Here is a 72,089-nt window from a genome sequence, read left to right on the forward strand (position 1 = left end):
AGTCGATGAATGAAGAACATGCCGACTATATCGGGCCGGCAAGGTCTACGGATGAATAACATGCCGACTATATCCGGCCGGCAAGGTCGGTGAATGAAGAAGATGCCGACTTTATTATTTTTGACACACATAAATGTTTCACTAGTCGGCATCTTATTGATTTTTTACCTTGCCGGCTACCTTATAGTCGGCAAGGTCGACAAAAAAATACCTTGCCGACTATAGGATTGTTGACATACAGAGAAAGGTGTTACAAATGCATGATTAGTCGGCAAGGTATTAATTTCATAACCTTGCTGACTAAACTATAGTCGGCAAGGTATAAGGATGAATACCGTGCCGACCCTGTAACTGCTGATTTCAGATATGAAAAGTCGGCACGTTATTCAACCTCATATCCTGCCGACTATATTTTAGTCGGCAAGGTCGACAAAAAAAACCTTGCCTACTTTCGATTCGTTTTGATTCTTCGTTTTTTTTTCTTGATTTTATCATGTATGGTTAGAGTTTTGAAGAAAGATTTTGAATTATTTTTGAATATATTTTAGTCGGCATGGTTTTTTAGTATGGTCAATTTGATCTTTTAACACCTTTTATACACCCCTTAACACACTAGTTTGCATGGGGATAAAATGGATATACCGTACACCCCAATCTCGCCAGATTTCTTAAAATCTTAAGAGAAAAATAAATAATTAACCGTGGTACCCCACGCTATGTTTGGAGAATATCTTATAAACTTACATATAGGGCGGATCGGGGGACAGGCTTATATGAACAAATGTGTACAAAGTCTCGCAGCCGTGGATTTGAGTATCTATGAACGATTGGGATGATCATAGAAAACCATCCAAAACCACTTGCCACCTCATAATCCAAAACCACTTGCATAACCTCCATAACTCCATTCATCGTCGTCCCCAATTCCATCAACTGGAGATATCAGCGAAACTTCAAAGTTCAATCAATCCTGATTGTTTCATTTTCTTAGCAAAATGAATAAATAAATTATCATCTCAAGTCAAGAACAATATTTAACAACAAAGTAAGACAAGGTTTACCACCAAAATCAAACCCAAGAAGAATACCCATGATCTTATTTTATAATTTTGAGATCCAGAAAGAGAAACTAAACCAAACTAGTTATGTTCTCTTCAAGTTGGAGTAATTGGATTTTTCTGTGGCTATCAATTTATAGATTTAGAAAGTAGCTTTGAATTAAAGATCGATGAAAAATTGAAAAAAAAAAGTAGCTTTTTCGAATAAGCGATTCAATGGTCTGTATTAGAGCTGGCAAACAAGCCGAAACCCGCGGGTTAACCCGTGCCCGGACCGTGAAAGCCCGAACCCGGACCGGCTGGTTTCTAAACAAGCCGGGTTCGGGTTGTAGAAATGGTGACCCGTCGAGAAACGGGTTAACCCGTCCCGGACCGCAAAACCGCGGGTTAACCCGTAAACCCGTACTTCCAATTTAATTTGGTCTTATCACCAAAACGTGTCGAGCAGGAGTCATTTCTCTTATTCTTTATCCTTTCTTCTTCTTCTTCGTTTTTATTTCTCCTTCTCATCTCTTTCTTCTTCTTTTCTTCCTGTTCTTCGTCTGTGAGAGGCTTACGAGATGAGAGTGAGAAGTGATTGAGTAAAATCAACAATGGGTTTTTACATATGATGAAGGAGCTGAGGTAGTTGTCGATACAACTCAGAGTGAAGAAGAAGGGTAATCGAGAATTAGGGATTTTCTGTAAATTTAATTGGAAATCGAATTAGATGATGATTAAGAATAAATTAGAGATGGGTTTGTTTAATTGAATATTTTTATTTTTGATTTGGGTTCGAATTAGGGATGTATTGATCTGAGGATTACTTTAGGGTTTTTGAGATTCCGAATTCGTTGAAGTTTATGATGAATTGAGGGTGGAATCAAGTATTTCATAGGGGGTTGCTGTTTAATCGATGAGGTGAAGCTGTTCTCGTGAGAAAGGTAATTTAGGGTTCTTGTAATTTGAATTTATCTTGAGTAAAATTGAATACGAATTGATGAATCTTATATGGATTTGTTCAATTAAAGTTGAATCGGTTATATGGAGGTTTAATTTGAGTTATTTGTAAAATTATGAATTCACTGAATTAGGGTTTCTCTCATGTTCTTCCCCATATTATAAATTAAGGTTCCTGAGTTGGAAGTTTAAATGAATGTAAATATAACTGAGGTGATGATATGGCTGGTGGTGTTGGTGTATGAACTGATAGGGGTTTTGCTTTAAGATGGTAGCTTTGTGGTGTTAAGGGAGGAGGTAGTTGTCTGGAAGATGAGTTACTTTGAATTGCTAGTAGGAATGGGTAATGTTGGATGAACTGAACTGGTGGTTTGTTGATGTGCAAGATGATATGTTGTTGAGTCATGAGATGCTCCTACAGGTGGCTGGTGGTTGTAACCCGTGAACCCGCAGGTTGACTCACCATAAATCGGTTTCTGGCGAGTTGACTCACCATAAACGGGTTAACCCGTGAACCCGCAGGTTTAACCCGTTACGGGTGCGGGTTGATGAAATGACCACCCGTGAAGAATATCAACCCGCGGGTTTTGACCCGTGTTAACCCGAACCCGTGTAACCCGTAACAAGCCAGCCCCGGCCCGCCCGTTTGCCAGCTCTAGTCTGTATGCCCATTGGACTTAACGAAAAATAAGGATTAGAAGAAATTGGGGTTTTATTCCGAATTTGGGGAATACGTTGTTGATGATGATTGTTGCTTCTTGGTGCTGTATTTGTTCATCCATTTTTGAGTTTTGGTACACTAATAAATAGCTGCCATGAAACCTAGATCTTTAAGCTTTCGTCATAAAATTCTAGGGTCTGAGTTTTCCTTCAGATTTCTATTAGGAAAGGGAGAACAGAGATAGTTTTTTAGTATTTTAGTTTTTGGTTGTCTGGGTTAGCGATGAAAGAGATTCGTAGGAAAGCTTAGTGGTTTGGTGTTTTCTTATGATCATCTCAACCATTCATAGATGCTCAAATCCACGGCTCCGAGACTTTGTACACAATTGTCCATATAAGCCTGTCCCCCGATCCGCCCTCACTAATGATGAAGTTTTTTTTTTTATTCACGGGAAATGATAAAGTTCTTTTTTTCTTAATTTATTAATAAAAATACGATAACAACGAGAAAAATTACAAGAAATTGGATGAGAGCCGAGCAACAAGCTACACTCCAATTTATGGGCGAAACAAAGTGGAGGATGACACAAAATATTATTGATAAAATGGAAAAAAAAACAGAGAAGAAGCGCCTAGGCGAAACAAAGAGGAGAGTGACACAAAACCACTCCACAATACAAACAAGAAAAACAACAAGCAAAATAACAATAAACTGTAACGACAAACACAAGCAGAGTCTTAAGATCCTAGGATTCCTAGCATACAAGAATAAGCACAATTCTAGCACTGTACAAGTCTAAAGTTTTCTAGAATGGGTTTTTTGTCATCTCCCTAGACTTTTTTGGCCAGTGCTCTTCAAAATTTCACATTTCAGCCTTACAAGTTCACGTTGAGTTCGTTCGCCAACTTTTTCTTTGAGAGGGGAGAACCCATCCAAACCAACAACATTGTCTTCCTCTTCCGAGCCATCTTCAACTATAACCTTTCAACTCCGCTCCTTGCTATATTTTTTGCTACATCTTCTCTATCTCTCTACCATCTTGAGTGACATTGGAAACACTCTTCTTAGGAGAAAACTCCTTGGTTTAGTTAATAGGGAATCTGCTTTCAGATGTAAAGTCACTATACACCATGAAAGGGTTACTTTTAGGGGATCCGTTCTTGCAGATGTTATTTTTCTTATCTTTTACATCTGTCCACTCCCCTTGCGAAGGGTCTTGAGTCGTAATTGCTAACTCACTTCTTTTCTATGCCATTGCATTTACTATATCACCAACAATCTGATCTTTGGGTTTTGGAGGTACTTCATGAACAAAAGAGTATTACTAACTGCACCAAAATTATGATCCTTACTCGTTTCTCTTGGGATTTTTGCTCCTAGGGGGAGTTATTATCTACACTAGCATTTGACTTGGGACCGTCATTGATATGACAGTTCACTTCTACCACCACACCATTGGATGCATCATTTTTCCTAGTAGAAACATCTCAAACCCATGCATCAATATCTTCACTACCACCATTGAGTAATGTTTCTGTTGACTCTATGTTATCATTTTTATCGTCAGTACTCTCATTCTTATCCATAGATCCCTGAGTTGGGCTTGCATTCTCAGAGCTAATGGTTTTCTCAATCTCCCCAATACCTCCAGATACAGATGGCTTGAATACTTTCTTAGGTGTTCATTTAGTCTTCTTTTTCTTACCGCAAGACTTTGTAGAGTGACCAAAGACCCTACAAGCATCACACTTAGGTGGCTTCCACTGATACTCAACTGGGAGTTCAAAGGAAAACTTTCCATCAATCAACAGAGGTATGTTATCAGGATATGCAAAATCCAAATCTATTTCAATACATATGCTTGCACAAGCTAACCTGTTTTGGTTGATGGTACAATCATCTGCAAGAAGGGGTTTTCCTAAATAGCTAGAAATCAGTCATAATCCCTCGTTGTCCCACATATGGAGTGGAACCCCATAAATTATTACCCATATAGGGACTAATTTCATCTCAAAAATACACTTTTCCAAATGTGACCATGGTCTCAAAGTAAACAGCTTACCTGAGATGTGAAAAGAACTAATATCTAGCACTAACTTTCGGTCCTTCTCATCCTTGAATTAAAAAGCGAAGCACAATCTCCATAAAGTTTTATACTTAACTTTTTTTTTTGAATTTCCTTCCAACTGCTAGTTGAACTGCTGCAAAGGAGAGTCTTTTTCCCACAAAGAAGCCAATCACCAAGTTTTCACATTTTTTCAACCATGTTAACTTATTGTCAGTTTGAGCAGCAACAAGAACTTTCCAATTAACCTCCATTGGAGGTGTAAATTTCAAAAAAGTAACCGTAGTTGCAACCATAGGCATGGGGAATAAGGCTCTCCATTCTTGATTAAAATTACTCAAATCTTTAGAATTACTTCCTTGGACTGGTAGTAAAAGCTTTGGGTTGTTCTGAATTGAATTTTTTTTCCAGCACCCTCTAAACCTATTTATGTATATGCATGCGTTCTAGGGTTTAACATCAAACTCTTATTGATACGTATGGATCTGTATACTTTGGAAGCTATTACTATAAAGGCGGAATTCAGAATTATAATAGAAGAAAAACTTAAAAAAACAGAACACAAAGTAGTAATTCGAAGAAAAATATCTTCTCTAGATTATGAACAAGAAAACGATTACAATTCTCTCTTTGTTACGCTCACAATCTCTCTAAATAGTGGATCAACCTTAAACTGTTTGCTAGCTTGCACAAGTATTGTTCCAAGCTTTTTTAGGTTTTCTGTGTGTTTAGTTAACAACCAAACCTCTCTATTTATAGACTTCATCGTACTCAGCCGACTAGGTCTTCTATTAGGAATCTAGTTCCTAAACTAAGAAGCGTGTTGCCTAAAACAAACTCTTTTCTAACTAGGAATTCTGCCCAAATAAGGTTTCCTTCCTAATATAGGTTTCTTCCCTCAACTTAGCTTGAGGTTTACTGAGTTCCTTAGAGGAGTAGGGATTCACCCGTATCACTTATTAGCACCATAAGATTCCTCTAAGGAAGGAAAATCTCTTGTACTTGGTCTTGATTGATCAATAATCATAGGACTTTGCATCAAATTACTCTGATTTTCAATAGCAAGAGGAAGAAAAGAGGTAGCCATGGCTGAAAAGAGTGAAGAAATTTTTAGATCTGCAATCACAATTGAAATCTCCTCCACGTCATCACTCCCTCTATCTCCTCTTTGAATCTCTTTGATAGTCTGTATCCAGAAATGATAAAGCTACCGAGGGGAAAATCTTGATTCATGTCCTGACTCTCACTGAGTCGTGGGACCTACCACACACAAAAGTGCCCCCTATTAACTCCTTCGGGCGGCGTGTCCCACGACTCATTGAGAGCCGGGACAGAAATCGACATTTACTCGTGGGCATGTCTATCATCTACCTATCTATGAGCATCATAAAAAATGTTACCAACCTAAGCTAAGTTGGACGAGCTTGAGCGCATAGTCTCTAACCGGAGCAACCCGAAAAACTATAAATTATTTTTATTTATGATACTATTTCATTCGAAAAATTATAAATATACTTCCTAAATCTAATAAAGAAAAATACTCTCGACTCTAAATAAATGACCTATTTATTTTCAAATCTTGTACCATTAATAGATGACATATATCACTGAAAAATACTCTCGACTCTAAAACTATCTTTTTAATTGGTTATTGTTCGTATAAGAAATTTGTATAATTTGATATCCATGTTTATATTCCTTACTTATATGATTTAATTAAGATTTTTTTCATAAAATTTACGAATATCCGTGATATAGTTTGAGAGATAATTCATTTCCAAATTCCAAAAGAGTATAATTGTAAAAAATATCTAAAAATACTCCCCTCTTCTCCTTACCTCAAGAATCTTGCAGACTTGAACTAGTGAAGAGCAAACTTGAGATACCATCTCATTCACGAAAAGAATTAAGTACATGCATCCATTAGTATAGAGGTTACAAAAGGTGTAAAAATCGTGAGTGATATGTAAAGATTGACGTGTAAGTGAGGTGGATATCCACTGTTGTTTTTCTTTACAACATTCTCCCTTAAATGGCACCACACTACTATAATTTCCTCATTGAAACCTTACTAAGAAAACCCCAAAAGATGGAACCTACGCAAAAGAAAAAGAGAACAAGTTATATAGAGTATTGGATGCATTGAACCTCGTTTAAGCCTTACATGGAAGTCCCAATAGGACAAAACCAAGACCAAGAAAAAGAGCACAACACGTATAAAAGTATGGTATCCAATGTTCACTAATCAATATTGATATATATTGATTATGTATAGCAAGATTAGCTACTTAATGTTGATTTTCGTTTAAAAACCCTTCATTGACCGTTTTTGATTTTTAAAACAAGATATATGGTGTTCTTTAAATTCTCACCAATACAGTTCTCAACGATTGTTGTACCATGTAATTTTTTTTAATAATTATGTCCTACTCCAAGGAAGCTGCAACATTTATTGCAGAAGGGTGGAGGAAAAGTCATCAGGGCCAGGAATACTAAGTTTCCCCATCTTCCTGAGCACATTATAGATTTCATATTGGATGAAATTTTTGATAGTTTATCATTTTCTTCAAAGTAAATAGATCAGTGTAAAGGAATGAGAGTGTTAGTGGTTTTCTTCACTAAATAGGTTGCTTGAAATAGTTAATGATGAGCGCAACAAGTAATTCATGATCAACTGTCCAAGCATCATCACATTTTTTCAAAGTAATGATAGTATTTCTTTATTCATCTATATATAACCGAGAGATGAAAAACCTTGGTATTTGTATCTTCATGTTAGATCTATGGTGAATGTACTCTTTGCTAACAAGACATTCTTATTCCCTGGGAAATCAAGCAATCCAAGTTTTTCTTTCAACTTTTGTTATTTAGTTCTAGAATCAGGTAGATGAGTTATTTTTTTTTGATGTGATTCAATCTCCTTCCTTAAATTTCAATATTTCTTGATACGTGGCCAACTAATGCATCTCTCCTCTAATCTAATGAATTTTAAATATTGGTCTCGTTTCGTCTTGGACCGAGACACCTTGACAACTTTATTTCGGTGAGATTCTCGGTAGAATTTCGGAATTATTGTTTCCAAATTTTATACTACTTAATTCAGCAGTTTACAAAGACATTTGAGATTTTAGCTTACTTGAACTCGATTCTCGTAATATGATTTCCAATTTCACACAATCGAAAAGAAAATCAAGTCTTTCAGGGATGATTGGATTTTTATAGTATACCATACTGCCCCTCGACTCTGTAACCCATATAAGTGACATCTCAGTCGTCTCGACGGGGATTCCATACCCTAAGATAAAGCAAGATCTCGGTCGTCTTAGTGAAATCTTGTCTCTCTAAGATTAGTAGATTTGTTTTGGCCATAGATCGAGACCGTGCATCTCAGCGAGGTAGCGATCGTCTCGGCTAAGACTAACTACATTATTGTGCTCCAACTATGAAGAACTTTACTCATGTGCTTAATTTTTATCGTAGTATCACCTGAACATATTAAACCAAGCATTTTCTTTCCTTCGAAAACTGAGGGCGAGCAATGCGATACCTTGTCCCAATCTTAAGAGAAATTCCGCAAGTTTATATATATATAAAAAAGGTATTTTGTTAACACAAAATTGGTCAATTAACCCAATAACGACAATTCCTGGTAGGAAAAACAAAATCATCACAAAGGATTCTGTCCAATTGGTTGGGATTTCCTTTGCGAGCCAATGGAATTAGGGGGGGTTAGGTTTCAAGGATGCGGATTTGATAAATCAAGCCATGATTGCTAAACTGGCTTGGATATTAGAAACCCAACAGAATACACTTCTGGGAAATGTTCTTAAAAGAAAATACTTTAACAATTCAACTATTTTTCATGCTAAAAAAAATTATAATACCACTTGGATTTGGAGATGTATATTACAGGGTGTCTCTCTAGTTTACAAATTCAGCCGCTGGGAGGTAGGTGACGGTAAGTCGATAAATGTTTGGACAGATAAATGGATACCATGTATGGAAGATAATCTCTTAACTTATTGTGGTAGCAAATTAAATTATTTAACACTTGTTTTTGAGCAAATTAACTTAGAAACACATAAGTGGAATGAACAGATGGTTAGAAATAACTTTCCAAGAGATCTTGCTGAAACGATTTTAAACATTCATATATTCACATATATTCAAAATAACTTGAAACAGGACAAACTTAGATGGTTACTAACAAATGACGGAAAATTTTCAGTTAAATCTATGTACAAAAAACTCAAAAATCCATCTCTAGATGATAACATGTTAGATAATGCTACTTTCTGAAAATCTTTTTGAAAACTAAACATCTCGCAGAGAATAAAAATTTTCCTATGGAAATGTATCCACAATATTTTGCCTATCAGGAAAAAATTAGTCCAATTCATGAAAGATATAGAGTTGAACTGTGCTTTCTGTAATCATGAGTGCAAATCTCTTAAGCATCTTTTCTTCGAGTGCACTTATGCAAAGACGGTATCCATGTTACCTCCTCTAGTAGGTTTAAACCATAATAATGATGTTAATTTCTCTTTTGCAAATATGTATGTTGATTGGATTGCAGGGGTAAGTTCAAACTATGACATAGAGATAATGAAAATCAAATGCTGGTTGATTTGGAAGGAAAGATGCCTTAGGGTCTTCTAATCCAAATCTACCACAAGTGTTCAGCTAGCCCTAGCTGTACAAAGACACCTAGCTTTTTGGTCCCCATTAAAATCACTTTCAGATGAAAACATGGACCAAGAAGTCAACAGTTCCTCTAACTCTTTTATACAGGCAATTCACACAGGCCAGGGATGGACAAAACCACCTCCAAATCAATTTAAACTAAACTTTGATGCTTCATGGATTTGTGAATTTTGCTGGTTATGGTCTAATCGTTCGTGCTGATACAGGAACTGCTAGTCAAGCCAGAGTTGTGACTTTCAAAGCTTCATCTGCAGAAGAAGCAGGAGCTCTGGAAGCAGCAAAGTGGGCTAAAAGTATAAACTTAAAGGACTTCTAGGTGGAAGGTGATTGTCAGAGACTGATACACTATGCTCAAGGCAAAGCAAGCAATATTTTCTGGAGGAACATGGCACTTATAGAAGAAGCAATGAAAATCTTGCATTCATGTCATCATTTTTTGGGTCTTATTTACATGAATAGAAGATGCAATCTAGTGGATGATACCCTGGCAAAACAAGCAAGAAAAAGACAGATTCACAAGTAATAGTGGTTGCAAATGCCAGTTTTTCTTATTTCTTTTCTTTCTTCCGATTTAAATTTCGAGAACTCTTTTGCTTTATCTAATGTTGTAATCAGGGAGAACAACGTGTTGGTAGAAGCCAATATCTCAAGTCACCCAACTGAGATAAGGGAAACCGACACTTTAGAAAATCATATGTACTAGTTTCCTTATCAATCCACTTAATTTTCAAAAAAAAAAAAATGAACGAGAATGTAAAAATAGCCAGGATGTAAACAGTTTCATCCTACCCATTTTCAAATACTTTTTCTTATTTTGAATTTACATCAGGATGCATCCAGTTTCACCCTCGCTATTTTTTAAGTTTAAGCCAGGATGAATCCAGATTCATTCTTGCTATTTTTTTGGTGTCCATTTCACCCATACTAATTTTTACTCGTCCATTAGAACCATGTTTTAAAAATATTTGGGCAATTGACCCAATTTTTCTTTTGTTAATTTACTATTTTTCTTTTGATTTCCTTAAAGAAAATCGTAGTTTCCGTGAGCCTAAAACTCGGGGGTATTACAAGTAGCCAAATACTTTTTAAATCCGTACACCTTTTTATGTGTTTTTTTTTTCTTTTTGTTGTTGTTGTTGTTGTTTTGTGTGTGTGAGTTAAAAGAACAATAAAAGCATGATTACTAGTAATCCTAGGGACGTGCAAGACTATAGCCAAGTCGACATCAAATATATCCAATTCGACGAAAACAAATTTACCAATAATGTCCAAATATATGGTGGGCCATTGAAACCCAAGTCGATCAAATTTCTATTGTCGGTCATACAAGAGTTGTTGAACTTGCCAATACCACCATGTTTTTCTTTAAAGGAGTAAAAAACATTGAGATTGATAATTACACACCCTAGATATCAACGACAATGAGCGAAGAAGACAGAGAGAAGTTCCCAAGATGAGGAGAAGATGATTGCGTTGATTTTACATTTATTAATATTCTGAATGCAAGAAGGTATAGTGAGTTACATTTCATTGTTCCAAAAGAGGCCAACACTTCCACAATAACAGGAATTAACAGATTAAAACCGAGACAAGAAAAAACCTCAGTTAGAAGAGGGGTTATTGGGTTTAGATTTAGATTTAGATTTAGCTAGGAATACAGAAAAAGGTCTAGTTGACCTTAGGAATGAGTTAGATCATGGCCATAGAGTATTGTCGTCCATTTTGTACGTAAGAAAGTACCAGTGCTTTTGGTGGTCATTTGTCCAACATTTTCTGGGGTTGGTGGATTGAGATTTCTAGAGACTTTAGAGAGTATAAAATCTCTTGTTAGTAAATCTAGACTTTTTTCAAGTTTTTGAAAATCTTAGTTATTGAATAGAGATTTTCAGGAAATCCTTGAAATTTCCCGTTATTCGATGTAAACTTTGAAATTAATGATTTGAGTTGTTGAGTGATTTTGAATGGATTTTTAACTACAATAGGCTTGAAAGAAATCTTTCCAATATATGTGATATTTTGAGATACTTCTATTTTTATTTCTATTTTTTTTAACAATGACAAAAATAATATATCTTTAAAGTTACTAAATCATAGCATATAATGCGGAAAACTGGTAATAAGCGTTTGTACCGTCCTAAAAGACATAAAAGATTATTATGATTGAATTTTCCATCAAAAAAAATTACAACCATATTGATAAAATAAAATAAAACGAATTTTCGAATTTTTATCATTATTAGGTATAGATGGAAGACAATAACTAAGCAAGGAATAAATATCTAAATTAAGAAACTTTAGATAGCTAGATTTTACAAAAAATATTCTCAAAAAAAAATTTCTCAAAAAATTTCAAACGACAAGATATTTATCATTTTTAGATATTTTACGAACTTTTAAAATACAGGAAATTATCTTACAGTGTTTATTTGGCATTTTAGGAGAAAAGTAAATACCAGATTTCTGTAAGTTGATAAATTGCCAAAAAAATTCACCAAAGTTGTGGAGAATGTCTAGAATGTTCTTAACTTCAGACATGTTTGCTTTCGAGAAAAGGAAACAGTCGTCAAAGAAAAAAAGATGAGAAACAAAGGGAGCGTTATTGTCTACTTTAATTCCAGTGATTTTGTGATCATTATCAGCTGTGTAAAGCATTCTGGAAAGTATTTCCATACAAAGAATAAATAGATAAGGCGAGAGATGATCACCTTGACGAGGACCCCTATCAACTTTAAATCTTTGTCCCGGAAAACCATTAAGCAAGATAGAGAATGAGGTGGTAGTTATACATTGCATAATGAGCTGACACCATTCTTTACAGAAACCGAAAGCAATCATTATGTTTTCAATAAAATTCCATACCGCTCTATCAAAGTCTTTAGAAATATCAATTTTTAAAAGCCATAAAACCATTTTTCTTCTTAGATAATTTCATAGAGTACATAATTTCATGTGCCACAATTATATTGTCAGTTATCTGTCTGCCAGAAGTGAAGGAAAATTAGTTAGGAGCAATGACTTTGTCAAGGAGAAGTTTAAGTATGTTAGAGAGAATTTTAGAAATAATTTTATATGTAGTGTCGCTTAAACTGATAGGACTAAAATCACAAGGAGAAGAGGGGTTTTGGACTTTGGGAATTAAAGATATAAAAGTGTAGTTTATATCTTTTAAAATGTATTTCTTTTTAGAAATTTTTTTAACCTGGTTCACTATCTCTTTTTTGATTGTATCCCAGTTTTTTTTTAAGAATCCTGGAGGATAACCATCCGGACCAGGGGAACCCCACTGGTTCATGTTAAAAAGCGTATTTTTAATTTCATTTTCATCTGGGATTTTTAAGAGGAGATCGTTCTCCTCATTAGATATAACAGGTTTGGTAATATCTTTGAGCATATTAAAATCTGTGGGATTTAAAGATTTTCCTATGTTTTTAAAATGGTTAATCAGCAAATTTTGGATTTGGTTATTATCTTTTATCCACAGGCCAATGTCATCTCTAAGAGTATGAATATGATTAACTCTTCGTCTATTAGAAGCTAGGTGGTGAAAATAAGCAGAGTTTTTATCATATTCTCTTAGATATTTATCCTTAGAAAGATGTTTCCAATAATCACTTTCTCCATTATACCATATGTCAAGCATATGTTGAGTGTGTTTGATTTCTAAAATGGGAAGAGGGTTTTTTTTTTTTTGTGTAAATCTTCCATTTTTTAAGATTTTAATGTTGGTGAAAATATTTCCAAATTCCTTTCTACTCCGAACAGAAAGAGTTTTGGACAGGTTTATCATTTTATTTTTTGTTTGATAAGCATTGGAACCAGTTCTATTTGTTTTCCAATTATCTTTCATTATGTTAGTGAATTTATCATGATCTAGCCAAGATCTAAGAATCCTAAAATGTTTATTAATTTTTTGGTTTAAAGGTTTAGAGATTAGCAAAATAGGAGTGTGATCAAAACTAACCCTAACTAGATGTTTAACAACAACATTAGGATACAAGTCAATCCAGTTATAAGAAGCTAAAACTCTATCAATTATTTCTTTGATATTTTCCTTTCATTCTCTATTATTAGACCATCTGATAATTTAAGTCAATGAGACCTAGGTCTTGAATCGAGTCACGAATAATTTTAGTTGCACTAGAATTACTATTTCCACCTTCTTTATCATTTATATGAAGAATGAAGTTTAGGTCTCCAACGATAATCCAAGGATTATCACTATTTTGACCGAAGTTGTTAACAACATCCCGTTGAAAATGTTTTTCAAAGGCAGAGAGTGCCACTTACATACAAAAAAAAAATCCATTTATTATCAAAATTATATGTAACTTCAAATAATACAAGCTTATTATGCACAGAAAGGCAATCTAACTTAACATTATTATGCCATGCTATTAACATTCCATTAGAGAGACCAACTCTAGGCACAAAAAAAGCTTCAGTAAATCCTAATCTTCTGGTAAGTTTTTGCATATTTTCTAAGCTAGCTTTAGTTTCAGTAAGAAAGATGGTATCTAGGTTTTGTTGTTTAACAAGATAATGAAGATGATTTCTAGTGATAGGGGGCCTATGCCCTGCACATTCCATGATAATAGCTTCATGTGATTAAAAAACAGGTAAGATGTAAAAAAAGAGATGATGAGGATTAACAGTTTACTGGATTTACTACTAAAATAGATAACAAATAGATAGAGATCAGAAAAGGAGAAAAGGAAAAAATTGGAAACTATGGAAATGCAAGCAGATAAATAATCAAAGGCCGAATTATATTTTTAAGACTCTAAAAGTTGAAGAAGTGTTATAAAGCAAAAATTTGAGAAGTTTGTTGTACTGACCTGATTGGATGGATTAGCTACGGTTTCAGCATCTATAGAAGAGATGGTCTCGGCATTATCAGCATCTTGATCATTCTTTTCTTCACTCTTTTCAGTTTTATCCTTCCCAGAGCTTTGACCATGTAACAGAAAAAGTCCATCCATTGAGTCTTTCCCAATAGATTTATCTTTTGCAAGTTTTTCTTCACCTTCTTGAATTTCTTTTGCAAGTCTTATCAGAACAGAGTTGATGTTGCTATTCAAGTTATCTAAGTCCATTCCATCATTATTAATATCATCAACTCTTCTTCTTTTTAATCCCTTATCACTATCAGCATCTAAAGAAGTCACATATCTTTGTTGTGTAATCAAAGAGTTTGGAGGATCTCTTTCGACACTTTCATCTGAGCTTTCAATGTCTTTTTCATTGTATTCCCTTTCATGCATTAGAAGATTTCTTAAGTTTATGTTGTAATATTCAAAATACGGATTGTTCTGGAGGTTTTTGTGACTTGGATTGTTACTTTGTTGGACAACCTGATTATCCTCGGAGGCTTCAATGACTAGTTGTTGTTGCTCATGAATTACTCATTGGTTGTCTTTAACCTCTTGGTTTTGATTATGCTGGTTTTGATTCTCTTATTCTTCTTTATTTCCTTCATCTCCAAAGGGGTCCACATTTTGCAAAGAAAGAACTTAAGCCATTCCATTTAGCTAATTTTTCTTCAGAGCAAGGCAAAGTAGGCTAAGAACAATCAACTGAAATTGGAGTTCAAGAAAAATTTGACTGTTAGTCTTACTGCTTAAGAGCGTTGAACTAGTTTTGAATGTCATGATGGTGTTCCAAGATACTTTCCTTGAAGAATTGTACAAGAAATTTAAATTGAAAGAGGTTAACTGATTGATTTATAAGATAAAGATGTTTTCCGTCGTCACCACTCTGTGCTTCCGCAAGAAATCCTAGCTCTACCAAATCAAGTATGGGAAAGAGAAAAAGGGATAAAATCTTCTAAGATAAAAAATTGATCAAAAAACAATTTTCGAGAGATTAAAAAAACGGTGGTGCTATTCACAGCACAAAACACCACTCTACTCACAGCTCACAACATCTAAACCCTACATTTTTTAAATGGTGTATCCTTTTTTCTACTGTGGGTCCTGGCTGAATAAATTGGACCACTATTTGCGCAACACCTAGCATTTGAGTGGTGATTAGTGTGGTGAAGTGTGCTTGGAATAACATTTCCGTTAATTTTTTTGAAATTTCTTAAACAAAAGGATCTGATTAAAACAACATTTTTTTCATGAATTGAGATTAGAGCTAAAAGGGAAAACAAATTTAAAAAAAAAATAAATTTTTTAATCTAGAGTTTATAAAAAAGAGTGCAGATGTACTCATAACTTGAAACTTTCGAGGAGAAGAACATAAAATATGAATAAATTATAAGGAAAGATTGAAATCTTAGCTTTCATATGCAGGAAATCTTCGAATCGGTGGAACGAAAAAGTGACTCATTTTCGCCCAAGTTCCTAAGCCCACCATTTAGCTAATTATTTGCCACTTTGCGATACCGATTTTGAGTGCAAAAGTGGCAACACTCTAAGGTAATACCTTATATCATAATGCACACGACGGTTCCCATGAAAGAAATCAAAAGCCCACCACGAATCTCATTACAAAGCTAGGTATCACATATCAATCTTGAGATACAATTGCCATTGCTTGAGTACGGTAGACCATGATGTTGTTGAGCTTAATCTGCATCGGCAGGCAGGTATACAAATAGTGAGCAACATATTCTTGGCTTTGAAGAGACTACCTGTGGTTGAGGGATTAACTTGCACTAGGTTTTAACCAAAATTGTTGAGCAAAATCTTTATATAAGACAAAGCGGAAAAAAATTTTAAAAAAACAATGATAGTTTCTTATGCCGTCAGACATCAAATATACATATCTATTAGAGGTTCAATACCTATGGATTCCTAAAAACTTGGGAGTCCTCAGTCGTGGGTGTAGCGCCCCCAAAGCTAGCAACTGACTAATCCAAGAGATTAACTAAATAAAGAGGCACTAAGGAATCTAAATGATATACTTAAGCATTCAATTAAGAAATATGCTACAAAACTTAACCCAAAACTAGCCCTGCTCTGAAATATACATATATACAAGAACTCCTCTCAAATGATACATATACAATAGTCATTTGGTTTACAAATAGAATAAACAACATAATAAACATAGCCGAAGTTAACCAACTAACAGACTCAACTCCTCGAATCTTCTGCTGCGCAACTCTGATCTGTCTCTGAAACTGAAAGTGGGAATGAGTGAGCACATCATCCATAAAAGGGGTACCCAGTAGAAATAACATTTAACTTTCAAGTAATCACTGGAATGATCTGGAAAACAATACATGTTTTTCCTAAACATAAAAAAAGGAAACTAATTCACAAAAATAAACAATCATGTATATGAAACTAACTCCTTCTTCAAACAATGTATATATTGGTGTCAACCAGTTTCATACCTCCACACCTATTAGGTAATATTGTGGTGTATCGCCCTAGCCATAGCATAAAAGCTGAAAGTGAGTAGGTATAAATGAAGGAGTAGTATCCTATATACCACAGATGGAAAATCTTATTTTCCAAGCATTCAAATGGAAATTCTTATTTCCCAAACCATTCGTAGAGACAAACAAAGCATTACAACTCCTTTCCAAACCACATAAAGATTAAAAGAATCAACAGAACTTTCGGAATTTAAATTAAACAATGCATTGAAAGCACAACCAGATAATGCATAAATTTGATAAACATAAACTCTTGTAAAAGAAAACAACAATAATCACAAAAGAGCTAAATGTAAATTCCCACCTCTTTTGATGACAAGCCACACCTTCCTCGAGATCCATGATCCACTGGTTCATCCTTTGAATCGATCTTTGTTAATAAGACTAACTGTTATTCACACAAGAACTCTAAGAATCTAGCCAAAATGGCTCACACAAGAATCACACAAGTCTATGTAATGGTTCTAAGTCCATTTATGGTTCTACACCTTTTCATTATTTATCTTTAGCACAACTAAAGGTACACTAATTCAATTAGATTGTTTTTGTAGTTCATTATCTAAGTCTTATGAATATCTACAACTTTGTAGAAGAAACTAAAGACTAATTCAGACCATAAGGGTCCAATACATCAAAATAGGAAAACTAAATCTAAGCCCAAGTCCACTAACCAAGCCCGTTACACAAGGCCTGGTCCACTAGGTCAACTAACGGTCTCTAACAGTCAAAAGGGTCAATTAACGGTCAACGTCCAAGGTCAGGTCAATAGTCAAACTTGAGTCTGGTTAAGCCAAGTCAAAGCCTGGTCAAAAGGTCAACTGAGTCAAATCGGGTCAAATCCTAATTACTGAGTTAACTCACACAACTAAGCTGACTCGTTGAATCAGATAAGTCACACAACTGGGATGACTCACAAGCCTAAGTTCAATTGCAGCTTTATTTCCTACAACATAACCTTCTTATTTATCATACAATTCTACAATGATTATTCACATCAACTTAACCAAATTACATCTATAATTTTCTTCATTACAGAGATACAATCAATTTAGATAAACTTCATAATTTAATCACTATCGTAAGCTCAACTTACCTGCAATAGCAGTTCCAAGCTTTCACAGCAATACTCCAAACCACTACTTACAATCCTTAATTATTCATATAACACTTCACTTCAAATAACCTCACACACTCAAATTGAGTCTCTACCAGTTCACAAGTTCCAACAGTAACTCAATTTCATATCCACCATCTCCAGCTCTTCAGTACCTCAATCATTAGTTCACTCAAAACAAATCTTAAACTTCTACCGGCCACTCATATCCCCTGTAACTTCAACCACACTACCATTACAACTTCAAATACATATCTTGGATCATTCTCAGTTTCATAACCATCTGAAAATCTCATACCTCACCAAACCCATATTTCCTGCAACATCTCAGTCATTCAGACCATCCCATAACACCTACAGCTTCATATACACAAACAACACCACCATTCTCTAGCCACCAACACTGATCTGTAACTCAATCAACAGCAACCATAATCTTCAGGAACAATCTTAATTCATCTATAGATTCTTACTCAGGAACCCTAATTTCTGATTTGGGGAAAAACAAAAACAAACCCTAATTCATAATTCTCAATTTCACAATTAAACTGAAATTACAACTCCATATGATTGATCCTACTTCAATCTAAACAAACCCATCTAAGATTCATCAATCCTTATTCCATTTTACTCAAGACAATTTCAAATTAGCGAAACCCTAAATTACCTTTTAATTTTGATTCTTCATCAAGAGAAATTCACATCGTCAATACAACATCAACCCATTTGATCTTCACCCACTAAAAACTCGAAATCATCATTATCATCTCTATACAGACCTAATTTCAAATCCAGAAAACCCAACTTCTTTACAGAAATACAACACCCAGGGACGGTACTGGGGTGTGGCTTACCAGGATGAACCCCCCCCCCCCCCCCCACAAATTTTGTAAAAACGTATTTTGTCTATACCATTTTCAACATTCCTGAGAATTATCCCAGGTGTATATTTGAAATAGCCCATTATAGAGTTATAAAGTTAGGGCAACCATAATTTGAAACTTTTTTTTGATGTTTATGATACTTTGATGTTACGTGGAATTCATATGAGGAGATTAGATGCTTGCTAACGTGATCTCATCCATTCAAAGTTTTAAAAACCAAAGCAAAGAACACAGGGTCATGCTAAGTCGCTAACTCTTCACCTATTCTGAGTCTTTAGTTAAATGAGGTACTGCAATCTTATTCAGATAACACGTGTGTTAGTGCTTGTTCTTGTTTCCCTCCACTTGGTTTTTTCTAACTCCACATGTTTTTAACCATGCTATGAAAATTAAATAGCAAAGGATGTGAAGTATAAAAGAACAACTCCCATTTCCTCCCGTCGAGCTACTTAATCAGTTATTCTCGGTCCAAAATAGTACACTAAACCGTTAAATTAGATGTCACTGCTTCGTTGGTCAGTGCTCTTTTTTTCCCCTTCCTCCGCAGATATAAGTATATTGAAAATGTTTAGACCGCATGAGCACATAAAACATTAAAAAAAAACAAAAAGAACACGATCATGGAAAAAACGACAGCCACCTCCGAGCAATGCGTTCAGAAAAGAACTCCCAAAAAGAGATGCATCACGAAAAAAACGACAGCCACCTCCGAGCAATGCGTTCAGGAAAGAACTCCCAAAAAGAGTTGCGTCACGGAAAAAACGGCATCCACCCCGAGCAATGCGTTCAGAAAAGAATTCCCCAAATTGAAACCTGATATGGAGATAAGAAAATACAACACGTTGTATCACGTACTGTAGCCGCATTTATCAAATATTACAATGGAAAAGAAAATAAAGTATTGTGATTTTTTTTTTAGCCCCCCAGACCTAGAATCCTGGTTCCGTCGCTGGCTCAAATATTCTCTTCTCTATTACGGAATCAACAACACTTACTCAATCTTCAACACCAGTAACCCACTTTTAATTTTTCTCCTCTTACTTGTTCTCCAAAATCGCCAGATGAAAGACATAGGAGGAGCAAAAGAAGAAAGAAGAAACGAGAAGAGAGAAGAGGAAAGAAGAAAAGAAAAGACCATTTTAGGATAAGGCCGACGATATTTACTGAGGCACATGGAACACTAGATATGGGCAGCCAAGTCGGTTTATTGTGAAATGATAATTTTACCCTTCATACTAATCCAGCGATATCTTCTTCGTCCAATATCCGAATAACACGTTCGAGTAACCCATTTCGAATAACTTTTCGAGATCTATCTAGTGGTACTAACTTCGTATCTATATCGTTGTTAGATTAATTTCTATTTAATAATATTCATGTTAAACTAATCGAACTATTATCGACTAACTCGTCACTTGACCGGTCTAACATCGTTGACGAGCTTGAAGATCCTTATATTGGGATACTCATGGGTCTAACTAATTTGTACAATTAACCATTTCTTTGACTTATCATTGAAGCATGTAATTGAGGAAGGTTTGATTTTTAGTAAACTTGACAATGAGTCGGGGAAAAATTCTAATCAATACCATTCTATCAAACCTTACCAACTTCACTTTAACATTTTTAAAGTGTATGTTATTTGATGTTTTCGGTATGTTTGATTGATTTGCGATGGTTGGTCCAAATGGGATTCGAATTGGTGTCCCGAGGACGCAACATAAAAAATTAAGTGATAAAACATGAGACACTAGGGTAAAATGGGAAGGCTATTATTGGAGCGTCACATTCCAATGGAGGGGCTTCACATGGATTCCTAGTGACTAAAAAGTTGGCTACGGGGTGTCTTAATGCAATAGCAAATATCTAAGTTACCCTCCATCCAAACAAAAACCTAAAAACTAAAATAAAAAATCTAATTCTAATTAAAAAATCTGCTATTTTTCTTCTCTCTTTCATCAACCGTAAATTTTCCCTTCTTTTTTCATTTCAAATCATTACATCGTGTTTGATCAATCGTTAATTGAAATCTCTATTAAAGGTGCGGACGAAGCAAATTGATAAAAGCGATGATAATAAAAAAAACTAATTAATTATGTTTCAAATGATTATATTGATTGAAATCAATAGAAAAAAATATGTTTGCGAAACTGATTACAGTTAGGAATTCCTAATTTCCTAACCGTAAACTTATTTTCTGAAACTGTTACGGTTAGGAAATAAAAAAATACCAACCATATTTTAAAAATACATGTATTTTACGGTTAGGTTGGTAAGCGTTAATGAATTAACAGTTAGATTCGACTCTCCCGTAACTTAATCGTAAAATATCATGAATTATTAAAAAGAATAAAAAAAATATTACGGTTGGATTTGATTGATACCAAACCATAAATTTGCCTGGAGTTCCATTTTTTTTTGAAAGCTACTAGATTTGGTCGAACAGTGAAGATTTATCCAAATCTATTAGGATATACCACAACCAATCACACACTAGGATCCAACTACTATATTCTATTTAATCTCTTCTTAGAAACCATCTTGATGGCGGTTGCGACCAAATGAATAAATAAGGTCGATATATTTATATACCATATATATATATATAAAACACATCATGTGATTCATTATATATAAACACGCCAAATCAGTAATCACCTCAATAACGTGAGAAAACAAGTCCCATTTTCTGCTCAATTCTTGTACAGAAGGTAAGAGAGAAAATAACGTACTTAGGGTACCAGTTACGGCTAGAAGTTCTATATACCTAGCCGTAATCCGAAAAAGGAAAATCAAGATCTATGGATTTTCATTTTTTTTTTCTTCCATTCAAAAACCTAAAACACTAACTCTAATTTTCCTCTCTAACTACAAATCAATATCATTAATCTAATCTAATACTAGTGAATCTATTCAAATAAGGGTTGTTTAGTCAATATAAAATTATTTTAGATAAGGAATTTTTTAAAATTACTTATGGGTGACTCGTTTTTTTCCTATTAGGTGACGTCCCTCTATTGGAAGGTGACGTCCAAATAATAGCCTTCTAAAATGGTCACTTCAAGGTTAAATATTCACATGAGTAGATCACACTAGGGGTGTAAATAATACCCGAAAATACTCGGCCTGCCTGTATCCGCCTGTACCCGAAGTAGCCCAAAGCCTGTTATGGCCCGTCACGGACCACCCGGCCTGGCCTGGATTAATTTATTGAGCGGTCTCGGGCTTTGCGATTAATTATGATGCCCGTCCTGATACCCGGCCCGGTGCCCGGCCTGAAAGCCTTCTATGTGCCATTAATCATTTAATATCCTCTTAAAAAGACTTAAAAGTTACAATTTTATAATTGTCAGTTTTGTGTCAAGAAAAATAAAATATATAATTGTTTTTTTACTTATAATTAACCTTTTCAAAACATTAATGGTAATATATTTTCTTATTAGAAAGTTTATTGTACTCTAATTAATTATTTATTATAGGCTAAAATTAAAAATTTGTCAGTGTAATTTAAATATAAAATAATACTATCACTTACGATATGCGATGTTGGAAAGGAAAGTCTATTGTATTTAATACCGTTCATTTGAAAATTTAAACTTAAAAATAAAATAAAAAAATAGTGGCATGTGCGGCCGATCTGGCCTGCCCGTATAAAAAGCGGGCTTTGGATAGCAAATTATCTACTTGTACCCGGCCTGTCCGGCCTGAATTTGTTTACAGGCTGACAAATATTAAGCCTGGCCTGCCTGGCCTGCCCGACCTGTCTTAGTTTTTGGGTCGGGCGGCCCGCCTGCCCGAATTTACACCCCTAGATCACACACACCCTTAAAGGTTATATTTGTCAAAGTTTAGGTTTTAGGGGGTAAACTACACTAGTAGTTACAACTTAGGGGGGAAAACTATATCACTAATTCGTTTAGAGGGTACACTCAAAAACCGAGAAAAACATACAGAAAATAATTAAGAGAAACATGTGAATCGCTCGTGGTAATTATTTTTTGATAATAGACATAGGAGACAAAAATATGAGTTTATTTTTAGCAGGGACAATTTCAGCTATTATTCAGCTATTATTATCTTCTTGTCATTCACCCCGAACAAAACTTATCAACTCGGTGGATTCACTCACCATTTCATCATCTGAAAACAAAAACCATACTTTTCAGACCCCCCTAATCGCAGCAAGAAAAGTAGAAGAAAATCTCCATAAAATCATCCGAATTTCCCGCACGTTTCAGTATTATCTATCTTTAGCAAATTGAAACAGAAAAATTCCACCCAAAAAATACCTTTTTCATGGGAGGAGGCATTACCCTGAACTTTTATCACCACCATGGCGGGTTTCCTCAGCTCATCTCCCAAAACCACTGATGGTCCTCTAAATCCAGCGATCAAACCCATACCTGGTTTTGTTGATCCTCCTAAACCCATCGGTGGTTTTCTCTTGTTACTCATATTTCTTCATTCTCTGTTATAATAATTAATAAAAAATTGATTTGTTTTTTTCTTGATTTTTGTTAATGGCTTCGGTGTTTTTGTATCACGTGGTGGGAGATCTGACTGTTGGTAAACCAGAATTGGTTGAATTTACAGAGAATGAAAGCGTTGAATCAGCAATTGCAGCAATTAGTAAGTGTACTGAAGGTGGGATACCTGTTTGGAAGAAGAGAACGCAAATGGTGGGTATGGCTGAGAATTCCGAGATGAGACAACAAAGATTTGTGGGTATTATCAATTCTCTTGATATTGTTGCGTTTCTGGCTAGAGAAGATTGTTTGAAAGATCAAGACAAGGCTATGAGAACTCCTGTTTCTGATTTTATTATACCTAATAAATCATTATTGAAGGAGATTGATCCCGGTACAAGGTGAGAATTTTATTTTTAGATTCATTTGAATCTTTCTATGACCTGATTTTTTTATTTAGATAAATAAACAAGATAATAATCAAAACATAGGACTCCATGACACTCAAAGCTACTATATCACCAAATCAAACTAGATTAACTAACAGGGCTCAATCACATGGGAAATACTTAAGTTAGGGCAAACTTGCAGCGCCACTGAATTTCTATCAATGTTTTTGTTTTAATCCGATTCATGGGTTTCTCTTGCTTCTTCGTTTCATTATTATTATTATCATAGTTTTGTGATCCTCATATGAGGTTTCTTGAGAGGTGAATTGGTCAGGTTTTCATGCTTATCCATTTCTCTAGTTTAGATTTTATTTGGTCGAATTTGAGATTTATGAATCAATTTGGTTCAGTTATCATGTTTTTCTAGATGTTTAATGTGTGGATTGGATTTGATGGTGTTCATTTTTTTTACGCATTTCAAGGTTATGGAGTGTGGTACTTAAGAATAAATGCTATCAATGGCGTAGTTCTACTTCCGTGTCTAACTCTCCAATCATCTCAAACTCACACACTCCAACTGTCTCTGATTCTCCTTCTTTATCAATCATTTTGATATTTGATTGTTTTTACTTTTTTTGTGGATTTAAAATTATACTCTTCTCATCAAACTTCATTGAATACTTGTGCACATATTGAGTGGCTTTGAAACTATCAATGATGTGGTTTTTATGGTTGTATATTTGTTAAGAAAAAGATAGATTTGTTTTAGAGTTAGGTTGGATGCCATGTAGTCTAAACAAACGACTGTTTTGGTGTGAAGTTGATGTGAATATTCAAATTATTCTGATAAATACAGATTATATTATAGGTGCTATATTTACTTGATTTTACCATTTTTAGTTGTTTCTTGTGGTTGCCGTTGTGTTCGAGTCTTGTACTGGTGTGGATCTATATCTCGTCACTTCTACAGGAGAACTCTCATTATTGGTCTCCATTATTGAGGTTTGAGTGTAACGGTTAATATTAAAAGTTGTTATATCTTTGACAGAATCCAAGCAAGTTTAAATTTATGATATGTTGTTTAAAATAAACGTGAGCTGATTGAGGCAGTATATTACTTTATTATATTTGAATTATACAAAGTCCTATATGTTGTGTTTAGTTTATTCTAGATGATATATGCTTGATGTTAATATCGTTCCTGTGAACTCCCAATATATTATAAAACAATTTGATATTTCTAGGCAATCTAAAGAAAGGTAGCATCCTGATCACTTGTGTATATTATCAGTAACGTGAATTAACAATATGAGTAAACAAAATACAACTTCCCCGGAAAACTTCACCAATTAGACACATCCCTTTATTTTTTTGTTTTCCCCCGAATCCAGCCTTCAGCATTTTATTTTTCAATTAAAATGTTTCAAAGTGATGAATTTGACATTCTAATCTCAACAAAGGATTCTACCTTCTGTCTAAATTTTATTTTGGAGTTACTCTGGATTATGGTGCCTTCTGTTAATTCTTCTTTACTGTGACTGAACTCTTTGTGAAGATTGATAGATGCATTGGAGATGATGAAGCAAGGAGTTATGCGCCTCCTTGTTCCTAAGAGTGTGGCATGGAGAGGTATGAGCAAGCGCTTCTCGATTATTTACAATGGCAAATGGTTAAAGAATCTGGATCCATCATCCATGGGAAGCAACAATATCTTAACAGGCAGTAGCAACCGCTCGTCCACATCTTCTCCCGCGTTTCGTGAGACCAAGTTCTGCTGCTTATCTAGAGAAGATGTGATTCGCTTCCTTATTGGCTGCCTCGGTGCTCTGGCTCCTCTTCCTCTCTCCTCTATCTCGTCCCTCGGAGCTGTGAACTCTAATTTTCACTTTATTGAGGCGTTATCGCCGGCACTAGAAGCTACCCGTAAGGTCCCCCAAGATCCGACAGCAATAGCTGTCATAGAGTCCACAGATGGGCAAAAAAAGATCATAGGTGAGATTTCAGCTTCCAACTTATGGAAATGTGATTACTTAGCTGCTGCGTGGGCCTTAGCCAACTTGTCGGCAGGCCAGTTTGTAATGGGAGTTGAGGACAATATGACCCCAAAGTCTTTTCCGGATATATGTTTGAATAATAATGATGGTGCTGCTGGAGCAAGGGTGAAGAAATTCTCTAGTAGGAGTGTTGGGTTCTTTAGCAGCAACCCAATGAGTCCATCTGCTGGAGGGCGGAACATGATGTTGTATAGAGGGCGGAGTGCACCATTGACATGCAAGGTCACAAGCTCGTTGGCTGCAGTGATGGCTCAAATGTTGTCTCATAGGACAGCACATGTTTGGGTGACTGAGGCTGATAGTGAGGATGATCATGATGAGACTTTGGTTGGGGTGATTGGTTATACTGATATCCTTGCCGCGGTGACCAGGCATCCTGCTGCATTCTTTTCTCCAACTTCTTGAGTTTTGAGTAATTGGATCTTATTTGGTGTGGTGGCAGAGAGATTTGTTGCTCTTTCTTCCGTGAATAAGTCCGATATATATCTTTTCTATTTGCTTTGTTTTTGATTCTTTTCTCCAACTTCTTGATGATGCTGTTGTATTCATATAAGCTGTATTAGTTGGGTTTGGATGCTGTTTTTGATTCTTTTATTGTGGCAAATAATGGATTCTAATGTATAGTGTTACTGTATCTCGCCAGCATAAATCTGTGGCAAATAATGGATTCTAAGTTTTCTTCACTTTGTCTAAATAATGGGAAGAAAACTTGCCCATGGACAGAAAATTTCTCGTTTCACTCAGGAAAAAAGCTATAAACTTCTATGATAAGGCAGCCTGTGGAACTGGTGTACTCTCTATATTCTGATAAGACGGCTTTAGTTTTGGATTCCAATTAGAAGAATTAACTCAGGAAAGTTGACCAAATTTTAACCTTATTTCAGGTTTTTCTGATGCCAAACCGGCTATCAACTGTACAATCCCACCACACATCCTAATGTCCTCCATTTTCACCTAGAACTGAAGAATACCATACCATAAAACAAAATGCTATGGGCTAAACTTGTACTATGAGTAGCAAACAACTAAAACATAGGCAGGAAGACATCTGAGTATTTGAGTGTAGCCTTTTCTTTTCAAAGAATACAACCTGAAGTCCCAGAAGGCACTCATGTATGTTTTCTGTTTTAGGATGGATTGGTGCAAGATACTTCAGGCTGGAATACTTAGGATGACTCGGGGCGATATATAATGATTTCTTGCTGCTTGAAATACCGCCGGTCTTCTTCATCCACAAGAACAAGATTCATATAGTATTTGACACTGAATTTGTTGTTAGTGTTGCGATATGTTGGTGTCAGTTCATATGGACTAAGAAAGAGTCTAACTGGAATCGATTCTCCTGAAAAGTAGAATAAGCAGAGAAGTCAGATGCCATTTTCGAAATTCTAGACATGTCACAGGTACATGATTTAAGAAATGCAAGTCAAATTCAACTGAGTAATGGAAGTAACCAGCGCAGATAGGTGGGCAAGAGCCCACTAACTGAACACTCTGGTTATTTAAACTTCCTACATGACCTTTTTCTAACATTTTTAACACCTACAACTGGCAAAAATATACTCCCTCCGTCCCTAATAAGATGACCTACTTGGTTTTAAACTTTGTCCCTTAAATAGATGACCTATTTCACTAATCAAGGGATATTTCTAAAACTAGCCTTTTAATTGATTATTTTTTCTATAAGAAATATGTATAATTTGATAGTCATGTTTATATTCGTTGCGTAGGTGTTTTAAGATGCTTTTCAACGGTATAAAGTTTATAAAAAACCGTGGTATAGTTTAAGAGATAAATCATTTCTAAATTTTACTAATTATTGCCCATAAGGATATAATTGTAAAAAATAGTTAAATATACTCCACTTTCCTCCTTGCCTTAAAATTTGTGCAAACTACAACTAGGTCATCTAATTAGGGACGGAGGGAGTATTAATTAGATCTAACATAAGAGATCAATCTCTTCAAGATACAATCTGATCGACAAGGGGATTACTCTCGCATCATATACGGGGCAGGAGAAAACAATCAAAACGTCAAACACTACATTGAAATTAAGAGAACCAAAACAAATCAGATGAAGAAAATACCTCTGACTGGAGCACCATCCATCAACTCAAATTTTGCAAGGGTTTCTGTCTCAACATAGGTATTAGCTCCTGATCCTGTTGACTCTCGGCGTCTGATCTCAAGCTCCATATTTTTTATCTTGATTCTCACAAGTAGAAAATATATTTTGCCAATGATAACATCCTTTAAATGATACCTAGACAATTAGCAAAGAATTTTTTTTATTACCTTATGCTGTTCGACTGCATTAGAAATATATCAGTGAGGAGGTATATATAAAAACTCAAACATGAGAATGTACGACTTACTTGCTTTTATTGTACTCAAACTCGATGTGTAGGCAATCTTCGATTCCAACTTCCATCTGTGCAACACATCAGCATAATGCTATAACATATATTAAATATCTCAACATGCAACATTTTGTACAGACTGGTGCAACCTCGGTGTTTCATTTAGTTTAGTGAAGCAACACTTAACAAGAAAGATCATAACAAAAACCGACGGGCAAAGTCGAGCAATAACTTTTTGTGAAAGAACAACAATAATCTTTTCACAAGCTAACGAATTTTTTTACTCACCTTGATGCTGTTGTTGATTGATGGGGGTGGCGTGAAGTTGCGTACCTGAGGAAAGAATCACAATAGGCATGAAAGGAAAGAACAAAAAGAATTACTTTATAATATTATTAAGTTGCATTGAAATACCAGTCTTTTAATAAACATAAGACCAAGCCACCCAAGAACCAAATGCATGTACGTCCAATGGAAGGAAAAACCAAATCCACACAATGTAGCGAAATAAACAATGTCAAGGCTTCCAGTGTTTATCACATTTTTTTTGATAAGTCCAGATACTTCTAACTCAAAGCAAAGACCTTCTGATCATCAGTTTCTATATCTTTGTTGATAAGGAACAAACTGGGGGAGCTGCGTCGTCTTTCTTAGGGAGTTTACTGACTCATATGTTCAATCTAATTGAAGCAGATGGCATGTCAAATTTATTTACATAGCAAGCTCTCTCACAAAACGAGGATATCCAGACTTTGCAAATAATGTTATTTGTGGTTCAAGATCAGAAGGGAAATGCTATATAAATGCCTTCTCTGACCAAAAAAAAAAAGTAACTTGGACACACTGATTGCAAAAATGGCGCATTCAGTGCCTCAGTACAGAATTTAAGTAAATCCGCAAGGTGTAAAATATTGTAAAGAAAAAACGGATTACCACAAAGTCTTGACATTCGACAATGTTGCTCACATAGCTACGACTGATTGTCACTTTCAGAATATACCTGCAAAATTGAACCGCAATTCAAGTCACGGTTGAATATATCACACAGAAATTTGCATCCTGATTCCTAAGTGCAGAAGAAACACAATATTGACATTAGTTGGAAGCTTCAGAATTTATGTGGTCAATGTAGATACTCAGAACGTGAATGTGAACTAATTTTTCAGAATGGCTGACAGCCAGAAGAGGTTAGTTGTGTATTCACAATGTAAAGTTCACTAACCAGCACGAGAGCATTCAAAGATTTGATAAGTAGAGCAGAACTCACCTAAGCCTTACATTAACTCCATTGTATGTCTCATATGGCATTTCAACAGTTGAAAACTCGAAGGGGTAAGTTTTTTTTTCATATATGTCACCAGGAACATCCAGTTCACGAACTGCAATCAGTATGATAAAAGTTAGGGGCCATTCAATACAATCCAGTCATCTACTTAGATTAACTAAAAATTGGGTAAACAGCTGCTACCAGTGCATTGAAAATGATGGCTAACAAGAACCATGACCTTAAAGTCCTCTTACTTGTTTTATCCTTTTTATGTTAATAATCTTACCAGGCCCAACCTTTTCTAAAATAAATGTAAGGAAATGTATTCATTACATTAAGTTAAAAAATCGTAAGTGAAAAGCACACTCACCTAAGGAAGTAAAATCGTAGAAGTTTCCTCTATCTAAGTACAGCTCTGCAAAGAAAATTACACTTAGAATCAGAAAAGTGTTATATTGATAAAAGGAATATGAAAACACTACAAACACTCATGAACAACAACCCAAAACATCAGAATAGCCCGCTAGAGGAAGGAAAAAAAATGAATTACATCATTCACATAATCTGCACTTAGTGACTGTTCAGTAAAAACAAGTTAAACCATACAGCCCACTACATGCGTTTAATGAGGTGATGTAGCTTCAGAAGATATGTCTTGTGAAGGAAACCTAAACACTATGAGAACTTGAATCAAGTACACCAACCTATTTGTCCAAGGAGCTCAATTTTAACACCTGTATGTTCGACTTTCTTCCCTTGGATTGGTTCCAAAACAACCTGTAAAATTGTGATATTATTTGGCATACTCTCTTAGTTTCACAGTTATCAGTCCATATTATCTATAAAACAACACATAAACTAAGAAATATGCACACAAAAAAACAACTACAAATGATACCTCTCCAACAATGCTTTCTTGACTTCGGAATAGAGGAACCATTGCTGTTTGACCATTTTCCTTCTTTAATTGTACCTATATCGAATAATTAGAAAACAATAGAAGATTTAGCTGGATCGGAGAGACAATGATGCACCTGAGAAAGAAAGAAATAGTTGATTTTCTAGGGGATGAATTTGATTCTCTCCAATTCCAATGGCGCCGTTGTTTTGTAGTAATTCTAACGGAGTGTTATGTGTTTGCTGTTTTTTGAGGTTTCCACCTACTTGCTCAACAAATTTAACAAATGCAGATTGGAGAGAGAATGATGCACCTAAAGAGGTAAGAAAATGAAAATTAACAATGTTGCTTAAGTAGATACCTGCTTGCGAGTTCTTCCATCAACAAAGTTTATAGAGAAGTGACAAGGTGACTTGAAAGCTCCAATAAGGTAATTCTGGTTGGAATGAAGAGCTTTATATATTAGTAAATGCTTCTGATTCAGCTTATCCATATTAAACCATGAATAATAGACTGATAATGAGATTCTTATGAGTCTTACCATTCTTTCAAACCAGATCCTGAATTAGAGCCTTTGTTACGCATAAAACACCTGCATTCATAAAACACTTGCATGTTTACGAAATCAAAAAACAAGAGATTTTGAAGTTCTTCTTCTGTGATCGGTAAGTATGCTGTGATTCAAAATAAGAAATCTCTTTGAAAACCCTAAATCAGGAATAACAATAAAAGAGAAGAAAATAAAATGCCTACGGTAACAGATCAAGGCAAAGAGAATACCAATAAGTACGAGATTGGTTTCGAAAACCTTAAATAGGATGATCACAGCTCAAAACTAAAACCCCAATTCATTAAGCACTTTGGAACACGGAGGAAGACTGATGAGAAGCGGATGATTATTCAATTTTGTCCCGTTTTGGGAAGGAGAATTAAACCGGAGACACTGAGACAGAGAAAGAGAAATGACGAGTGGCATTTGTTGTAAAAAAGAAACAAAATTTATTTGTATTATTTTTTCGTAGAAACAAACCAGAACAAAGTTAGTAAAGTGCTCTGCCACGTGATATGCACGTGATATTAAGGCTAGGAGCCTTTGACGATATGGCGTGTAGATTGAGATGACCTACAAGGCTAAGAGCAGTTCCTATGGAAATGTCCAGACACAAAAATTTGTTGAGCCACGTGGATGATCAAATAGGATTCTCCACTATAGAAAAACATAGGGAGTTGGAGTAATATGCGCGCGATCGAGAGGCTGACGCCGGAGTCAGCAGTCAAAACGCGGGAGTTGGAAAGCTAGACGCGGGCGATCGGCTCGGTGACGCTGGCGTTAGGAACAAAGTCTCCAACGGTCGTATTCCTAACGCCCATTTTTCAAACTGTCGAATTTTTACCTTATAAATTGGTTTCATTTCAAGTCACACCACTTCCATTTCCTTCTTCTAAAACTCCTCTAAATAAAATTTTTTTATACGATATGAATCTAGTGAGAAGAGCGGCGAATAGTATAAAGAAAAAAAGAGATCGGCAAAATGAATCGACACCGTTACCTCAAACAGTGTAGATTTTACTCAAAATCGAGAAGGAGAGTTTGCTGCGCCAAGTATAGTTGTTGCTCCATTATTAATCCCAGGTCATGTATCAGGGCATCAAGAACGGTCTGAGGGTTATTATACCACGAGAGGTGGATTTTACGAATTAAATTCTGTTTATGCTCTTCTACCGCCTGCAGTCCGAAAAAGGGTTGACAGATATCCTTGGCGTGCCCTTTATGGAATAAAACTTAGAAATCATAACAAAAAATTCCGAAAACATAGGTAGAAAAGTGGTGGATGACGACGCACACATTCCATTTTATGGATTTCGAAATTGGTAAGTTGTTTTAACTTAATTTAAATTAAATTTTTTAAATAATTATTAACAAATCAAAAGAATTAATCATAGTGATATTACACTTGTAATAGGAATTACTCCCCTTGATTTGTATTTCATTGTTGGAATTCCAAGTGGAACCGGAGATCCGCCACCATTCAACGAAGATGAATGAATGTCAAATAAAAATGGATGATGCTTTGTCCCTCGTTTGTGGAAACAGAAATGCGTGATGATTATTCGGGTTTGAAAGGAGGTGGGATTAAATGTGCGGCCTTGAAGTTTTTCCTATTCCAACCCAAAAACCCAGAACATGTAGATGATTATCCTGAACTCGAAAGGTTGTTTATCTTATGGGGTACTGGGTCAGGCATTCTTTCTAAACTCAATATCTGTTGCTCATGTTGGTTGGTTTGAAGCGTTAGAAGATCTCGAAAAAGCACCATATTATGACTGGGGATCTGCAATTTTAGCAGAATTGTACTGTGGGCTGGATAAAGTGTATGTGGGCTATAAAAACATCACTGGTTTCTGGAGCATCATAGAGGTAAATGTCAAAGTCTTTGGTTCCAGTTTTGTTCATAGGTTGCATCAGATGACTCGTAGCCACAACAACTTAGTTGTTCGCCCTTACGCTAATTTACCTCAGTATGGTGATGTTGTTGGACAACGTATTCTTGATTATTCTATGCGTAGAGTTGTTTTTTACAGTCCGGAATCACTAAGAGGGGTTTGGTATTTGGGAGAAAGAGCGCAATACCAAATACAAGGTTTATTTGCAATTGCAATTAACCCGCTACAACAGATGCAAACCTCTGCATCATATTTTGATCGGATGATAAGATAAGGAGTAAGAGCAAAGGAAAATTTATAGTGGGTTCGGATGTAAAATTTTAAAGATGAGATCTATAGGTCCATGGAATTTGGTGGAATTACGTTTATCTCGGTACGTTTGGTTGTCCAAATTCCTGAAATTACGTTGCCGACGGGATTCACTTTTCCAGCAAATCTTCCATATGGAATCCGATCCCTCCCCTTAAGATTTGCCGGGAAACTTATCAAGGGATTTATTATGGACCCACTTTTTTTACTCCAAATCCCATATACAATTTTATGATTCTTAGGGCGATGCCAAACAATACATGGACTTTAACACAAGAAAATTTTATGAATCCTAGGAATCTCAACTGAGTTACGAAACATACAAGGGATTTACATGAATCCCAGAATTTGTAATCTCATGGGATTATAAATTCCTGGAAATTATGAATTCTGCAAACAAAGCCATCATTATTGTTTTATTTTATTTTTAGAAAAAGAGGTTTCCCTCATATCATATATCAGAAAGTTTCGGAAAACAGTTACAACTTCATTCCAAGTTTGAATGTTCACATAGATTAATAAAACACCTAGTCTAAAGTTTTTCCAAGTATATTGTATTGTATACTTATTACAAAAAACCGAGAGTTTTTCTGCCCATATATTACATCAATACGCATAGCTAAAATGAAATGTTAGGCTATATAGTTTATTGAAAACTTGATCTTAGTTCTAAAATCTGCACTTATACGGTATCTTTGTTCCTTCGTTGTTGCACACTTTCCAATCAGCAACAGTATAATAGGTTAAGAGTTGCTTCTAAACCAGATAGTATGTCCACTCCATTTTGTGGCCCATCGGAATGCCGCTTCAGCCCCCTTCATCTCTAATTGTTCCCATGTTGTACAATCTGCAGTGAGTTCTTTGGCTTCTCTGACCGTGCCTGTGTAATCACACAAAGTTATCCAAATTCCTGCCTTTGCTGTTGAGTCCCTCATTGACAACACTATGTTCATTTTCAAAGTCATAATCGCTGGTTGTTCCCATGTTTGTTGAGTAGTTACTTTCAGATTTTAATCATTCATACGATTATAATAGAGGGAATGCATTATATTGTAACCTGTTTTGTTTACAATCATATAATTATTGATATACTTTTCTATGTTGTCTTCTGTAATTACACTGTTTTGACTTTCCTTCCTAAAGGTAATATCGCACCTTGCTTTCCATATACACCAGATAATTACGCTACACAAAACTTTCCATTTTACTCTGTATCCATCTCTCTCATGATATTCAAAACAATCATTAAGCCATTCATGGAAAGTTGTAGTACCATTAGTAACAAACTGCTTATCCAAATTATAGTGCATCCACACCTGACTTGCAAAGTTGCAGTCAAGGAAATTATGGATTAGCGTAACTTGTCCCTCATTACAAAATTTGCAAGTAGTATTTAGGTGTGGTAGGATAGTTGTCATCCTCATACCAGTGGGAAGTATAGCATGCGCAGCTTTCCGTATGAAATTTTTGACAGATGGAGTGATGTCCATTCCCCAAATCTTACTCCAGTTTTGGCTGGTATTACCATTAGAGTTGTTTGTTTATACAGAGACTTTACAGTGAAAATACCTTTGTCATTTAGTGACTAGTGAGGTGTGTCGTCTTCATTAGTTCCCTTAATGTTTATCTTCTTGATTTATTCTATGGTCTGATCATCAAAGCAAGTTTTAAGTTTATCCAAAACCCAGGAATTTTGTGGAGTGATCAAGTCGCAAACTTTTTAAGTCCCCAGTTTGATTATGTGGTTTATTCATAGGGTATGTTGTATCTGGGATCCAAGAGTCATCCCAAATATCCACATTTTTACCATTTCCTATCTCCCCAAAACAATATTTTTTTATTTGGTTTATTCCAGACAGCAGACCTTCCCAAATCCAGCTATCTTTCCTATTCGGTTCACTGTCTAGTATAAGATATCACAATCAGGGTAGTATTTTTCCTTCAAAATGGAAGCACAACGAGAGTACCAGGTTTCTCTTTTAGCCTCCACCCCCTTAACTATCATTGCTAAGTTAAAATATTCCATATATTTAATTCCTAAGCCTCATTCTTCTAGATCTTTACAAATCGATTTCCAGTTCTTAAGACAAACCCCTTTTTTTCCTTCCTTATTTAAGCCTTTTTCATTATTCCCCCACCAATAATCTCTTTGGATTTTAGTTATTTTATCGCTAATTTTTACTGGTATCTTGAAACAATTCATTTGGTACACATATAGGGAAGTTGTTACATTTTTTATTGTTACAGTTTTCCTCGTTGCATATGTTGGGATTCTTTTCATGTAAGCATTCTATTTGCCATTTTTTCCAGTAAAGGATCAAAAGATGCTATATTTGATCTACTAGTGAACAACGGAGAATCTAGGTATTTATCGTTTAGAGGGATAACAGTGACTCCTAGGATTTGTTTCACTCTAAGTCTAATAGTTGTTTCAGTTTTTGGGCTGAAAAAAAAATCTTGATTTTGTTCGTTTCAAAAAACAATTTCCTATACAAACAAATAATTTGAGGCAATACACAACTAGAGAGATTTGCATAAATTTTATAGAAGATCTACAATGTGTTCACATGCGAAAAATACAATTGACAATCATGGGTTCGTGTTTGAATATGAATACAGAAATGGTGAATGAAGTAAAGACATTCTAATCAATGTACCAAAATATATTGTTATATCTGGAGAGTCCTTTGTGTTATGAAGAACTAATGGTGTTCCAACATTAATTTTATCAAGATATATTAGTCGAACAATGAAACAAATATTCAACAAGTCGGAAGAGGTTGTTCGCAGTTTTTTATTATGGGTAATTAGACATATATGATTTGGCAATCCTTTAACAGTTAGCTTCAGCTTCATAGTAGGAACAAGTGTTATAGAAAGGAACATATAAATTAATTTCTTGATATGGTGCAATCCCATATAAAATTACAAAAATCAACTTTTTTAGGTTAAAATAGAAACATAGAAATGTTTAGACTTGCTCTTTCTACTCATGAAGAAACTGAAGACGTATCGGCATCAATGAACACACTGTCCTTTAGTTTGAGGTTAGTAACAACATGTTTGACTTGTTTCATTTCTATTATAGCTCTTCCAAGTCATTATTTATTGAAAACATAACATACATAGTATAGTTTGTTTACTTGTCTCTAGTGAGTTGTCATTATATTATGATCAAGGAAAGATGTACTAGTTGTTTTATACAACTTTAGTATATAAATGATAGGCACATTTTTGTGTCTTATATAATCTCAATTGTATATATTATTAGTGCTCGATTTTATATTTATTATGGATTTTTATGTCCCTGTAGGTATTTTTGGTGAAATAAGCTTTTGCGGCGAAATTGGCTAAAAAAGTGGTTTTTGCGCTCGTGGGAGAAAATTACTATACAGACTCTCACTTTGGATAAGGGGCAACCTAATTACTAAGGGGTGACCCATTTCCAGGCATTTGCTAAAGCGAGACCAGAATTGGATAGGGGGAGGTCATCTTCTCCGTTTGAAAACAAAATTGGCGGGAAAATGTTCATCACGTCTGCATGATTTTTGGGTGATGATTCGATCGAGTTCCAGAGCGATTCAATGGCTGAAATTGATTGGGTTTACTCCCTAGGCCTAAACAGGACTGGTGAAGTCTTTGAATTGCACCCAAATTGGCTAGAAACCGAGTTGGAGCTAAACAGGGAAAGTATTTTTACACATACCTTATTGAGCTTATTTTTAGAAGTTCTAGAGAGACTAAAGACCTAAAACTCTTTCCAAAGATACATATCTATGTAAGGAAGAGTTTGAGACAATCGGGAAAGCTCAGAAGCGCGTGAAACAATTTTGGGAAGAGATTATTGCCGTAACTGCCAAGGAAGGAAAGAAGAGATTTCGAGGAGTTTTGGGGAGATTAAATCGCTCTGTTTGTTATATATAAGTTGCTGGGAGGTCAAGGAAGGGGGTCGAACAGTTTGGGGAAGTTTAGAATACCACAGAGATTAACAGGAGGAGTTGCAGGAAATCGAGTTCTGCTGGTGTAGAAGGAAGAACACGAAGAACATTAGACTCCTCAGGACAGTCTTTTATTCTAGAACATACGCCTTCTGTCGTTTCCTGTAACAGTTTATTGCAACAGTTCTCTGTAACAGTCAGTTTGTAACGCCCATAAACCGTTGCAAACTGTCTGCTTAACTAGTTTTCTCTTATTTCTCACACTTTTGAGCTATGAACACCTATTTCGAGCACGTGAATAATATGAGGAGCTAAACCCCATTGCTGAGACGACGGAGGAAGCCATTTTTCCAATTATTATGTGGTAAATTCTATTTAATTTAATTTTTGCAATTCTTTTATGATTATTTGTACTGAACTGAAATTGAATATATGGTTCCGATTAAGTGGTTATGTTCTCAATTGATGGGTCATGCTTAGGTTAAGTCTTTTGATGGTCCATGCTTTCGATTTACAACTATTGTTTTGAGAATCTATTTGTCTAGGCGAAAATATTAGAATCACTTTAAACGTAAAGAGTTGCATAAATATTGACTAGATTAAATCACATAAAAATTGGAGATTGGTGGAATCCTGAGTCTCAGTGCTTTTTATAATCTTGAATACAATTTCTTTTTAAGTTTTCTATTTTAATTTGAGTCTAATGAGTCTACACAATCCGAGTTGAACGAACTTTACTACCACTTAAAAACTACATCAATTTTTGGCGCCGCCGACGCGGACTTGTATTTAGATTTGTTTTAGGTTTCTTTTTATTTTTATTATTTTTTGTTCTTTTTTACGTGTTTTGGTATTTTTCGATTCTTTTCAGATTTGGAGCGAAGCTACAAGGGAAGAAAAAGTGTTATAAAAGGAAAGCATCGCCAAAGAAGGAAAGAAAAGAGGAATCCGAAAGGAGTGAAGAAGAAGATTTTGTATATAGTTATTTTTTTTTATTTTTAGAAACTGTAAATAGGGTGTTATTTTTGTAATTTTTCTTTTCCTTTTTGGAAATTTTTATTTTTGGACTTTTTGGACATTCTTGGACATTATTTTTAAACCCTAAGGAAGGGTCAAAATTAAATATCAATTGTTTGCAGGGAAGGACGACAGTTACGATACTGTCTCGGCCCCTCGGGTTCGTACACTGACATCAGAGTCGGTGGCCTGAGTCGACTTCAACGGTTCATCGCCCGTCTGGTACGGGAAGTAAGATTCTATCCACCCAGGAATCCCCTGTCAGTGGCTTTTATTTTGTGTGATAACTCACACCCCTGCAATAGAATGTCGAACTGGTATTACAATAGCCAGTACAACGAATATCAGACTGAGTTTCAAAATGGACGTTACTACTTTGACCATAGTGTGAATAATGGTTGGGAATATCAGCCTTTTGAAGGTTATGGTCCATACCATGGTGATCCCAATTACTATCCACACGCCAACCGGTCATACGAGCAAAATTCCTCTATACTAGAGTCAACACGTAAGTTAGCTGAGTCGACGCGTAAGTTAGCAGAAATGAATAACTTAGTTATGGATGAAAGCAATGCAACGAGTGAACTTTCTTTCCTAGATTCAATCAGGAAGTCATGTGAGTCGACTCAAAATATTTTGTTAGAGGCCCAAAACATAACTGCTCTTAATTTCCAATATAGTGTTTCCAATAGTACCTTTGAAAATGAAGATAGTTATTCACATAATCAAGATGACGAGGATAAAATTGGTAACACTACTTGTTTATATGAGGTTCAACCATTTACATGTTATTATAATGATGATTATGATGAGGATAGTGTTGATGAAGAATTTGAAATAAGTAGGCATAATGATCAAGAATTTGTTACTCCAATTGAGCTTAATAATGATAATGTTTCTAGTTCAAATCCAAATAATTTTAATAATTATTCACCTATTCAAAATGACGAGGATTTGACTAGAGATACCCCCGTTTTAGACGATGTAGTATTTCCTTTTGATTACGAAGCTAATAATGGTTTAGAGGAACGAGTTTTTTCTGAGAATATTATTTTAGAGTCTATCGATTTAGAAACGTTAGTCTTAGACAAAGAAAGTGAACTCGTAGAGATGAGTGAGGATGAACCATACTTAGAAGAATCAATTGACCATTTTCAGGAATCTAATGACCTTGAAATTAGGGAAGTTGTGACTAGTCTTTCTAGAGACACTGAAAACTCTAAGTTTGGGGGTGATTATCATTCTCCATGTGCTTTAAATATTAGAAAGGTCCCTCACTTGGGACTTGACATATGTGCCTCAACCATTTTACAAGATTATCTTCATACACGTTTTCCTGAACCTAGTGATGTCCATAAGGAAGTTCAGTTGTTAGAAACCCATCCTCTGGTTGATGTGGTTTACCCAGGCTATGATATCCAGATTGACTTTGTTTTCCCAGCAAATATTTTTCGACCAATTTTGGGAACGTATAAGTTTCATATGTGTCAATTATTAAGTTTTGAGATTAAACCTAATTACTTTAGAAGATTAGGGTCGACACATTTGTTTAAGGAAGACCACCACTCTTATTGTGGTCAGCTGTGTGAGTCAAAACTGTTTGACTTTAAGGATCCACAATTATTCAGGTTATTATTATGTGCTTCTAAGTTTTTACTTGAGTTTTTCCAGACTCTAATACCTGAACCGTACCTTAGCTTTGAGGAATTCCAACGCATGAAAATATTTTATCTAGACCCTTTCATAGAGCCTGAACCTGAACCACAACTAGATGTAGTTATCTTAAACAGGAAACTAGACAAGGGTGCGCTTTATTTGTTAATTTTCTTGGCATGTTGCAGATTCCTTTTACTTATGATAGATCTATTTGGTTTTGATAACCCACAGATATTTTGTCTATTACTTTATGATACGAGGTGATTAATCCTTTCTTATGTCTGGCTGAAGACGTTAAACTTAGCACTTCTTGGGAGGTAACCCAATCTCATGCAACACGGTAATATCTTTCCTTATCTCTTTTGCTTCAAATGGTAACAGTTTCTCCTTGTTCATGCTTTTAATTTTATCTTTAGAACATTGAGGACAATGTTAGATTTAAGTTTGGGGGTATGGGAGAAACATTTTAGTTGCAATAAATAAACTCCAGAGCCTAGAAATTTATGCCTATTAAGGATGGCACTAACCAATCTAAGTGGATGGAAGCATTTTGATTGTAAGAGTTGAGGAACCAATCTGATTAGATGGCAACATCTAAAGAGTCTATTCATAAAAGCACAGAGCTCAGGTGTTAGAAATAACATGGTAGTTTCGCCATATCTCGTTGAGTCCTTTTCACTTCTGTTTTTATTTTTCTTTTTAAATATGTTTCTAAGTGATTTGATGGGACTCACGATTCAAGTTGTTACCAATGATAGGGTGAATTAGAGTGATTGAGATACCATGAAAAAAAAAAGTTGAAAAAAAAAAGTTAGAAAAAAAATTGCAAAAGAAAAAGAAAAAAAAAGAAAAAGAAATTGAGACCAGACCATTTGACCAAAAGGAATAAATTCAATAAAGTCGACCACTGGTACCCTTGTATATACCAGTTGTGTTGACCTAGAGTTAGGTTATCGACCACTGGTTCCCTTGTATATGCCAGTGTGTTGATATTAGTCAGACTAGTACCTCAATCCATTAGGATAGGTTCATTTTGGCGGAGGCCTTCAGACAGATACGGGAAACGCCGTTCACTTAGTAAACATCAAAACCATCTATGTTTTTCTCTATATCCATCTTCTTGATCTATCCATGTGATTAGTTTTGACTCCGGATATTGATGTCCATAGTGCGACAATATGAGTAGAGCTCTGTCACTTATATATGAATTTTAGTATGCTTGAGTGCAAACTCGTGTACAACAATTGGAATTTCGCATCAGGGTACTTCGTCTTGTAGTCAATAAGTATGCCAACCAAGGAGATTCTTTAGTGCTTTCCAAGGTTCCGCGTAGATAGCTAGGATCTGGTGTATAAAGGTTTTGTGGGTATACCTCTGGTAAGCCCTCTCGAGACTATAACTCGGCCACTAGGGCCACCTAGGGGTTTAAAGGCTTATTGCATACGCTAAATGCAATCAACGATGCCTGCGACAGTGAGTTAGGATTTTATTTTCTATTTGATTTGCTCGAGGACTAGCATAATAAGTTTGGGGGTATTTGACAGGCACATTTTTGTGTCTTATATAATCTCAATTGTATATATTATTAGTGCTCGATTTTATATTTATTATGGATTTTTATGTCCCTGTAAGTATTTTTGGAGAAATAAGCTTTTGCGGCGAAATTGGCTAAAAAAGTGGTTTTTGCGCTCGTGGGAGAAAATTACTATACAGACTCTCACTTTGGATAATGGGTAACCTAATTACTAAGGGGTGACCCATTTCCAGGCATTTTCTAAGGGGAGACCAGAATTGGATAGGGGGAGGTCATCTTCTCCGTTTGAAAACAAAATTGGCGGGAAAATGTTCATCACGTCTGCATGATTTTTGGGTGATGATTCGATCGAGTTCCAGAGCGATTGAATGGCTGAAATTGATTGGGTTTACTCCCTAGGCCTAAACAGGCCTGGTGAAGTCTTTGAATTGCACCCAAATTGGCTAGAAACCGAGTTGGAGCTAAACAGGGAAAGTATTTTTACACGGACCTTATTGAGCTTATTTTTAGAAGTTCTAGAGAGACTAAAGACCTAAAACTCTTTCCAAAGGTACATATCTATGTAAGGAAGAGTTTGAGACAATCGGGAAAGCTCAGAAACGCGTGAAACAATTTTGGGAAGAGATTATTGCCGTAACTTCCAAGGAAGGAAAGAAGACATTTTGAGGAGTTTTGGAGAGATTAAATCGCTCTGTTTGTTATATATAAGTTGTTGGGAGGTCAAGGAAGGGGGTCGAACAGTTTGGGGAAGTTTAGAATACCACAGAGATTAACAGGAGGAGTTGCAGGAAATCGAGTTCTGCTGGTGTAGAAGGAAGAACACGAAGAACATTAGACTCCTCAGGACAGTCTTTTATTCTACAACATACGCCTTCTGTCGTTTCCTGTAACAGTTTATTGCAATAGTTCTCTGTAACAGTCAGTTTGTAACACCCATAAACCGTTGCAAACTGTCTGCTTAACTAGTTTTCTCTTATTTTTCACACTTTTGAGCTATGAACACCTATTTCGAGCACGTGAATAATATGAGGAGCTAAACCCCATTGCTGAGGCGACGAAGGAAGCCATTTTTCCAATTATTATGTGGTAAATTCTATTTAATTTAATTTTTGCAATTCTTTTATGATTATTTGCACTGAACTAAAATTGAATATATGGTTCTGATTAAGTGGTTGTGTTCTCAATTGATGGGTCATGCTTAGGTTAAGTCTTTTTATGGTCCATGCTTTCGATTTACAACTATTGTTTTGAGAATCTATTTGTCTAGGAAAAAATATTAGAATCACTTTAAACGTAAAGAGTTGCATAAATATTGACTAGATTAAATCACATAAAAATTGGAGATTGGTGGAATCCTGAGTCTCAGTGCTTTTTATAATCTTGAATACAATTTCGTTTTAAGTTTTCTATATTAATTTGAGTCTAAAATCGAGTCTACACAATCTGAGTTGAACGAACTTTACTACCACTTAAAAACTACATCAATAAAGTAACGAAGTATAGTTTATCTATAAGCGTGAATTGACGTTGCACTAGTTGGTAACTTATTATTATATAGTGTGTTTGAACTTGCGAAATAAATTCAACCATTAGGATTATACATGAAAGAATTTCATATACATGATCTAAGGAAGTGGACTTGCGAAATAATATTTCATACTCGAAAGAGAGTTCTGGACCAATCCTTTTATAGAACCGATCCCTGGTAAGGACTGATCCTTTGTGGCAAGGACCGATCCTTGATTGATCTTGTTTGGAGTTTAATATGTATTTTATTTTTCGATTTGTTTGGTGATGTTAGGGTTTGTACAAACATCAAGATGTATACGAATTGAACTTGAAATGTTCACCTAATATTGACATAGTGATTTGAACATGTGCGAAACTCGTGTTACTTAATGTTCAAGTATTTTCCTTGATTCACAAGGTGAGATCCCGAAACCTTAATATTCTGATATCTTTAACATATTCAGATTTATATGCTTTCCCTATCCCCAGAGGTTTGCATATCTTTTGATGCTATATTAGTAAGGTTTATGTATACGTACTAGCTAATATTAGTTTCCAACTAAGAGTGATTTCATATATTGGTTGGATTGCAGTTGGAATTTCGAAAATTTGCATTTTATTACATATATTAAGGATTTTTGGATTTGGTAATTCATTGTTGTTCAAACTATCTGTGGTCATAACCTACAAATAGTGTAGCTTGTATTCTTACAAACTCATCTCTTGACACACTGCCTAACCGTTTGTATAGAAATCCAACTCGTTGATAAAGAAGAGTAATCTAATTAGGTGAAATCTCTTATGTTTTCTTCATCTAAAGTATTCACTGGGACCAAGAAGTTTTTAGTAGTTTCGTTAGTGGGAATCTAAATCATATTTTTATTTTTTTCAGTTATTGGTTTGATTGACTAACTGTATAGTTATCCTTGATAAATCAAACTTATTTATTCCACGGTCATTTTCTTATGATATAAGGTCATTCGAGTTTGTTAGAGGATTGACTATTTCAGATTTATTATGATTCGAGACTTGAAGATAGAAATAATGATCATCCAAAGTTAACAGAATCCATTCTATGTATGATCAATCATTAGTAGGAATCAAGTTGTTTATGCAAGTGATATTTTATAGATTGAAGACTAGAAGACTTTCGACAAATATCGTATTAGTGGAAAGATCAGACAAACTGGTTAATTTCTTTTCCTCTTAGAATTGATTGACTTGAGATTGCATACTGAGATAGATTATTTTTATAATCTTTATCTTGGTATTGATCCTTGATCAAAGGAGTTTATACACAATGAGGTGGTTACTGGAACAGGTTGGTCCTTTATTATTTCGGGTTACGATCCAAAGGAGGTGAGACAACAAAAGCCTTCACATAGGGTGAAGCGACTTGAGATAGTGGACCTATCTTGGGATTCATGTGCGTAGACCAGGTTGGTTATAACCGCATGTATACTGAAGAAATTGAGTAATTATGAGTAGTTTACTTGGTCTCAACTATACGAAGTTGCGGTAGTCAATATGTATAGCCGGAGAGTACTCAAAACTGGACTAGGCCCCTCGGAGTTTCTTCCTTGCAATTTTCCTCGCTAAAAAATCATGTTTGTCATGTTTACTTTGCTTCTGTATTCTATTTTTTATAGTTATAATTAAGTACATATACTCATATGTTAATCCACTTGGTATACAGTCTCATAGTTATTTCGGTTCCGAACATATAACTATATACCAAGCTAACATCTCGTTGAAGTAATCTTTTAGCATTTAGTGTTTCTGTAAGATTGTACAAGGTATGTTTTTAGTAGCTTAATATGAAAAGATTGTGGTGTACTTCGTACCCTCGTCATTTCAGTGACGATCTCTATGGATGTACTATTTTTCTCTCTGGATAGTTTGTGAAGCATTGAGGAAATACTTAGTACCCTCATCATTTCAGTGACCATCTCTATGTTTTCCAGAATGCAATATGAAACTAGATTTTTCACTTACCAGATGTGCAATAAGGTTATGGTCCACCACCAAGAAACACTGTATGTTTGTTTTGAGTTTAAGGGAATCCATCATGAGAATTCACTTATATACTTATCAATAATAATCTGATACTAAAATTTGTTCTATTCAACTCCGAACCCCATTCACCATTAAGACAATATTATTTGATTCATCAACTTAAGATTGCAGATACCCAATCCATCTTTCTCCTTAGTAGAGTAAGTCATATTGTAGTTGATAGGGTGAGAAAATTTTGACCCCGGCTTAAACTCCCATAAGAAATTTCTCATCTTCTATTTGAGAATTTTAATGACTGAAACAAGAGTTTTAAATATAGAGAAGTAGCACATAGGAAAGGAAGTGAAAATACAATTTCAAAAGGGCAAGTTTACCTCCTTTTAAAAGTGAAACTTGACTCCAGATATATAGGATAGATGTTCTTTGAATTTGGCTTGGCACTAAGTGACATCCCTTAATACTTGAAAGGAAAACTATATATCAACTGCACAACCAAACTCATCTAGACAAGTTAGGTATACTTTTATTTTCTATAAGTCCAGTCTTCAAGTTATTGAATTTTTACCCTGCAATGAAATCAAACAATGAAGTGCGGAGTAAAGATTATGCAATTCCTCTTTTTGTTATAAAAAAAGTGCATCAATGTTGTGTAAATGAGTGATAAGTGCTTAATTTACATGTTTAGAGTGTCAAATCCATATTTTTTTAATATATAATTCTTCCATATTACTTGCTATTATGATTACTTTCTACTAAGGCTATCAATGGTCCGGGTCCTCCCGGATATCACTAGATCCTGACCCGGACCCTACTTATAAAGGTTGGGTCCGGTATCTAAATTTGTGGACCCAGAACCAAACCCGTTTAAAGTTCAGGGTACCCGTCGGTTCCGGGTACCCGTTGGGTATTAAAAAAACTATAAAGAAAATCTTAAAACTTAATTTCTTTCTCTTTTTAACTTGAATCTAAATTATTTTTATAAAACTAATTCTCCATTTTCCAGTATTAATCTTTATGGTTTTATATATTGCAAAGTGTTATGGAATACGTTGTTTACGTCCGTGCACCTTGACTATCCCATACTTGTTCAAAAGTTAGCTCTATTATATGTCGGTATGAAAGGATTAATAAAAGATAGAATGAACTTTTGACTACAAAAGTTAAGCCTATTATGTCATTATGCAAATATTGATGGAAGATAGGATGTCCAAAGAAATCCTTCTTTTCTTGTAAAAGTAAGGTCACTCTTGTTATTCTTTCGGGAATGACATTTTATGGGGGAGAGTTCTTAATTGAACTTGTGCTTAATTGCAAAATCTTTGTGGGGAGTGCGGCTGTGGAATATTGTAGGGGTTAATTATCTTGTATCTTTATAAACTCCTTGATGAATGCATGTAGTTTCGGCTATATGATGGCATCTAAACAAGTTGATATGTTGTTCTCTTTTGGTCATGAAGTATCTCTATGAAAATTTCATGAGGATCCCACTAGTTTTCGTACCTTTGCCAATTTATTTTGACAAAAAGGGGGAGAATTAATGTGTAGTTCACACTACAAATACATATGGTTTATGGATCATTATGTAAGGGGGAGTGGTTTTCATTGTGAAATGAAGTATTGACTAAGAGGGAGTGATACATATCACCATGGTATTGTTGTCAAAGTTGTGATACAATTGAACTTTGATGTTGTGTAATAATACTATGACACTGTATAACAATGATTGAGAGCAACTGTTTTCTCATTGTTATAGCTACGGATCTTCAACAACTATGATGCTGAATTGAACATCTTTGGAATCATTGGAGTACTTGGAAGTGACGAAGATTTCAAGTAATGTTGAAGAACCAAGGAGATCAAGCATTTGGATGAGAAGCTACAAAGTTTATTTATTTTGTAATCCATATGTATTGATAGTTCTGTCGCTAAAATTGACAAAGGGGAAGATTGTTAGAGCACTGCTCGGTCGAGCGTGCAAGCGTTGCTATCTCAAGCTTATTTGTCAATGTTAGTGATCAAAACTATAAGTCTTGATTTCTAGTCTACTTATAGTTGTCTCGGACTAGGATAGATTGTGTAGTTGAGCATTAAACTTCACGACGTTCATCAATTGAAGACGAAGAACTACTAAGGAGAGCTTGTGGAACTTCATCAACAAAAGGTATGTGGAGACTGAAACTCATCTATCACTTGGAAAGTTTATTTCTATTATATCTCCTATATTGAGACATAAGTCGTGTTACAATATAGTTTTCTATTATACACATTTGAGATTTCGAGCCGAGTTTAACTCGCTTACATATTTCTCGGAATATGTGTTGGTAAGCTTTCGCTTCAATCAAGTTCATCTTGATCATGTGAAAATCGCCGAGTAACATCTTACATGGTTTGTGTGATACAATCATTTGGTGTAGACTTGGAATGTTTCGTTATGATTATTTCAATAACTTGAAAATTGCTTTGATGCTAATAGTGTGTGAAAACGGCTATTGTCATCCTCTAAGAAAGTTTCAATGATTGAAATAAGAGTTTAGCATACTTAACCATCATTTGATTATAAACATATTGTGCATTCTTGCATATATGTGATGACCGGAACTAAAGTATGCATACCCGTATGCGTACTTGTAGTTGTGAAATTCCGCGTACCAAGTACACATACCGGTATGCATACTTGCGCAAGGTATAGGTCCGGAAATTTCTGCTAGGTTTTGGAAATGTACTAAGTATGTGTACCCGTTTGCATACTGGTGAACACAAACCCAGAACGGCTACTTAAATATGCGTACCCGTTTGCATACTTGAGTGGTTAAAGTTCTAAAATCGGTTGGCTCATGAACTAATACATTTATATATTAAGGAATGCATTCTTTGCAAACCGTGGCTATAATGTTCATGAATTGATTCGAGTGAATCAAACCGATTTTGCTTCAATTGTGTTCTTGTATACTTCTATGAGAATATAACAATTGAACACCTCTTTAACTAGTTTCATTTGAGTCATTTGAACTAGTTATGGTTAAGATGAATGAGGTTGATATGAGAGTGTTCATATAGCTAGCCTTGTTAACTACGGTTGAGCCAACATGGTGTACACGTTTAGGTACGGTTTATAAACCTAAACGAGGGTACATTTAATTTGCGTATAACAAGCTAAGTTCGATCTAACGGTTGAAAGATATTAGCTTGAATCTAATCAAGTTTTCATCTAACGATGAATATTGAATGCTTTGTTACCAAGGTAACTTAGATTGCAAATCCTGATTGGAAAACTATATAAAGGAGAACTCTAGCAACTACGAAACCTAATCCCTACACATCCTATGTGATACTAGTTTCATAAGCTAGAGTCGATTCTCCTTTAACCTTAGGTTTTTCACGAAACCCTGTAGGTTAACGACTTAAAGACTTCATTGGGATTGTGAAGCCAGACCCAACTATTTTCTATGTAGTTGTGTGATCTGATCTTGTTGTTTCTATCGTGTTTGAGTACTATCTTCTTTAAGATTGGCTCGAGATTTAATCTCTGATAGGCAAGATAAAAAGTAGTCACAAACATCTTCGTCTCATCGTTTGTGATTCCTCAATATCTTGTTTCGCTACCATACGATTAAGATTATTTTGAGGTGATTGATATTTCTAGGATGTTCTTCGGGAATATAAGACCGCATATCAATTGGTTCCTGTTCACCTTGATTTATCAAAAGACGAAACAAAAATCGTAGGTATTTCTGTGGGAGACAAATTTATCTATTTCTATAGACTTTTCTGTGTGAGACAGATTTTTTTATCAAGTCTTCGAATTTGGTAGCTGTTGATACATGAAAAAATACCCCTTTAACGAGTTGGGGGTGCCCCTAAGAACAAAGGTGATCTTGGGTTGCAGTATGGGGACTAAACCCAAGTCCAAGTAGGAAATAGCCATGAAGATGGGAGTACATGAGAGTAATTAATGAAGAAGGGAAAGGTTATGTTAAGGAATGACATTAAGGGTAATTAAGAGGTGTTAGGATATGTTTCATGATGTAGTAAAAAGAGGGGCTTTTAGGAAAGCCTATAAAAGAAAGGACAAGGTACAATGGAAAGGCAACTCTCTCTCTTACCACATTTGGAAGTGTGAGGTCATTTGGTGTAGCTAGGACAGGTAGGACCAAGAAACAAATTCACCCCTCAATATTTGGAGACCACACCCGGAGGCTCGTGCTTAGCTCACCATGACACACCCAGAAGGCGCCGGCTCAGACGCGATAGAGAATCCAAACATCCCTCCGCTCAATCCTGAAGGCGAGAGAGTAGGAATAGTAACATATCCAATCACACAAGTAAGAAAATCAGGAGCCACTCGTGAAGAAAACAAACAGCAGGAAACCGAGGAGGAGACACCTACCCAACCCTCTCTCAAAGAAATACAAAAGGAGCTAGAAAACCACACACGCAGGGAGTAGGAATTGAGAAAGCTTATGAAGGCAGCCAACGCGGCGAAAAGTGCCAAAGAAAAAACGGAGAATGCGGAGGAAAAAGAGGAGGAACCTGTAGCTATGACACAAGAGGCAATGTAAAGATACTTAGAGATGAATTACAGAGTCGTAAAACAATACAACTACAACTTCATGGCGAGTCCTTATACCCCCGAAATCACAGAGTACCAGTATCCAAAGGAGTACACATCACCGAAGTTCAAAGTCTACAACGGTCAGCGTAACGCGAGGGAACACCTCAGCCAATTCCTATCCGCTATGAATGATCGGGAAACCGATGGGAAACTGTGTCTCAGAGAATTTCCAAAGTCGTTAACCAACACAACATTCTCGTGGTACGATAACCTAAGGCCAGGGAGCGTCAGATCCTGGACGACCATGTCCACGCTCTTCCTTAGAAAATTCAATTTAGCAAAAAGGAAAGTCACGACCATCGACCTGGGCAAATGTAACCAGCGCCCAGGCGAGGAAATATGAAAGTATATTGCCAGATTCTGCCTCCTCACTCTGGATTTCCACGAGGACGTCAAGGAGGAAGCTCTAGTGGAGATTTGTGTATGAGGAATGACCCCATCCTTCAAGAAAAGTCTGGTCAATTTTCTCTTTCCCACATTTGTAGAATTAGAAGAAGCAGCCGCAAGAATCGCCGACTGCATCGAGGAACCAAGCTCAGACTACATCTGGCGGAACTCGGTTAACACTGTATCAACCGTACCCAGAAACACTCGTACAAATAATAACCGAGAGGGTTGGGGAACACAGGCGCTTCCACCACCCTTTCCCTGCAGCAAGGAACAGATCGTATGATTATTAGAACAATGGATAGCGAACAAAGAAGTTCAACTGCCTCCAACAAAGATGGATCCAAGCACCATTGACACAAACGATGCTAGATATTGCCACTTCCACCGCAGGGTACAACACCCCACAATTAACTGCTTTAACCTTCGAAGAATGTTCCAGAAAAAATTGGAAGTCGGCGAGATTGAGATGGGTAACCCGGAGGGTGGTAAGGCGATCCAAAACCAAGTCATGATGCTCACCCATGACCCAAGCGGAGATGACTGGAAGCCGTAGGATGACGACGAAATAGAAGCATGAGCAGTTGAAGTAGAGAACCCAATATTTGCAAACACAGACAGCGTGGCTAGCCAGTTCGCTAAAATAGTATTAGCTCAACAGTTCTTCGAATCGCTCGGCTTCACCGAGGATCAGGTCAAGGAAGCGTCTAAGGCTATAGCAGCCATAGCAGTAGGGAGGCCTTGCGGTCTCCTTCCCAAGGAAGCAATCGTATTCACAAACGAAGACATTTGTTACCCGAGGGAGAACCTCAGACCTCTATACCTCACAGCATATCAATAAGCAACCACTGAAGAGAGATTTTATCGATGAAGGCGCATCTTTGAACCTAATTTCGGAACACACACTAGAAGCTCTGGGAGTGCAACAGTCTGAGATCAGAATGCGGACCACGACGGTTAAAGGGTTTGGAGGCCATGTGCAGACAACCATTGGGATTGTCAACCTGGTCATGAAGGTTGGCCCCATACGAGGACCTACACCATTTTATGTACTAGAAGACGATACCATATTCCATGTGTTGTTGGGGAGAGGCTGGCTGCTCAACCACAAGGTAGTTGCGTCGACATACCACCAATGCGCAAAAACCAATATCGGAGGCAAACAATACTGAATCCCCGCCACAAGCAACCCCTTCGACCCAGAGGAAGCATATATGGCGGATGCAACTTTCTACGACGTTCTAAAAGAAGAGAATGTGGTGCCGGAAGTGCAGCTATCCCGTTACCAAAATGGGGAGAAGAGGAAAAACCGAAGCCAGTCAAGTCCATGTTTAGCCCTTCCAGGCTGGTGTTCCCGACAGAAAAGAATAGGAAGCAAGAAGAGCAGCTCAGTTTTTAACGCTTTTCCAAGCCAGATGGGGGAATGTATACCGCTTATAGCAATTAGCCGAGGGAGCACCCGCAGATGAACCAGATTACGCTGATACAACAATGATGGAAGCGGAGGTTCCCGATGAAAGCGTAGAACAGGGCATGTCGGAACTCCCTTATAACACAATTGACGACGATGAGCTACGAAACCAGTTGATAGAGGCTACCGTCAAGACCACCGGAGAGCGAACACCAGAGGACCTCATTCTGGATGGGACAGAAGAAGTCAACATAAGGACACAAGAATACGGACGCCTTATCACAATAAGCAAGAGCCTAGATGAAGGGGAGAAGGCAGCTCTGATCGCGCTACTCAAGGATTACAGGGATGTCTTTGCCTACGACTATGACGAAATGCCATGTTGTTTATGGGTGAAAACTGTTTCTACTGATTTTGGTAAATTTGGGTGTGTGGATGAGAAACGAATCTTAACCCTAAGCAAATGCACTGCACGGGAGTGCTTTTGATTCGAGAGATCAATCTATACAATTCTGGCCTACACCAAGAAATGACCGTTCCAGCCTTGCTTCGGTCACAAAGCGAAGGAGATGGGGTTGATCTTAGGGAGGGAAGCGAAGAAGGTGTTGAGATTGTGAAGGTGTTGTATATTTATGACTTGTATCAGAATGATGAACTGGCTTGCACAATGAAAGCTATCAGTTCTGGGTGTTTTCTGAATACTGTGACAACACTTATTTTTTCTGTGTTGTTTGAAAATAGGTTGAAGAACCTATTTATACAAGTCATTTGAGCGCAATCCTCATCTCGTAGGAAGTGGAGGAAGTTGAGTGATGGAGTAGTGGGGTCGTGTAGGTGATTGTCACACGATCACGCCTTTGCCCACTTCCCTCATCATCGTTAACCATCCATGCCTCCTGACACATTCTCGTAATGGGCGCGTTGCATGCCGCACGCTGTAAACCTCCAGACCAATACTCCAGTAAGTATCCCCTAGTTTGTGACATGTTTGATGTCTCTAATGAGTGGGTCATGTCGTGGGACCCGTCGCAGGAAATAGCATACAGTGCTATTAGGTTAAATAACTAAGTTATTTATGAAATTGATATTCATGAAATATCGTGTATGTTCGATGCATGTAATGCATAGTTTTAAAGCAAGCATCTCAAGACAATCGATATGCATAAAGCATTGCTGTTTTAAAGCTTGATTGCATAAGTGGTGGATTAAGCGTTTTAAAATGGCAACACATACAACCATCTTCGAGTGATTGTATGGAAGCCTCATGGGTGGGCCACCATCTGGTCGATCACTCCCTGTGAAAGAGTGACGGACGGTGATCATTGAGGCGCTTCATTGATCGCCTAACTTTTAATACAAGCCGTCCGACCAAGCTGGAAAAGTTGGACGGACGAGATGATTTACGGCACATATTTGCTGTCGTTGATGGATTTTAGGGTTTTTTAGAGGTGCGCAACATCCCCTCTTTTTCTTGACCGAATCTAAGCATGGGCGCTAATTTTGGTGGGACCGACCAGGCATGCGTGGAGACAGTCCGCCGGCGTGCATGCCTATACATCTCGGTCCCACAAAGATTCGATATAGTCCACTCAATTTGACCGGCAAAGATGAGTGGTCGTGATCGATTTGCGATAGAAATACATTACTGCAAAGGTTTAAAAGTCGTGTGGCATGCCATCTTTGGGCGTGCGTTTCGAGGCGCCGGGCCCTAATCTGCATAGGCCGGCCAGTCACACGCAAAGGTGGGCCCACGGTGGTCACGTTGACATCCTTGGGACCTCTTGAGTCTATATCTACACCCTCCGTTTAGGATGTCGAAGATGGATGGTCACGATCGAACTACGACAGATGTACATGCCGCAAAACCCTAATTAGGGTTTTGAAACAGTCACGCACACGTGACTTTGGCCAAGCAATTTGGCACGCTTGTGATACTCCCTTGGAGAGATCATTTTCATGGGGCCCATGTCGGGTTGACGGTGAACGCATGTGCACCTTCCTGAAGGTCCTAAATGCGATCTAAGCCATCCAAATAGGCTGGATAAGTTGGATGGTTGTGATCGATTTAAGACACTAGTGGAATTCCGCGACCCTTATAAGCATCACGCTTTCCATGGTTTGAGCAACCGTTTCATTGCTCCATGGCCTCGCTGTGAGAAAACCGATTGGGTGAAGGAGAAGTGGGCCCGCCAACGTGTGCGTTAGCGCTTTCCTTATCATTTATGGGATGATCTAATCCGTCCAACCATGCTGGCGAAGATGGACGGTTGCGATGGCTTTAAGACTGTCCTGAACAGTCTTGATCGTTCGAGCCTCTCCCAAAACAGCGCAGCCACCCTTCTTTGGGTTGGCGTTTGACGGGCTGGGGAATATGGTGTGGTGTTCGACCGGCTAGGGCATAAGTGGGCCCGCCGGTGGTCATCACAACAATTGCCTATTTTTTCCAGGGTTTGGCTAGGCTTGTTAAATTGCGCGGCCAATTGCATGGTCCTGATCGTTTCCGAGACTGATATGGACAGTCCAAATTTCCCTTAAGGAAATTAAGCATGCTCGATCGGCTAACCAAAGCGCGTCGATGCAAGACTCTCTTTAAAGAGTAATGTAGCTTGTACGGGTATTTCGTGCACATCTCAAAATTGGCACTTGGAGATTCATGTTATTCTGCTAAGAGTGAACACTCAGTCGTCACGTCATGCTAATAATGAGAGTTCGGCTGAGAACAACACATGAAATACTAGGCAAATCATGCATTAATTAATAATGCTAAAAAATTCACAGAATATTTGGGATTGTTGTTGCACGCACCATTCTGGGTGAATTTTGTGTATTTATTGAATTGCTTCGAATAAATAAAGTGAAGAGGTACTCATCACTTATCAAACGAATTTACTCTTTGCAGGATGCCAGCGCATTATCAAACAGCTTTACCCTTTGCAGGATGTCAGCGCATTAAATTTGGTTTTACAGTTTTAGCACTGAACTAAAATCCACCATCAACATTAAGTCCCCTGCCTAGCACGCAATGGTTGCACTATTGTGGGGTAGGCATTAGACGGTGACAAATAAAGATAAAACTTATGAGACAAAGTTAGATGTTACCAGGAGAGATGGGTCATCCTGTCCTTGGAGCATGTCACGTTCAAGAGGCGTCCAGGTGAGCGTTCCCCTAACATGATGTAGGTTTTCCCAGGTAGATTAGGCATATGGTTGGTTGGATTCTCAAACTATTCATGACGAGGTCGTAATCCTCGAATCTGATGAGGACGAGCCCTATCATGAGTAATATCCTTAAAAGGCTGCTGAAGCAATTTCTGAAAAAGATGTTGAAGTAACTCCCAAAAAGAACGTTGATGCAGCTTCCGGAACGAACGTCGAGGCGGCTCCTGGAGAGAGCGTTGAAGCAGCTTCTGGATCGAACGTCGAGGCGGGTCCCAGAGAGAGCGTTGAAGCATCTTCTGGATCGAACGTCGAGGCGGCTCCTGGAGAGAGCATTGAAGCAGCTTCTGGAGCGAACGTCGAAGCGGGTCCCGGAGAGAGCGTTGAAGCGCCTTCTTCTGGAGAGAGTTGAAGCGCCTTATTCTGGAGAGAGAGATGAAACGCCTTCTTCTGGAGATAGTGTTGAAGCGCCTTCTTCCTGAGAGAGCGTTGAAGTGTCTTCTTCAGGAGAGAGCGTTGAAGCGGCTTCGAGGGAGAATTGAAGCGGCTTCTGCTAGAGGGAGCGTTGAAGCGGCTTCTTATGGAGAGAGTGTTGAAGCGGCTTCTTCTTCAGTTTGACTTCCCCTTGCGAATTACATGCTTCTTGATTGTCCATCTCTCTTGTGTTGAAGAAGTCCTTGACTGACGACGCAGGAATTTCATGCCGAGCCTCAGTCCCCAAGCGTGATTTATATGGTTCTATCTTGTATGGCCGGTGGGATTACCATAATAAAGATATCACCATCTCGCCTCCGTGACTCTATTACTTCTCCATGGGAAAATAAAATATGCAGAAGTTCGGATTACCTCTGTCCGTAGTGGTTGTTGCTATGGTGAAGCTCGGGATTGGCAGTCTTCATATAGTGGTAGAGCTTTTCTCGAAGGAGAAGCTAATGATGGAACCGATAGCTTCCTTGATGTTGCCTCATGGAATGAAAAAGAGGGAGACAGTCCCCTTCCCACGAGTATATACTGAGCCTTCAACTTGATGGACGTTGTCACGCTGGGTTCATGAGGCCGTCTTTACATCTGCGTTGCGTTTTATAGACGTCCAGGATTATCACTAGTCTTTGACAATACGTCTGCTCTCTTGAGTATATCCTCGTCTTTGGACATCTTGGAATCATAATGATAGCATGCTTGCATCTCTCTAAATTCACCATCTTTGAGATGGGAAGTGCTAAGCAGTCCCTAGTCACACTCCTCTGCCATTATCACCTTTGGATCGTGTCTTTGAGGAGTAGGGAAGTTCCTTCATGTGAATGACTTAACTAATAGGCTTTGCAAATATGATGAAGCTCTTTTCATGGAGAATCTGTATGTACCTCTTAAGTCCCAGGTGCAATCTCCTTTGGTAACGCAACTACTTCTTTTACGGGAGACGAAATTCTGAAAACGTCTCTCATTGATGTTGCGGACATCGTTATCTTCTTGAGGTTGCTCCCTTGAGGTGTCGGCTTCAGTAGATCTGAAGATGTCCCGTGCTCGCTCTCGTCCGGGCTGACATAATAGGCGAACCCTTTATGATGATTTGGAGATGACAATATTCGTTGAATCTTCCGAAAAGCTTCCTGTTGTAGTGCGGTCCAGACGAAACTTGCTCCTTTCTTCAGCAAGGGGGTGAATGAAGCAACAAGCTGGAATAGACCAGGTATAAAACGTCGAATTTAGTTCACCTTACCCATGAAGCCTTGGATTTCCTTCACAGTTCGCGGAGGCGTCATCGTGTGGATAGTTTGGGTCTTGGATGGGTCCACTTTGATTCCCTCAGCAGTCACCTGGAATCCCAGAAATTTTCCTGAAGAAACGCCGAAATCGCATTTCAAAGGATTCATCTTCAACTTGTATTCATGGCACTCGAACACTTGTCGTAAGACTCCTGTATGGGCCGCACGATCTTTTGATTTGACTACTATATCATCCATGTAGTCTTCAACTTGCTTATGCATCACGTCGTGGAATATTTCCGTCATAGCGCGTTGATATGTTGCACCGGCATTCTTTAAACCAAATGGCATTACAGTATAATGAAAATTTCCGAGAGGAGTTCGAAAATCTGTCTTACTCGCGTCATGCTCATAAATCCTTATTTGATTGTAGCCGCTATATCCATCCATGAAGGAGAACATGCTGTGTCCACTGGTTGCATCTACTAAAATGTCGATGTTAGGTAGAGGAAAATCGTTTTTGGGGTAGCATCTGTTCAAGTCTCTAAAATCCACGCAGCACCTGATCTGTCCATTTTTCTTTTTTACAGGAACCACATTAGCCAACCAGGTCGGATGATGAATGGGTTTAATGAAGCCAACAACTAGCAACTTCTGAATCTCAGTCTTGATTTGCTCTTCTACCTCGTGTCTGAACTGTCTCGGAGACTGTTTAACCGGCTTGGATCCAGGTATGACATTTAGATGATGAGTGACCAATTTAACATCTAAACCGGGAATTTCTTCATACGTCCAAGCAAATATGTCTTGGTACTCTTTGAGAAGTTCCACGAGCTTCGTGCGTTCATCTGTACACAAGGTTGAGCTGATGGAGATAGGCCTAGGAGATTCCTCGTTCCTGATGTTAACGATTTCGAGTTCATCACTTGTGGAGTTGGTGCCATCTTGCAGCTGTCGTGGATCATCTAGCACTTCTTCTTGCGGCTCGTCGTTGTTGCAGAATTCCGTTGGGCGGAGAGACTGGGTAACAGTCTCCCCTTCTAATTGCTAACAGCGGCGTCGGTACACGGTTTTCCCTTTCTGATCATGGATCGTCACAAAAGTTCGCTCCCTCTTAGTGTGAGCGTGGGTCGTGGATTCACATGATGAAGAAGAATTGGTACGCCTTGTCAGCAAAGATGCATCGTGGCTCTTAGCCTTTAATGATGCAAGTCGGTCCTCTTCCTGGATTGACACCCACGTGGGGAGTAGGATGCAATGAACCTTGTCTGATTCTCCCCGCAGAGCTTCTCTTGGTTCAAACAATTCCGCACAACATATTGGTGCGTAAGGAGACAATGATGCAGGAACATGAACAACTTCTTTATTCAGCTTAGTCTTCAGGCATTGGTGATACGTCGAGGGGACGATCCTATTGTCATGAAGCCATGGTCTCCCCAGTATTATATGGTAGTCTGGCTCCTTTTATCTGACTTCGAATTTCACCTTTGATTGGACGGGACCTACAGATAAATTCAGATTGACATACCCGTATGTGTTGGTTTGGTTCCCTTCAAAGTCTGTCATCGTGGTAGGCTGTGGCACGATCTTGCTTGGGCGAACCTTGTCTGTCTTGAGAGTAATCACATTCGAAGACGCTCCCATGTCGATGAGGGCCCTCTTGAACTCTGAATCCTTGATGCGTGTAGTAACGTGTAGGGCCTGATTGTGACCCTCTTCCGCCATCATGTCCTTTTCTGTAAATGTAACATTATTCACAGACATCTCTGGTGTTTTTGAGGCTTCTGATCGCAAAGGAGTTAAATGCACGTCTAGGGTTATCTGGTTGATTGCAGCAAACGTCTCCGCCCGCTGATTCTTCGAGAGGTGTAAAAGTTCGCATAAACTTTCCTCTAGAGAAACCGCTTCCTGATTCACTGGCCTCTGGTTCATAGTGAACTATTGACTTGAGGAGGATCGTTGTGAGGATCAATCCCAGTGTATAAATCTCCGTGATTGGAGAACCGTTCATATCTGATGTCATCTTGATGAGGAGATCGAGTATGCCGTTTATTGTTTCTTTGACCATGTCTATGTTCTTCGTGTGAATCTCCTGCACCCGTGTTAACTTGACCAATGTTGGGATTCTTACGGTTACATCATCAGATACACCGTTGGGAAGAGGGGTATCTTCGTGGGAGGAACTTCGACCGGGATTTGAAATTGTTGGGGGAGTCCTAAGACCAACCATTTTGAAATCAACCAAATGGGATTGGGTATTTAAGAAATTGACTTCACAACCGAGAGATTAATCTCCCACTGTGGTCGCCAATTATTTATGGGTGAAAACTGTTTCTACTGATTTTGGTAAATATGGGTGTGTGGATGAGAAATGAATCTAAACCCTAAACAAATGCACTGCACGGAAGTGCTTTTAATTCGAGAGAACAATTTATACAATTCTGGCCTAAACCAAGAAATGGTCGTTCCAGACTTGCTTCGGTCACAAAGCGAAGGAGATGGGGTTGATCTTAGGGAGGGAAGCGAAGAAGGTGTTAAGATTGTGAAGGTGTTGGCTATTTATGACTTGTATCAGAATGATGAACTGGCTTGCACAATGAAAGCTATCGGTTCTGGGTGTTTTCTGAATACTGTGACAACACTTGGTTTTTTCTGTGTTGTTTGAAAATAGGTTGAAAAACCTATTTATACAAGTCATCTGAGCGCAATCCTCATCTCGTAGGAAGTGGAGTAAGTTGAGTGATGGAGTAGTGGGGTCGTGTAGGTGATTGTCACACGATCACGCCTTTTCCCACTTCCCTCATCATCATTAACCGTCCATGCCTTCTGACACGTTCTCGCAATGGGAGCGTTGCACGCCGCACGCTGTATACCGCCAGGCCAATACCCCAGTAAGTATCCCTTAGTTTGTGACATGTTTGATGTCTCGAATGAGTGGGTCAGGTCATGGGACCTGCCGCAGGAAATAACATACGATGTTATTAGGTTAAATAACTGAGTTATTTATGGAATTGATATTCATGAAATATCGTGTATGTTCGATGCATGTAATGCATCGTTTTAAAGCAAGCAGCTCAAAATAATCGATATGCATAAAGCATCGCTGTTTTAAAGCTTGATTGAATAAGTGGCGGAATAAGCGTCTTAAAATGGCAACACGTCCAACCATCTTCGGGTGATCGTCTGGAAGCCGCATGGGCGGGCCACCATCTGGTCGATCACTCCCCGTGACAGAGTGAGGAACGACGATCATTGAGGCGCTTCATTGATCGCCTAACTTTTAATCCAAGCCGTCTGACCAAGCTGGAAAAGTTGGACGGACGAGATGATTTACGACACATATTTGCTGTCGTTGATGGATTTTAGGGTTTTTTAGAGGTGCACAACATCCCCTCTTTGGCTTGACCGAATCTAAGCATGGGCGCTAATTTTGGTGGGACCGACACAGGCATGCGTGGAGACAGTCCTCCGGCGTGCATGCCTATACCTCCCGATCCCACAAAGATTCGATCTAGGCCACTCAATTTGACCGGCAAAGATGAGTGGTCGTGATCGATTTGCGATAGAAATACATTGTTGCAAAGGTTTAAAATCCGTGTGGCATGCCATATTTGGGCGTGCGTTTCGAGGCGTCGGGCCCTAATCTGCATAGGTCGGTCGGTCACACGCAAAGGTGGGCCCACGGTGATCATGTTGACATCCTTGGGACCTCTTGAGTCTATATCTACACCCTCCGTTTAGGCTGGCGAAGATGGATGGTCATGATCGAACTACGACAGATGTCTATTGTCGCAAACCCTAATTAGGGTTTTGAAAAAGTCACGCACACGTGACTTTGGCCAAGCGGTTTGGCACTGATCCTCCCTTGGAGAGATCGATCGCGTAGGGCCCATGTCGGGCAGACGGTGAGCGCATGTGCACCTTCTTGATGGTCCTAAATGCGATCTAAGCCATCCAAATAGGCCGACTAAGTTGGATGGTTGTGATCGATTTAAGACACTAGTGAAATTCCGGGACCCTTATAAGCATAACGCTTTCCATGGTTTGAGCAACCGTTTCATTACTCCATGGCCTCGTCGTGAGAAAACCGATCGTGTGAAAGAGAAGTGGGCCCGCCAACGTGTGCGCTAGCGCTTCCCTGATCATTCATGGGATGATCTAATCCGTCCAACCATGCTGGCGAAGCTGGACGGTTGGGATACCCTGAACAGTCTTGCTCGTTCGAGCTTCTCCCAAAACAGCGCAACCACCCTTCTTTGGGTTGGCGTTTAACGGCGCTGGGGAATATGGTGTGGTGTTCGACCGGTTAGGACATAAGTGGGCCTGTCTTTTGTCATCACAACAATTGCCTATTTTTGCCAGGGTTTGGCTAGGCTTGATAAATTGCGCGCCCAACTTGCGTGGTCGTGATCGTTTCTGAGACTGATATGGACAGTCCAGATTTCCCTTAAGGAAATTAAGCATGCTCGATCGACTAACCAAAGCGTGTCGATGCAAGACTCTCTTTAAAGAGTGATGTATCATGTACGGGTATTTCGTGCCCATCTCAAAATTGGCACTTGGAGATTCATGTTACTCTGCTGAGAGTGAACACTCAGTCGTCACGTCATGCTAATAATGAGAGTTCGGCTGAGAACAACACAGGAATTACTAGGCAAATCATGCATTAATTAATAATGCTAAAAAATTCACAGAATATTTGGGATTGTTGTTGCACGCACCATTCTGGGTGAATTTTGTGTATTTATTGAATTGCTTCGAATAAATTATCAAACGGCTTTACCCTTTGCAGGATGTCAGCGCATTATCAAACAGCTTTACCCTTTACAGGATGTCAGCGCATTAAATTTGGTTTTATAATTTTATCCCTGAACTAAAATCCACCATCAACACAAGTCTAGCAATCTGGTGGTACACAATCTTGGAGTCTCGCCAGAATTCAAGCCCGTCAAACAAAGGAGCAGGGAGTTCCCTAGGGATACCGCACTAGCGATAAAAGAATAAGTGGAACGATTGCTTAAATCCAAGTTTATTAAGCCTATCCAACACCCCACCTGGCTATCCAACATCGTGCCCGTCACGAAAAAGAATGGAAAAGTCAGATGATGCGTAGACTACAAAGACCTGAACCGAGCATGTCCGAAGGACGATTTCCCGCTTCCAAACATCGACATGATGCTAGATGCAACAGGAGGGAAGGGGAGATATTCCTTCATGGATGGCTTCAGCGGATATAACCAAATAAAGATGGATCCTTCGGACGCCAGAAAGACCGCCTTCCAAACTCCATATGGAAACTTTTATTATGTGATAATTCCATTCGACCTAAAGAATGCTGGCGCCACATACCAACGCGCCATGACGTCCATATTTCACGATTTGCTGCACCAGACGGTAGAAGTATACGTTGACGACATCGTAGTCAAGATGCAAGAGGCCGAAGATCATACCTCCCACCTAAGAACGACTTTTGAAAGATGCAGAAAGTTCAAGCTTAAAATGAACCTCCTCAAGTGCGCTTTTGGAGTAACATAGGGAAAGTTCCTAGGATTCATGGTGACTAACGAGGGAATTCGAGTGGATCCAAGCAAAGTTGAAGCGATCACGACGATGACGCCGCCATCTAACACAAAATAATTGCAAGCTTTCATAGGACGAATATCGTACATAAGGCGCTTCGTGCCTGGTCTGGCGCAGTTAATGACGGTGTTCCTCCCGCTACTAAAGAAAGATGTCCCTTTCATGTGAGGAGAATCTCAGTGTGTTGCGTTCGAAAAACTAAAACAATGCCTTGTAAGCCCCAAAATTCTGAGGCCTCCAATGCAGGGGTTCCCCCTCTACCTTTACACGACGTTCACTGGTTCGACGATAGGCGCCGTCCTGGCACAAGACATGGGAGGAAACGAGCTATCACCTATCTACTACGTCAGTCGAGTCCTACGGGATGCAGATTTGAGGTAGCCACGCGTAGAACAAGCGTGCCTAGCCTTTATATACGCGACGCAAAAGATACGACCTTATATTTTGATACACAAAAATATCGAGGTGGCAGCAGCGAACACCATAGCCTACTTGGCCTCCAAGCCCGTCCTGACAGGGAGAACCGCCCGTTGGTTGCTATAATTGTCGGAGTTCGATCTTTATCAACGACCAAACGCGGTGCGAGGACAAGCGATATCCGATCTCATAGCTATGTTTACATGAGAAGGAGATGATGAAGTACATGAGTATGTACCCGGGGAAGTAGCGGCTGTAGACGCTGACAAACCTTGGACAATGTTCTTTGATGGGTCATCATATGGCACCGTCGGAGGATCCGGAGTGGTGTTCGAAGCGCCACGAGGGGAGCTGCTCTCATACTCATTTAAACTGGACTTCCCCTGTAGCAACAATGTCGCATAATACGAGGCGTAGATCTTGGGATTCTGAATGGAAAAAGAGCTTAACCTAGGAAGTATAGAGGTTAAAGGCGATTCAAGACTTGTAACGAATCAGGTGAACGACGATTTCCATGTCAAGGAGCCACACCTAGCACCCTATCGGGCGGTGGCTCAAAGATTGATGAACCAAACGGGATCGACTCTGGATCATATTGGTAGAGGCGGAAATAAGCACGCGGATTCCCTAGCAACCTTGGCAAGCAAAGTACAATTAAACGACTAGGAAGAGGGCACGGTCACGATAAGAAGAAAGGATCTCCCCAGTACTTGGAAAGAAGACTTGTCTTTCGTGGAGGCGGATGATTGGAGACAGGTATATATCGAAGACCTAACCCGAATGGACGAAGGACGAGTGATACCCGTTCAGGATTTAAAGCAATTTGTAATGATCCAGGGAGCCTTGTATTACAGGGAAGCCAGAAGGTCCCTTGCGAGATGTGTAAACAAAAGAGAAGCTGAAAGTTACTTTAAGAACTACACACGGAAACATGCGGGCAAACCGGCGCCCTCCATCTTTATAGAAGACTCCAAAGGATGGGCGTGTACTGGCCAAGCATTCAGCTCAAGCATCAGCGCTCCAGGACAACTGCGCTAACTGTCAAGCACCACCGCAACCAGCATAGGTCTGCACTGTCGAAGAAATAGATTGGAGGCGATCCTACGTCGATTTTATCCAACACAAGAGATTACCAAGTGACAGGAAGGCATCTCTCAAAATCCAAAAGAAAGCGACACGTTTCTTCGTACACGAGGGCATCCTTTATCGCAGAAGTTACGGTAATGCCGCACTGCGGTGTTTATCAGAACATGAAGCAGTAGAAGTAATGACTCGGTCCCACGATGCCGAACACCAAGGGAGGAGGAAATTGTTCCTACAACTTTATGAAGGAGGCTTATATTGGCCAACTATGGAAAGCGACACCATGGAGCACGTCCGGAAATACCTGCGCTGCTAGACACATGGAAACCTGATCCAAGCGCCGCATACCTTACTGCACAGTATAGTGACACCTTGTCCATTCCATAGCTGGGGACTTCATCGTATAGGGTCGATCAACCCGCTGTCCTCGAAACGTCATAAATACATAATAACAGCCACGGAATACGTGTCCAAGTGGGTCGAAGCGATACCCCTCAAAGATTACGCCGGTCCTACAATAACCGCGTTCATCAAAGAACACATCATTTACAGATTCGGCGCACCCATGATAATCAGAGCAGACAATGCAAAATCGTTTGTAAACAAGGATGTGATCGACCTGCTTTGCCAATACAACATAAGGCTCCACACATCGACTCCATACTACCCTAAAGGGAACGGACATGCAGAGGCAATAAATAAGACGCTCATCCGCGTCCTTAGTAGGACATTGCATGATCATCATAGAGAATGGCATGAACAATTGTCGGTGGCGCTCTGGGCGTACATGATTTCAAAACGCAATTCCACGGGAGCATCCCCTTATTCACTCGTCTATGGAGAAGACGCGATCTTGCCTGCAGAAATAGCAATCCCATCTGCGAGGGTAGCAATGGCTAGCCACACCACGCCCGATGAAATAAGTCGCTTACCCCATCTAGATACGATAGAGGAAAGGAGAACGCGAGCAGAAAGATTCGCGGAAGCTTACAGTAAGCGTGCAGCTAACTATTATAACTAGAGCGTAAAAGAAAGAATATTCAAGATGGACGAATTAGTTTTGAAAATTGCACCACACGTACAAAGAAATGCCAGTGCTGGAAAGTATGCCGCGAACTGGGAAGGCCCGTTTATGATAAGGAAGGTGACAGAAAGCGGATACTATAAGCTCGGACGTATGAATGGAACCAAATTCAAGACGCCCATCAATGGCAAGTGGCTGAAAAAATTCTACGCATGAGTCATGCCATGTAAACAACCGTTATGAGCAATAAAAGTAAGTTGATAAAAATAACGCGTTTGCAAAAGGTCTCAGAGCAGCCAAGGGCGCTTGATTGACTGACAAATTCACAAAAGGTCTCAGGGAAGCCAAATGCGCCTGATCGACTGACAAATTCACAAAAGGTCTCAGGGAAGCCAAAGGCGCCTGATTGACTGACAAAAAGTCTTAGAGCATCCATAGTCGCCTGATCGACTGACAAATTCACAAAAGGTCTCAGGGAAGCCAAAGGCGCCTGATTGACTGACAAATTCACAAAAGGTCTCAGGGTAGCCAAAGGCGTCTGATTGACTGACAAAATTCACAAAAGGTGTCAGGGAAGCCAAAGGCGCCTGATTGAATGAAAAATTCATAAAAGGTCTCAGAGCAGCCAAAGGCGCCCAATTGACTGACATTCACAAAAGGTCTCAGAGCAGCCAAAGGCGCCTGATTGACTGACAAATTCACGAAAGGTCTCAGGGCAGCCAAAGGCGCCTGATTGAACGTCAAATTCACAAAGGTCTCAGATCAGCCAAAGGCGCCTGATTGACCGTCAAATTCACAAAGGTCTCAGAGAAGCCAAAGGCGCCTGATCGACCGACAAATTCACAAAGGTCTCATAGCAGCCAAAAGCGCCTGATTGACCGTCAAATTCACAAAGGTCTCAGAGAAGCCAAAGGCGCCTGATCGACCGAAAAATTTGCAAAGGTCTCAGGACAGCAAAGAGGAGGGGGAGTAGGCGCGTTTAACAAACCCCCGCCCCACCCAAAACCCCTCTGAAAGAATAAAAAAGGGGGGGAGTAGGCGCGTTTAACAAAACGTCCGCTCCACCCAAAACCCCTCTGAAAGAATAAAAAAGGGGGGAGTAGGCGTGCTTAACAAACGCCCGCCCCACCTAAAACCCCTCTGAAAGAATAAAAAAGGGGGGAGTAGGCGTGTTTAACAAACACCCGCCCCACCCAAAACCCCTCTGAAAGAATAAATAAAAGGGGGGGGGGGGAGTAGGCGCGTTTAACAAACACCCGCCCCACCCGAAGCCCCTTTGAAACAATAAACAAAAATAAAAAGGAGGGGGTAGTAGGCGCGTTTAACAAACGCCCACCCCACCCAAAATCCCTATGAAAGAATAAAAAGGAGGGAGTAGGCGCGTTTAACAAACGCTCGCCCCACCCAAAAATCCCTCTGAAAGAATAAATAAAAGGGGGGAGTAGGCGCGTTTAACAAACTCCCGCCCCACCCAAAACCCATTTGAAACAAAAAAAGGGGGGGTGTAGGCGCGTTTATAAAACGTCTTACCTTACCACCCTTGCAAAAAAAAAAAGAGGGGATAGAGTAGGGAAAGAGTAGGCGCGTTCAGCAAACGTCCACCCCGCCCAACAATCCTTTGCCGCACAAACGAACATAACAATATTTTCAAATTAAAAAAGCAAAGATCACTTACACCAATTCAAAAAAAAAACACACAAAACAACAGCGAACAACACACAAAAAGAACTAAACTAAAGACACCCCACAAAGAGACAATGTCCGCGTCCAAATCCTCCACCATCAAGCGGCCATCGTCGCACTGCGAAGTATCCAAACGAAGGTCCTGATCAGCTTCATACACTAACTTAAGGACGTCATGAATAACATCACCCTCAACCTCAGCCTCACGGGCAATCGAAAGGGTATCCTCATGATCGTAGTATTCCTTGCGCACCTTATCTCGATGGATCAACCTGAGCGTCCATAGTAGGACCGCTTCCTCTTTCAGAATTAATAAACGAGTCAACTCGTCCTCGAGGTAGGAATAAGATACAAGCGTAGATGCATCCGCTAAAGTCAGGGTATGCCCAAGAAGTGGTAAACCCCCCTAATGAGAAATCCAAAGATGACAATCTGAGATGGCGCGATCCATAGTAGCCACCATCATCAGAGAATCCGCATACAATTGGTTGGCCGCATCACGAGCGGTAACAGCCTCGTCCAACGCCCGCTGGATCTCCAACGACACCCGACCGGACAATTCAGCTTGCCGAGCATCTTGGTACACCTCATGCTGCGCCCTAAAATTCGCACACTTAGCGTCTCTATTCACCTTTCTCTAGGCCCGAAGCTCCTCAACCTCGGCTTTCACAAGCAGAAGTCGCTTCAGCTCATCACGCTTAAAATTCTCTGAGACTAACACGGAGATAGGTGTCAAGGTTAGTATATACCCATGAAGAGAATTAGCCATGCTGGTGATTTGCTGATCGAAATATATATACGATGGCTTAAACTGAGAAACAAGAACTACATACGAAGACAATATACAAGAGAGGTTGGTGTTGGTTACGATGCAATTAATCACGTTTCCCTTTTGCATGCCTAGACACGTGTCAACCCACGCTAAGAGAAAGGTGGCAGCCCCAATATAAACTGGATGTAAACACCGCGGACTCAGGAATTAAAGTTCATAGCCGGCATGACAATATTCGTAAGATTAAAGGTAAGCAATTAACCAAAAGATAGAAATTTAGGACAAACAACAAAGGGAGAAACATGAGAATTGAGAAAGGAAAAGAACTCAAAAGAAAGCGCGTAGAAAGAACAACAAATGAGAGAAGTTGTCCTCAAAACAACGCGTAATTTAATCGTCTATCAACGCTCGACAACGAGCGATGTCCATGTCTACAGTCTCCGTCATGAGCCTACTCTCGTCGCACTGAATATTGGCCCGAGACAACCCCCAATTGGCGTCACTCAACAACTTATGGATATCTCGAATGATCTTCCCCTTGGCCTTCGCCTCGCAAGCTAATGCAAGAGTTCCCTCATGCGCATCACGATCCTGGTGTGCCGCGTCTCGACGGGCTCGTCTAAAATCGCGCAACACACCTATCTCCTCCCTCAATACCAACAAGCACGTGAGTTTGTCTTTAAGATAAGACGGGTTCACGAGACGGAAACAACAGTTAAGGATAGAGTGTGTCCGAGAAGACGGGGAGCCGCATGACCAGAAACATGCAAGCGACATTCAGCAATGGCATACCCAATGGTCGCCTTCATCGTTGAAGACTCGGTGAGTAATGAAACAACAACATTACGAGCTATAACAGCGTCGTCCAGAGCATGCTGAATCACAAATGTCAATCGCCCGTCCCCCTCGGCGGCTTGACGCGCTTCGTAACGATCTGCAAATTGAGCGCACATGAAATCTCTTTTGGACAACCTATGCTCGCAAAGCACCTCAACCTCGGCTTCTACCAGCAACAAATGCGCCAATTCCAACCTTTTGAACATCGAAACTAACGCGGGAACTGGTGCTAGAGTTAAAACGTGTTCGTGGAGAGAATGGGCCATTCGAGTAAAGCGACCGGCAAAGTAGAGGGAGGTGAAGATAAAAGCTTGAAGTTGATGACTAGACTGGGATCCCAACGCTAGTATATAAAGAAAAGAGCGTCATAAATGACCTGACGACCGCTCTGTTTCCGGCGACACGCGGTGCACGAAGACACGAAAGAATTTGATTATTGAATCATCTGATAATTGATCCAATAGTCAGGGGACTAATGTTGATACATGAAAAAATACCCCCTTAACGAGTTGGGGGTGCCACTAAGAACAGAGGTGAGCTTGGGTTGCGGTGTGGGGAATTGGGGACTAAACCCAAGTAGGAAATACCCATGAAGATGGGAGGACAAGAGAGGAATTAATGAAGAAGGGAAAGGTTATGTTAAGGAATGGCATTAAGGGTAATTAAGAGGTGTTAGGACATGTGTCATGATGTAGTAAAAAAAGGGGCTTTTAAGAAAGCCTATAAAAGAAAGGACAAGGTACAATGGAAAGGCAAATCTCTTTCTTACCACATTTGGAAGTGTAAGGTCATTTGGTGTAGCTAGGTCGGGTAGGACCAAGAAACAAATTCACCCCTCAACATTAGCAACTCTTGGTTGTGGGTGAGATTAGCTAAGAGAATCAATTGCGCAGTATCCTGCTGGGTTCAGAGACGTAAGGAGCGCAACTGTACCTTGTATCAGTGTGAGATTGATTAGGGTTCAACTACAATCCAGTTTGAAGTTCATTGGTAGTAGGCTAGTGTTTGTAGCAGCTTAATATAGTGTGGTGTTCTAATCTGGACTAGGTCCCGGGGTTTTTCTGCATTTACGGTTTCCTCGTTAACAAAATTCTGGTGTCTGTGTTATTTCTTTTCCGTATTATATTTTGTTATATAATTGAAATATCACAGGTTGTGCGTTGAATCAGTCAATTGGAAAATCCAACCTTTGATTGTTAATTTAAATTGATTGACCCTTGAACATTGGTCTTTGGTACCGTTCAAGTTACTTCTCTTATATTCAATTGGGCTCGCAAATTCCTATTTGCTGATTGCAGGTTTAATTGAGAAAGAGAGATATAAAACTCTTTGATATACTTTTATAGATTGAGTCTGACTGTCTAGTTGATTCTCTTGAAAGTATATTGGAGTTTGTCTATTCAGATTGCCAAACGAATTGTTGGGTGTGGTTGTTAGACCCCTCTTTTTCAGGTTCGTTTGCGAACTAAAGTCCATGGATTCTTAATGCTTTAAGGTATGCGAACTCGGTTTGCGAATCGTGGCATTATGTTCATGAATTAGTTCTTGTATACGTACCTTGTACACTTACAAACCAAGCCGAATATGTTTCAAATGCTTCATGAATATTTCTATGAGATAGTGAACATTTGAACAACTCTCTTAAAAAACATTTAGATACATTTGAAAGGTTCAAATACAGGTCGTACTTCATCAGTGTTGGGACTAGAAACTAAAGCCTATTTGTGTTTCAAGGCCAAATCCAAGCAGATGCTAGTCAGTGTAAGGCAAAGGGTCTTTGGAAAATGATGATGCGCAAGGGTGTGCATCATTGACGCTTCCTTCGTGATGCATCATGGTGGTGTATTCTTAGTTTAACAACGCAATAATGATGATTCCTAAACATCATAATCTCTCTCGAGTATGCAACTCGGCATAAAGATACTTTCGCATAATATGTGCTTCACCGGCTGCTAATATTTGAAGCTTATTCGTGCACATTCTCTTAGTGCACCTTCAACCAACTTCAAATGGTTGAAGGTGCACTAAGAAAATGTGCACAAATAAACTTCAAATCTTAGCAGCCGGTGAAGCACATATTACGCGAAAGTATCTTTATGCCGAGTTGCATACTCGAGAGAGATTCATGATGTTTAGGAATCATCATTATTCCGTTGTTAAACTAAGAATACACCACCATAATGCATTACGAAGGAAGCATCAATGATGCACACCCTTGCGCATCATCATTTTCCAAAGACCCTTTGCCTTACAATGACTATGTAACACCCCGAGATCCGGACCAGGGTCAAACCCATATGGAGATCCGAACTCGAAGCTTTATGGGTCGGAAAGAGACTTATGCATATATATTTCTCTTAGTTAATTTTTTTTATTACAACAAATATAATTTAATCTTTCTAATATGAATTTAAACATATGAATTTGCTAATCATTTGTAACAACATTTCCAGCAAACTTATATTTCAAATTACATTTCAAGCAATATAATAAAGCAATTCGATCACTAAGCTACTCATTCATAGCTTTCGCTGCGCCACTCTGATAAATCTGCAAGGATTTCAATTGGGATGAGATGACAGCTCAATAGAATGCATTCCCAATTCTCCAAAAGTGCGGAAACATAATCATTTTATCAAGCAAAAACTTATACCAAGAAAAACTTTATGACTTTAGAGAATCAATGTTATATTCGACAATCACATTACCAATAATGTTTCTAATAAATTATCTAAATTCAGATTCAAGACATGAGTTCATAACATCAATAACATTCCCAACAATTCATGCAATTAGATTTCACACATGAGTTCATAACACTAATAATATTTATAATATCACAACAAACCATTGAGTTTACAACACCAAGATAATTGTCAACAAGTCGTTCATCAATGATTCAACACATATATTCACGCATTAATATAATCACAGAGAAACCATGAGTCCACTAATCATCCATTTGGAATTTAACACATCAATTCACAATTGACCAATAATGTTTCCAACAACCCATCCTTTTAAGTTTCAAACATAAGTTACATATTAATGTTGTCACCTCAAACCATGAGTTCACGGTACGAAAACCTTGGTTCGTACACCCACCTATCGTTTATCGACACGGACAGCCTCCATCGATGGTCAGGAACAAAATTTCCTATGAGAATCATACCCATATGATCTCGGGGATCATTACCCGTTTTATTCACAGTACGAAAACCTTTATTCGTACACCACCTATCGTTTATCGGCACGGACAGCCACCATCGATGGCCGGGAAACACAAGTTCCCATGGGGATCATTATCCATTTAGCTCTCGGGGATCATTACCCGTCGTTAGCATGAAACCATATTTCATCTAACGGAAAAACATGAACACATTTCCATTTTTAAATCATTTTGACAAACAACACAAGCAACCATGGCTTAAAAACATGAATTTCTTTCAAGCATTTAATCAAACAAACTAACTACAACTATATTACATTATATGTTTCATGATTATAACTTTATCTGATCATCCTCAAATTTTACAGGACCATTCTTGACACATTACTATATAACATATCAAAAATTCACACCAAACCAACGATTAAAACAAAAGATATCTGTTTTACATGATCATTCCAAAAACTGGGCAGACAACATCATATTAGAAACATATTCACAGTAAATTCATTTTATTCTCAAATAAAGAAATTCCAAAACAAAATGAAATATAAGATGTTTATCTACAACTTTTATTAAGACCTCAAATCATTTTAACATCATTAAGACTGCCTAAGAACATCAAAACCACATCGACACGAAACTGTCCAGAAATTCAGAAACTATCACCCAAATTCAAACAAACTTTCAACGGTGAATATACGATGGAATACTCTCAAATTTTAACTAGTGATATCCAATCATGTTACATACCAATAATAGAAGTCTGATCATCAGTAGTATGCATCAAATTAAATAGACAAATTTCAGAACCCTAATGATATAAGAATAAACAAAATTGAAATCAAAGTATAACAAAGAAACACAAAGAGAAAAGGGATTAAACATTCCACCTCAATTCTAATAAGCCTCCACTGATTTTCCATAGTCTTCCTCTCTAAAATAAACCCTAATTTTATCTCATTCTTCTCCATAACTTTTAGTTTTCTCCTCCCTAAAATTCCTTCCTAATTTTTTGTTATAAAATCTTAATAATACTAATGTTTATTTCTTTTTATTGTCTATTCATTTTCTCCTAATTTTATTTATTATTAATTATTCTATTTCCACCATATCTTGTAGCCTTTCTAGTTCAATCAACCCACAAGGTCAACTAATTTCGGTATAACCCCACCCAAAACCGTAACTGAAAATACCGGGTATCACATTCTACCACCCTTAAAAGAAATTCGTCCCGAAATTAAGAACATACTTATAATATAAAAATTCTAAATAATATACGTAATATCCCAAATAAAAACACGAAAATTCAATCCAGCACACCATTAGCTATTCGCATGAATTCCACAAAAGCAAGAATATAACTTAAAACATGGAACGAGTAATAGACCAATCAAACCAAACAGGCATGCATAGACACATACAACAAAAATATTTTGTTTTACGGTCCCATTCAAGATCTAAAGCCTAGAGCTCTGATACCAACTTGTAACACCCCGAGTTCCGGACCAGGGTCAAACTCATATGGAGATCCGAACTCGAAGCGTTATGGGTCGGAAAGAGACTTATGCATATATATT

General features: G+C 38.2%; 2 protein-coding genes across 2 annotated transcripts; one reads left to right on the forward strand and one right to left on the reverse strand.

The window, feature by feature from the left end:
* The first annotated feature begins 22,883 nt into the window (after positions 1 to 22,883).
* LOC113358226 (CBS domain-containing protein CBSX6-like) lies at positions 22,884 to 26,355 on the forward strand. Its single transcript, XM_026601764.1, has 2 exons — positions 22,884 to 23,679; positions 25,223 to 26,355. The coding sequence occupies exons 1-2, from the start codon at positions 23,333 to 23,335 to the stop codon at positions 26,124 to 26,126; spliced, it is 1,251 nt and encodes a 416-aa protein (XP_026457549.1). The 5' UTR covers positions 22,884 to 23,332; the 3' UTR covers positions 26,127 to 26,355.
* Positions 26,356 to 26,579: 224 nt separating this feature from the next.
* On the reverse strand, positions 26,580 to 31,212 carry LOC113358227 (vacuolar protein sorting-associated protein 26B-like). Its single transcript, XM_026601765.1, has 12 exons — positions 31,029 to 31,212; positions 30,790 to 30,840; positions 30,610 to 30,684; positions 30,249 to 30,323; positions 30,055 to 30,127; positions 29,721 to 29,765; positions 29,351 to 29,462; positions 29,017 to 29,083; positions 28,372 to 28,416; positions 28,099 to 28,154; positions 27,811 to 27,986; positions 26,580 to 27,063 (listed from the first exon to the last, which is right to left on the reverse strand). The coding sequence occupies exons 2-12, from the start codon at positions 30,790 to 30,792 to the stop codon at positions 26,888 to 26,890; spliced, it is 903 nt and encodes a 300-aa protein (XP_026457550.1). The 5' UTR covers positions 30,793 to 30,840; positions 31,029 to 31,212; the 3' UTR covers positions 26,580 to 26,887.
* Between the last annotated feature and the right edge of the window lie 40,877 nt (positions 31,213 to 72,089).

This window comes from Papaver somniferum, chromosome 3, assembly GCF_003573695.1.
Source record: "Papaver somniferum cultivar HN1 chromosome 3, ASM357369v1, whole genome shotgun sequence".
Taxonomy (NCBI): domain Eukaryota; kingdom Viridiplantae; phylum Streptophyta; class Magnoliopsida; order Ranunculales; family Papaveraceae; genus Papaver; species Papaver somniferum.

Coding starts and splice junctions, on each gene's coding strand:
- LOC113358226 (XM_026601764.1), top strand. CDS start 23,333: ATGGCTTCGGTGTTTTTGTATCACGTGGTGGGAGATCTGACTGTTGGT. Junction 23,680..25,222: donor GAGATTGATCCCGGTACAAG/GTGAGAATTTTA, acceptor CTCTTTGTGAAG/ATTGATAGATGCATTGGAGA.
- LOC113358227 (XM_026601765.1), bottom strand. Junction 27,987..28,098: donor TTTGAGTACAATAAAAGCAA/GTAAGTCGTACA, acceptor CTAATTGTCTAG/GTATCATTTAAAGGATGTTA. Junction 27,064..27,810: donor GGATGGTGCTCCAGTCAGAG/GTATTTTCTTCA, acceptor TCTACTTTTCAG/GAGAATCGATTCCAGTTAGA.